The sequence below is a fragment of the Marmota monax genome, unplaced genomic scaffold (genome assembly GCF_021218885.2).
Source record: "Marmota monax isolate L192 unplaced genomic scaffold, Marmota_monax_Labrador192_F-V1.1 WCK01_AAM20220418_F8-fsc00012, whole genome shotgun sequence".
Taxonomy (NCBI): domain Eukaryota; kingdom Metazoa; phylum Chordata; class Mammalia; order Rodentia; family Sciuridae; genus Marmota; species Marmota monax.
This window is the reverse complement of record NW_026695227.1, coordinates 5634680-5706768: the sequence shown is the minus strand read 5'-3', so window position 1 is coordinate 5706768 and position 72089 is coordinate 5634680. Positions and strand designations below refer to the sequence as shown.

General features: G+C 34.3%; 1 long non-coding RNA gene across 1 annotated transcript; it reads left to right on the top strand.

Moving 5' to 3' along the window:
* Nucleotides 1-36022: 36022 nt before the first annotated feature.
* On the top strand, nucleotides 36023-55653 carry LOC124087427 (uncharacterized). Its single transcript, XR_006850047.2, has 3 exons — nucleotides 36023-36391; nucleotides 48254-48326; nucleotides 55376-55653. It is a non-coding gene; the product is annotated as an uncharacterized LOC124087427 (long non-coding RNA).
* The last annotated feature ends 16436 nt before the right edge of the window (nucleotides 55654-72089 follow it).

Below are 72089 nucleotides of genomic sequence, written 5' to 3'. Positions count from 1 at the left end.
ATTAAAAAATTCTTAGAGATTAATGAAAACACAGACACAACATATCGGAATCTATGGGACATATTGAAACCAGTTCTAAGAGGAAAATTCATTGCTTGGAGTTCATTCCTTAAAAAAAGAAAAAACCAACAAATAAATGATCTCATACTTCATCTCAAAATCCTAGAAAAAGAAGAGCACTTCTGTTCAACATAGTTCTCGAAACACTGGCCAGAGCAATTAGACAGACGAAAGAAATTAAAGGCATCAAAATAGGAAAAGAAGAACTTAAATTATCACTATTTGCAGATGACATGATTCTATACCTAGCAGACCCAAAAGGGTCTACAAATAATCTATTAGAGCTAATAAATGAATTCAGCAAAGTGGCAGGATATATAATCAACACGCATAAATCAAAGGCATTCCTGTATATCAGCGACAAATCCTCTGAAATGGAAATGAGGACAACCACTCCATTCACAATATCTTCAAAAAAAATAAAATACTTGGGAATCAACCTAACAAAAGAGGTGAAAGACTTATACAATGAAAACTACAGAACCCTAAAGAGAGAAATAGAAGAAGATCTTAGAAGATGGAAAAATATACCCTGTTCATGGATAGGCAGAACTAACATCATCAAAATGGCGATATTACCAAAAGTTCTCTATAGGTTTAATGCAATGCCAATCAAAATCCCAACGGCATTTCTTGTAGAAATAGAGAAAGCAATCATGAAATTCATATGGAAAAACAAAAGACCCAGAATAGCAAAAACAATGCTAAGCAGGAAGTGTGAATCAGGCGGTATAGCGATACCAGACTTCAAACTATACTACAGAGCAATAGTAACAAAAACAGCATGGTACTGGTACCAAAACAGGCGGGTGGACCAATGGTACAGAATAGAGGACACAGAAACCAATCCACAAAAATACAACTACCTTATATTTGATAAAGGGGCTAAAAGCATGCAATGGAGGAAGGATAGCATCTTCAACAAATGGTGCTGGGAAAACTGGAAATCCATATGCAACAAAATGAAACTGAATCCCTTTCTCTCGCCATGCACAAAAGTTAATTCAAAATGGATCAAGGAGCTTGATATCAAATCAGAGACACACCGTCTGATAGAAGAAAAAGTTGGCTACGATCTACATACTGTGGGGTCGGGCTCCAAATTCCTCAATAGGACACCCATAGCACAAAAGTTAATAACTAGAATCAACAAATGGGACTTACTCAAACTAAAAAGTTTTTCTCAGCAAAAGATACAATAAGAGAGGTAAATAGAGAGCCTACATCCTGGGAACAAATCTTTACTCCTCACACTTCAGATAGAGCCCTAATATCCAGAGTATACAAAGAACTCAAAAAATTAGACAATAAGAGAACAAACAACCCAATCAACAAATGGGCCAAGGACCTGAACAGACACTTCTCAGAGGAGGACATACAATCAATCAGCAAGTACATGAAAAAATGCTCACCATCTCTAGCAGTCAGAGAAATGCAAATCAAAACCACCCTAAGATACCATCTCACTCCAGTTAGATTGGCAGCCATTATGAAGTCAAACAACAACAAGTGCTGGCAAGGATTTGGGGAAAAGGGTACACTTGTACATTGCTGGTGGGACTGCAAATTGGTGGAGCCAATTTGGAAAGCAGTATGGAGATTTCTTGGAAAGCTGGGAATGGAGCCACCATTTGACCCAGCTATTCCCCTTCTCGGTCTATTCCCTAAAGACCTAAAAAGAGCATGCTACAGGGACACTGCTACATCGATGTTCATAGCAGCACAATTCACAATAGCTAGACTGTGGAACCAACCTAGATGCCCTTCAATGGATGAATGGATAAAAAAAATGTGGCATTTATACACAATGGAGTATTACTCTGCATTAAAAAATGACAAAATCATAGAATTTACAGGGAAATGGATGGCATTAGAGCAGATTATGCTAAGTGAAGCTAGCCAGTCCCTAAAAAACAAATGCCAAATGTCTTCTTTGATATAAGGATAGTAACTAAGAACAGAGTAGGGTCGAAGTGCATGAGAAGAAGATTAACATTAAACAGGGATGAGAGGTGGGAGGGAAAGGGAGAGAGAAGGGAAAGTGCATGGAAATGGAAGGAGACCCTCAGGGTTATACAAAATTACATACAAGAGGAAGTGAGGGGAAAGGGAAAAATAATATAAGGGGGACAAACGAATGTCAGTAGAAGGGGCAGAGAGAGAAGAGGGGAGGAGAGGGGAGGGGAGGGGAGGGGAGGGGGGATAGTAGAGGATAGGAAAGGCAGCAGAATACAACAGACACTAGTATGGCAATACGTAAATCAATGGATGTGTAACTGATGTGATTCTGCAATCTGTATATGGGGTAAAAATGGGAGCTCATAACCCACTTGAATCAAAGTGTGAAATATGATATATCAAGAACTATGTAATGTTTTGAACAGCCAACAATAAAAAATTAAAAAAAAAAGAAAAGTATAGACCAAATAAGTATCAATCTTTAAAGAAATTAATTACCCCACATAACTAGAATTCCAGTGTATGTGACAGTCTTACAATGAAAACAATGCAGAAATCTGTGTAGACAAGGAACAGAAAGACCTTGGGTCCTCAAGGACTTCATTGTGTGCTTGATTAAGCTCACTCAGAGAATGTTCTACCGAGGGACTTCTAGCTATATAAGAAAATTCATTTCTTCATTGATCAAGGCAATGTGAGAGCAGAAGTGTTTGTGTTCGGCAGCAGAATATTACCATGTAAAAACTCAGAAATCAAAACCCATGTCTATTTAACACCCCTCTTTAGAGTTTATGTTATGCAGTATCCATAACCTATGATTAGAAAAAGATATATATTTTCAAGAGATATATTAAACAAAATCCAGCCCCCAAATTTAGTTGATATTTCTTGGGTCTAAGGCAGCCTTCTTTAGACATATACCCATACTTAGATCAGAATGAATTATCAAGGAAATTCCACGAAGGGCTACATTAGACTTGGTTCTATCAGTTCCAACTCCTGGAACTTCATAATGAAGCGAAGTTGTACTGAAATTCATTACTGTGGAGGAGAGATTGATTTTTTTAACATAATCTAATTCTTTGGGAAACATAAGAAGAGTAGACAAAGGGTATTGAGGAGATGACCAATATTGTCCACTATTATGTGTGACATTGGAAAAATTATTCAAATTAATTATATTATTATTACTATTCAGCTGGAACAATACTACCTATTCCTTAGGGTTCCTGAGTTGATAAATTGAAATAATACATGTAAAAATCTTGATGAAGTTTACCTTATGAATCTTCAATCAGCATTAGTAATTATTACTTCTTTTGTTCACTTACTTCAACATTCTGAAGAAATTTCCATAGAGTGTGGCTGTGGTGGATTTCTCTGGATTCATAGTCTACCCTTTGCCAACTTCTCTGCATCTCTGAATTTTGGCCTATATAACCTAAAGTATTTAATTCCCTTGCCCTGTAGCTCCTGTTTGGTGTAGCTAACAAATTGCAATAGTCACCTTTTCTTTTTCCTCCTTTGCCATAGATAGTTACAGTTCCCTATGTTGGTGGCACTGTATTATGACTGTATTATAACTGTATTATCTTCTTTATACCTGGTTACATGTTTGCTTTACTAAACTCTCTTCAAATTACCCATTTGAGTATACTTGACATTTACTGCTACAAATAAAAGTGACTGATACTATCACTTTTATTCCTTTTCTTAATTTTTTAAAAGTCAAATTTACTTTTATTACCACTAGTGGTAAGTTTAATTTTGATATTATATGTCAAATGTTTTTTTGCAAATTTTTTTTTCTACACAAACTATCATGTCTGTAATTTATCTTTATATAATTCCTTGTATATCTTTTAAAGAAGCCACATTTTCTTGTATACTATTGAAATCTTTCATTTAAAAATTTTAAATTTCCTTCTAGTTCCTATATTTAAATGATTAATTTTTAGCAGTTTATCCTTTCTCTGAATCCTCAGGAAATAACATTATTTTATTCTGTTTATGTATATTTTAATAGATCTAGTAGATGTGCATGTGTTATGATTGTGTTCACTCTTTCATTTTGACCACCTTTCTGTGGTTTAAAACATTTCCCGCCATGAGATTTAACTTTTAAGAAATTAGCCAAAAAAGGATATCTCCAACCTGCCTGGAATACGTGGCACAGGTGTGCCATATAAATATAAACTTTACTGGCTAAATGAGGTGATAGGCTCCACACAGAATGGATATTCTGGTGGGAGTAACAGTAGGGGTGTCTGACTTTTGGGCAGCAGCCATGCAGCTTGAAGCCCAGCATCAGCCGTTCAAATTCTAATCTTTATGGACAGCTGCAGTCTCAGTGTGGTCTTCATTGGAACTGGTAGGAATTGGCTTGTGGATAGTAATCCGTCAAGCCTAACTCACTCTTTTGGAAATTCTGAGAACTACACATGGAAAAACACATTTTTTCTCTTGATCAAATGGTTCTCTTGTCTATAATGAATATTAATTATTATCCTATTATTCATACCAGAACAAACATTAGTCTCTCCAGATCTTGTATTTACCAATAAATACATGATGTGACTTTTCTTTGCCTCCACCCATTACACACTCAGGTATTATCAGAATTTCACTTGTGAGATTTTTGATCAGATGTCAGATTGAAATACCTAGCTGGTAGCCCAATTTCACCATTATTTCTGTTCATCAAAATTGAAGTGTTATCATACCCATCTTCTTGCTCCTCTAAAGACCAAATGGATGGGGTACCTTAACAATGACACTTTCTCAGATGCCCTGATTCAAGGAATTCTTCCTATTTCTTTCCCATCCTTAAGCATTCTACTGAGACCAAAATCACCCAACATCTTACATCACAAGCTTCTTGACTCTGCATTTGCTCACACCATATGACTCTTGCAGCTAACTCAGCTCTCCTATTCCTGGACATCTTTAAATTCTACTTAGAATTAAAATTTTGAACAAATAGAAAAAAGAATAGCACTAATGACAGGGAGAAACAAAAGCAAAAGCAAATAGCCTACCTTCTTAAAAAAAAAAAAAAAAAAAAAAAAAAAAAAAAAAACTACAGAAAACTACTAAAAACTTTTTCTTGAGCAAGAACTTGTGACCCTAGGATAAGACAAATAGATTAGAGGAATAAGAAAATAAATTGTTGTCCTACCTTCAGGTTGGTGACCTCACTGGAGAGCAATGATGAGTTTTGTGTTTCTGAAATAGTTTCTCCATTCAGTTTCATCTGCCTTGGATTTGTTGAAAACAGCTGATAAATATTAGAGATATATTAAATTAAAATATCAGACTGTATTATACAAATATATTTATGGATGTCATATGTTTTAGTTTCCTAGACTGACATAACACAATGACAAACTTGGATAATTATAACAGAAATTCATTCTCTCGCAGTTCTGGAAACTGGAAGTCTGAAATCAAGATTTCAACAAAGCCATGCTCTCTTGGAAGGCACAAGGGACTCATTGTCCTTTACCTATTACCTCTTCTGATGGTTGCCTGAAATTTCCTTGACTTGTAGCTTTGTAAGTCCAGTCTCTGCCTCTGTCATCACATGACCTTATCCTCTGTGTCTGTGTCTCTGTTTTAAAATTTCACTCTTATTATAAAGACAAGAGTCACATTCATACCCACCCCAATCTTGCACAGTAGGATCTTACCCTACCTCAATTATATCTGCAAAGACTCTGTTTCTAATTAAGGTCACATTCACAGGTTCAGGATGGATATGAGTATTGAAAAAATACTACAGCATTCAGTACAGCATGTCTTGGGGTTCAATCCTTACTCCCCACTTTATCTTCTCTTCCTACCTTTCTTCTGTTTGCCAGAATTCATTCTCAAGTTTTTCATATTATGTAATTTTGTATCATGTATCTTTGTAAGACTCAGTAATTCATTTGTTTTAATTTTTTCAAAGTGTTAAGGTAGGGATAAAAATGTTTAAAAGATCAGCTAATTTTTCAATCTTTTTTCAGATTGTTCCAGAATATTGGTAATAAATCTCACTTTTGGTAGACGTATGACTTTTTCTTTTCTTTGAGTGGTTTGATCTCTCCATAGATAATTATGATAGAGTAGGGTCAGGATGTGCTAAGGACAGTTAGCTAGATAGCCTATTATGTTTAATTAAAAGTTTGGATATTTTTTTGAAGAAATGAAAAATTTAAGGGCTAATTACAATGACCCTTGGGATGTAAGAGTAATACACAAAAATGATAAAAGTATGATAAAGAATGTTAGCGATTAAAAAGCCAAGGTTGAAATTACTTCTAGATGCTCATCTTCATCATTCCTATCTCTGAATTCAGTGTTACAGAGAACTGAGAAAGTGAGGCAGAGTTTGAAATTCAGACTCCACTAGTACCTGCAAGGTCACTTTGAGCTGGTATCTTAATTTGAGTCTTAGTATTTCCAATTTTAAACTGAAAATATTATTTACCTAAAGTGTGTTTGGTTTATTTGACATAATTAATGTTACAATATATTGTCCAGATACTGGCAGCTGACATTGCATAAATGCTGCTAAAATGGAACCAATCATATTCGTCCATACAGAACAACAGGAGCTCCTACCGCCATCACTCGTGTATATAGAACCATCTGTTATTCTTCCCAGTACAGTCAAGTGTGAAGAGGCCAAATCTGTTTCTAAAAATTGCATTAATAATTTCTTGATTTTTCTCAACTTCTGTGTTATCTCTTTGTTGTCAGCATTGCCTTGTAATACTCAAATGCTTATTCTTTTCTGGTGTATTACCCTATTACTATTTGCCAAATTGGAACTTTTTAAAAACTACTATATGTATACTATACACTATAATAGTTTACCTGATTCAGAATATATATTTATCTTCTTAAAAATTTTACTTTATTTCACATAAAACAGAAGAAATATTTTATATAACCAATTATAATACTTTAGGGAGATTACAAAATATATATGAATTTTATGTTATACTTATGTTTGTACAGCTTAAATATAAAATACCAATAATACTTTCAAGCCTGCTCTAATCATTTCTCAGATTTCATTTCCAACCCACAAAGTAATAAGTATTCTGAATTTTATGTTACCATTCTCTACATTCTTATAGATATTTCTATATATGTGTGAATTATTTTCATTGTTTTTCAAGTTGTACATTTTTTTTCAAAATTTTATGTGAATGATATAATACTAAATGTATTATTCAGTGCTATGCTTTTTGTCATATTTGATCTGTTTTTTGAGAAATATATATTGATGCATACAGTTGCACTTGATTCATTTCCACTATTAAATGACATTTTGTTGTATTTTAATAGCATTACATTTTTATAATTTTGTCTACTGAGAGTTTTCAAAATTTTCTTTTCTTCCAACATTTTGCTATTCCAAAACAAAGCTTCTTTGTCTATCCTTCAGGATGTCTCTTCATGCACATATACAAGCATTCTTCAAGGGAGAATTTCCATGAATAGAATTTTTGAGTCTTGGGTGTGCACCTGGGTGTGTAAATGTAGAAGTCACAATTGTTCCAGATTTTCACCAGAATTGAAATTTCCAAAGGTTTCATTTTATTCTATTTGATGGATATTTAACAAGATGAATATTAAATGGGATGAAGAATCGATTGAACAATTGTTATTTAGCCACTCACACTACCTCTTCTATGAAATGATTACTCATACAGTTTTTAGGGAGTGGGTTTGTTGATTTTTATTGTATTTTAGGCAGTTTGTCTTCCTCATTTAGTTGAAAAAGTTCTATAGGCACTCTGCATTAATAATAAAGTCATTAAGAATGCACTTATTAAAAAGTATTATTACTGAAGTACATATCATCTTACATTTTGCTAATTTCCCCCACTTTTTCTTTTGTATTTTTCTTTATATTCACCATTCTGGTTATTATTTTCCCCTTTCCTCATTCCATTTTTTCCTTTATTTAGAAATTATGTACTCTTGTTATTCTTATGTATGTGTAGTAGCAATTTTGACATATATATTTGTCTTTAAAAATGAATATCTAAAGCTAACTTGTATATGCACTATACAACAAAATTTCCATATTTTATAATTTTATGGAAAGTACTTTATCATTTATTTTTAATTCCACTAATTTATTTTTACATGCTTAAAATTATATTTTTTTCTGATGTTATTTTGTTTCAAACATACTACAACTAGGTTACTATTCCAAGTAAGATTAATTTTCATTCTTCAGAAAGTATTAGAAAAATTATGAATAAAATTTCATTATAATATCAAATTAAAAGAAAAATTTAATTTCAACAGTAATGCGTTTAACAAAATTCAAAAAAAAATATTCACTGTTTAAGAAAAGTATTATGTGGTTAAGTATATTTTTTTATTGAATCATTTAAAAGCTGCTGAAGCATTTTGCAAGATGTTGGGACAGAGATAGCCAGCACTAATTTGCTCCTCAAGAAGATGGAAAACAAAGCAAAAAGTGCATAAATTCTCATGAAGATGAGGAACTCTGGGTGAACAATGGTAACTGACAGCACAGAAAACAAGACATGGTAAATTCCAGAGACTGGGAGAATAACAAAGCAGAGAAAAAAAGTCATAGCATGATGCAGAAAGTTGTAATTTGCAGACAAAGATATAAATAAATAGGTGGCCTAGAGTATGCACAACAAGCATCTCTCAGCAATCCCTCAGAGTGCTATGGCTGGGACCAATTTGAAAAGAAAAGTATGTTAGGAATTAAACTATTCTAGGGTTCAGAAAACCAAACAGGGTCCCTGTGGCTCACTACACACCTATATATGGTAGATTACAACTTTAGAAGACTCAGAGAAAAATGTTTCCAAGCATCTTGGACAAAAAGAATCCTTCATTCATTTTATTATCTTTCTTTTTATTTCTTATTATTTTTTCTTCTATTTTATTATTTTTATTTAATTGGACTTTTCCCCTTTATCTTCTTATTTTTGTCTTTTATTTATCTATTTATTTTTTTTTCATTATTATTCCTTCTCTTTACCCTCCATCCCTCCCTCCTTCTATTTCTCTCGATTTCTGCTGCTAGAGATCAAGCCCAAGCCTCATGCACCTTGAATAGGTCCTCTGTCTCTTAAGTACACTCCTAACACACATGAAAGGAGTGAAGCCCAACTCAGGTTACATTCCAGCCCAGCTCAAGTCCTGTCAAATACTTATTTTACAATGGGAGAGTTCCCAGCTATTTTGAACCTTCACCCAATGGAAACAGCCAATATCAGAACCATTTTCAAGTAACTAAAGAAGGAAGCACCAAGGGTGCACCCACATAATCTGCCCTTTACCACCCGGAATCCCACTTCTGTGAATCCTACAGAGAAAGTATATATCTCAGGCTCTGATATAGTACACACTGTGTAAAAACCCCACTAATCACAGGTAAAGAAATCATAGGAAGTTTACAGGATGATATCCACTAGGAATTCAAATCAACACTGCACAAAAAAACCATTACTCCTAACAGCCACAAGAGCAGTGCAAATTTCAGCTTACATACACAAGAAATATGAAAAAAAACCAATATGAAATACCCTATAATTTATGAATTTGAAAAATAATTAATATAAAATATCTTAAAAATTTTAATAGCAGATTGCAAACATACTGAAGTGGATCAAATGCCAGATAAACAGAACAAAAGAATGATTAAAAAAAATCATTGTATTCCATGAGAATACAGAAAATTAATTAAATGTGGTAAGGAAGACAATGCAGGATATAATGAAAAATTCAATAAGGAGAAATTGGGGAAAATATCCAAACAAATCTTAGGAATAAATCTCAGATAATTCAGATACATATTTCAAGATTTCTGGGACACCATTAAGAACCTAAACATATGCATAATTGGATTAGAAAAGGAAAAATAACTTTTGTCTGAAGGCATGGAAAACCTGGTAAATGAAATTAATTGCAGAAAATTACAAAATCTTGAAAATAAATCTGGTATAGGATACATTTAGAGCTCCAAATATACATGATCAGAATAGAACCTCTTCACAATATAGCAAACTGCAACAGGGAAGAAAAAATAAAGAATATTAAAAGCTACAAGAGAGAAGAAACAAGTCATATTTAAAGACAAACCCATAAGAATAACAGCATATTTTTCAGAAGAATATGTAATCACATGGTGGATGCAAAATGATATATTTCAAACCTCTGGGGAGAAAAATAATGAACTGCCAACCTAGATTATAATACTTAGGGAAAAAAAAATCCTTACAATTGAAAAGAAATTGAGACCTTCCATGAAAAAGATAAACTAAGGAAATCCATGACAAATGAACCAGAATTATAGAAAATAGTTGAGGAACTTTTACACCCAAAAGACTTAGAGTCATAAGCACAATCATAAGAGTGCTAGAAAGAATAAATCTCACTAGAAGATTAGAGAAGCAAATGAGAATTAAAGAGGATTCAAACATAATTAATGCAGAAAACCACCAAACCTATGAGTAAGAGTTTTAAAAATAGAATATTCAAAACAAGTAGGAGGAAAACAAAACAACAATAACAAAAAGACAGGAACAAGTCCATTCCTTTCAATAATAACCTTGAACATAAAATATTTTAATTCTTCAATTAAAAGAAATACATGGGTTGGTTGGATTAAAATACAAAACCTATCAATCTGTTGCCTACATGAAATTCATCTCACAGGCAAGGACATAAACAAAGTGAAAAAATAGAAAATGATATGCCAAGTAAATGGAATCCAAAAGCAATCAGGAATAGCTATACTCATATCTGACAAAACAGATTTTAAACCAAAATCAGTTAGAAGACACAATTCAATATCATTAAATATTGATAAAGGGAACAATTCTTCAAGACATATAATGATTATAAAATATGTATGCACAAAAATCAGAGCTATCAATTTTTAAAATAAATACCAATGCACATAAAATTTTAAAGTATTATTAGGGTTGGGGTTGGGGTTCAGTGGCAGAGTACTCAACTAGTATGTGTGAGGCCTTGGGTTCAGACCTCATCACCACAAAAAAAAATAAATAAATAAAATAAAGGTACTAAAAAATGTATCATTAAAACATGTTAAACACAAAAGACATGCTCGTAAGGATGGAATTATCTACAAACTAATACATAGATTTAATTCAAGCCAAATTTAAAAAAAAAAAAAACAAAGAAAACAAATATTTAATAATTTGACATGATAACCACAAATGGCTATCTACATTAAGACAAATATAAAAAATAGCCAAGTAACTCTGAAAGAATAATGAAGTAAGGAGACTTGTTTTGTAAGATATCAAAATTGTTTTTAATAAGACTTTTTAAACTAAGTAGTACAGTGTGGTCTTGGTACTAGTATAGAAATTTGACCATTAGATCAAAATCTGATCAGTTACATGTACAGCATATGTGATATTCTAATTTATTCATGAAAAGAGCAGCTGCTTCATTAATGATGCTGGAGAAAATATCTGAATATCTGCGTAAAGGGGAAAAAATGAAATTGGTTCACTGTCTCATGTCAAACAAACACATATATTTCAGGAATATCAAGGAAGAAAAGATGAGGAGAAATATAACTATTAAAAGGACTTTAGGTTAGAAAAAATATTTTACATAAAAACTCAAAATCAAATACCATAAAGAAAATATTAATAAACTTACTACATTAAAATTAACTTTTATTATTCATGAGAAGACTCTACAGTGACAATTAAATGACTAGTTATAACCTATGAGAAAATACCTGCAATTAGCATAACCATAAAATAATTACTATGCAGAGTATGAAATACTTCTCCAAATAGTTAAATATTCAATCGCATTCAAAATGGAAAAATATATTAGGACAAACTAGCAGCAGACATTTCATGGAGCTGGAAGTCATAATTAGTAATCATATGAAAACCACATCAGTATTGGAAAATTGTCAATTAAACCAAATGTTTGTATGTGTAAGAATAACAAAAATTTAGTTGATTTTTAAATTGTTGAAGACATGGAACAATAACAGCTTTTATACACTGCTGGTATTAATAAGGAAGAGTTCAGATCGCCAGGTATGAGATTATTTCTCTAACTCAGATGATAAGCTGAACTAGACAAATAAAACACAGATTAAAGAAATATTTTACTCAAAAGTATCAATTTAGTTCTTCCTAGGTGAAGAAATCAATCATTTTTAACCATTCAACATTAAATCATTGGTGCATCAAAATCATATATAATAGTGGGATTTATTGTTACATATTTGTACATGAACACAATATAGCAATGTAATTTGGTCAATTTCATTTCTGAGTACCTTCTTTATACTCCCCTTCTTCTTACCCTTTGCCTAACTTCCTTTGCCATTTCATTTTTAATCCTTAGGTAATTGAGTTGTTTATAAAAAGAATATTTTAAAATTTAAAATGCATGGGCCTTGCAAACAAAGCTCAAAACTTGGAATTGAATTTTGCACCAGTTCTTTAGACTACATATGGAATAGAGACTTTGGATGGTCTCATTGCATACCTTGTAATTAAAATACAGGCCTATGTGGTATTTAAAGCAGGTGTGAGCTCAAACTGTTAATTGCACTATAAATTCATGCTCTTGCACCTGAAGAGGATTCGTTTGTATGCACATTTTCAAACATATTATAAAAGAATTACCAACATATGTTGTATATTCTGTACTATTAAGTCACAGAACAGGCAACAGCAATTCACTACTATAAGTGTGGTGCAGGTGTTAAGCAGCATCACAGATGTGATATGACTGAGAAAATACTGTAATTCAGTGCTGCAGGTAGAGTTATTTCCTAGAAACTTTCTTCCAAAATGTTCTCTAGTACAAAATCATATAATTGAAGATATTATAAAGACTGAATTAAAGGAATACAAATTAAAAGATAGTTAAAAGAGCAGGAAATTCACCTCCATAAGGTTGGAAGGCAAAATTTTCTTTTGAGGTCTTGAACTATACCTTGAACTTTGGTAAAAGTTTGATAAACCTGTTTATCGCCAGGAAAGCAATCATTTCTCCAGGAGACGTTGATATTAGATGTTTAGATGTTTACACCTATCTGTTACATTAAAGTACTACTCTAGTAAAAGGTAATGAACTCAGGAATCATTACATGGAAAAATGTTAAATTCATACGGGTTATTTTTAATACAGTATTTATAGTAGGTTGAAATACTGTCAAACTAGACTAATGAAAAAGTTAAAATTCCAATAATTTTGAATCCTTTAAAATGTGTAGACTTTAAATTCTAGGATAAGATATTCCTTAGACATGAAGATTTTGCCCTTTTAAAATTTCACCAGGTCTTAGCCAATGACCTATTAAGACCAGAAACCCTTTGTGAAAATTTTAGGGCAGACTCCTGCAGATGGTGTCAATCTCTGTGATGTTACTTCAGAGATTGCTTTGGGCAACAGAAACAAATGTTGACGGCTAAATCCAGAGTTGACTTGAAAAAAGTTATAATAACCTCCACAAGTATCTACAGGAAGACAGCCTGTAAACCAGAATCCTTAATTATCAAATAATAAAAATGTAAATAAATACAAATAGATATGAAGGATATAAAAGCAGAAGGCAAAGTTAATTTGAAATAAATTATATAAAATAAGTTTCATGTTAAGAGCTTCATGATCCTATTTTACTTTATATTCAGTTGTTAATACTATGTGTCAATTTGGATCAGCTATATATGTAAATATTTGGTCAAAAATTTTTCTGGGAAATTTCTGTACAAGTATTTTTAAACTTTTTGATTAAAATTTAGATAAGAGAATCTTGAGTAAACCACAATGCCCTCCATAATGTTGGTGGGTTTCATCTAATCATTGAAGAACTCAGTAGACCAAGGAGTCTAAACAAAAGAGAATTCTGACATCAGATGTATCTCAGGCATTCTGCAATAGTGGCTCCTTCCTGAGTCTCCAGGATGCCAGCTTACATTGCAGATTTTGGACTTTCCAGCCTCCATAATTTCATGAACCATTTCCCTAAATGAATCTATCAAGGTAATATCATGCATGACTAAAGCAGCCTTTGTCATCAAGAGTCACTCTTGAGAACAAAAAACTCAATTATGAGTGCATTAGTCAGGGTTTTCTGGAAAGAACCAATGGGAGATAAACCAATGAGGTAGGTAGGTAGGAATGTAGGTAGTTGGTAGGTAGGTTGGTAGATAGATAGATAGATAGATAGGAAGGATAGGATCCACTCACATGATATGGAGGCTGATAAGGTTTATAGTAGTCCATCTGCAAGCAGAGGAGCAGAGACGTCAACAGTATGGCTGAGTCCAAGTCCAAAGGTCTCAGATCCAGGGAAGTTAATGGTGTACCACTCAAGTCTAAGGCCAAATGCCTAAGAATGCATGGGCTGCTAATACAAGTCGTGGAATCAAAAAGGCACAGATTCTGATATAAAATTCAACATCTCACATGCCATTCTATTCTGGAAACACCCTCACAATCATACCTAGAATTAGTGCTTTACCAATTTTCTAGGTACCTTTTTGTCAAGTCCAATTAATAATTAAAACTAATCTTCACAATGACTTTTCTAAATTGGTTCTGGAGTTTCTGGATTGGCTCTTAAATCTTGTCTGATTTAAAGACACTAGCAGCTCTAAATACAATATAAAAAGAACAGTGATAATCTATGGTATACTGTGGCAATAGAGACAGCACAAATATCAGCCTTAGATTCTCTTAGTCAAACACTTGTTAGAGAAAAGGATCTGGAAAGCCACACAAGCTACCCATGAAAAATTTTGTAAAACTAATAAATATTATGTGCCGCAGTCCAGCTGCAGCAAAATAACTGGGGGGTGACGAACAACTTGTGTATGTTGATACAGCAGGAGTAGGAGCCGTTTATTGTAGGACAGGAGCAGTATTTATACATTCCACACAGCTTATCTAATTAGCATAAACTAGATACATCAGTCAACCAATCAGGAATCTCCACACTTAATGGCTTGCTTTTGTTACTTCTCAAACCACTCCCTCTGGCATTTTGCCAGGCACCATCCAGACTTGTTTACGAACTCTAACATTCCCCTGGCAAAATGCCAGGTGTTATTTTGACTTGTTTACAGACTCTAACAATTATGAAATTAGATGGTTACTCCTAAGGTTGCTAGACAAAATAGGAAAAGAAAAGAATCAACACAGAAATTCAAATTCTAGGTTCTAGTACTGTATAAATCACCTGAAAACTATTCTGGTCCTGAAAGAGACTTTTATTTCCTATAGTCATAGGGTTGGGATTGTTGAAAACCAAACTCATGATTTTATCCTGTCAATAGATGAATTATAATGCAAATTGGATTTCTAACTCCATAAGTTATCTACTGTTAAAGTAAGGGAATTGATTGTGAGAGACCTGAATTCCAAAAATTAGAATGCGGACATGCCGAAAAATCATGATGAAGCTGAGGACATTGAGCTTTTGCCAGTAGAAGAAACTTTGCCAGTAGAAGCCACTCTACTTCCATGTGAGGGGATCGATGCTGCATCATCAAGGAAGCCTGGTATGGCTAGATCTATGATCTAGAACCGTCCACCAAAAAGCTCATTCTAGGGAAGTGTGGTCCCCAGTAGCAAGATTAAGAATGATGGAGCTGTAACCTCATAAGTAGATTAATCCATTTGATGGATTCATAATTGGAATGAATTACTGGGTGGTAACTATAGGTACATGGGGCTTGGCTGGAGGGAGTAGGTCACCAAGCATGTGCCCTTGTGGGTGTATCTTGTAGCTGGCTCCTCTCACACTCATTTTCTGTTTTCTGGGTGCTCTGAGCTGACAGCTTTCCTCTACCACACCCTTCTTTGTTGTACTGCCTCACCTTAGGGCCAGAGCAATGGTGTTGTGTTGGCTGACTCTGACCTCTGAAACCTTGAGCGTAAAATAAATGTTTCCTCTTTGAAGTTGTTCTTGTGGCATTTTGGTCACAGTGACAAAAAGTTGACTAACACAAAAACTTAATGTCAGTATCCTTCATGACATTACTGATTTTCCTCTAGAACTGCCCCCACCACTCTTCTTTACTTCTAGACCTATAACCAGACTCAAGTCAAGAAGGCCCGAATGTGCAGTGCAATGTATGACACATGAGAAGCAGTACTACATTTCAATGTAATTCATCTTTCTCCTTGATTTATATGAGCAGTGACTGGGAAATACGTACAGGAAAGGATATTAAGGGTATAAAATAGTGGTTGAAGGAACATACAGTTGTATCAGGTCTGATTATGGGCCTACAGAAAAATTTCTGCATTTGATTGTGATTGTGAGGTGTTTAAAAGGGCTCTAACACTTACTGTGGTTGCTTGGCCGAAATAAGGAGCAAAAAGTGGCTCCTGATGAATAAACTTAAAATGCCAGAACCACCTTGCTTTACTGTGGATTAAAGGATTCAAGGGCTTAGAAATACTGCAATAGACTTGCCATTTAGGACCTATTCACCCACTCTGGGAGAGCTTGGAGGACAGACCTTTAATAGGCTTTACCAAGTGGTAACTAGAAAAGGCAGCTGCTCTATCAGATGTAGTTTCATTGCTTTAGAAAATTGACATATCCTCTGATACCTAGTACAAAACTATTGATCTGGAAAATGCTTATTTTTTCATCCCCGTTGATAAAGAATACCAGAAGCAAATTGCTTTTAGCCAGCAAGTCCAGCAATAAGCCTTCACTGTCTTACATCAAGAGTAGATCAACTCTCTAGCCCTTTATCATTTAGTTCATATGGACAGTTACCATCTTTCATTCCACAAGATAAAACACTGGCCTATTACATTGTTAACATTATGCTGATTGTACCTAGTGGTCAAGAAGGATCAACTACTGCAGACTTCTTAGTGACATTTTTGTGTCAAGAGTGAAACATAAATCTGACTAAATTCAGGGGCCTCACACCTCAGTGAAATTTCTACAGTGGTGCAGAGCTTGTCATGATATCCTTCCTAGGATGAAGAAAAAATTGCTGCATCTGGCCCCTCCTAAAACTAAAAGAGAGACAAAATATCTAGGGGGAGTCTTTGGTTATACTCAATGATGCTTTACCACTGAGTACATCACTAGCCCTTTTTATTTTTTGAGACAGGATTTTTGAAACAGCATCTCATTAAGTTACTAATGCTGACCTCAAATTTGTGATTCTCCTATGAAAGCAACATATTTCTCACTAGTCTAACCCATGAACCAAGTGAGCTGAAAAGCTACAGTATTAAAGTCCCTTTCCCCTTTCTGAGATATCCTTGAAGGACAGTGGTGAATGAAAATCCTTCCAGCTGGCAGAACTTTGAGATATGTCATTTTGCTTGGAGAAAGAAATAATAGTCTTTTTATTGTATAATGATTGATAGTTTGAACCATTGTTTGGATGGCTGCTCAGGAATGATTGCAAAATTGATAACAAGGAATTCTGGGGAAAGAGTCATGTAAATAGATTACACCAGTTAGGCAATGCCCATGTGAATCTCCACCAAAGATTAACCTCATCTAAAGAAGATCTACTAATTAAGTATATAAAATGACCTTCCTAAGAAGGCCACTCAGCCTCTTTCCTCAGTCATCTTTGTTATCACCCAACTGCCTAGTGAACTATGAGGACATGGTTTCAGGGATAAAGGTGAAGCTCAGTAGCATGTGCTTCTACTCACAGTTACTATGGTAACAGTCAATTCTTTGTACCCAATAAATATGTCTCTCTTTCCTAAGTTGATCAGCCAGTTTGTATGATGAAAATTTGATTACACTGAACAACTTTCATCAGAGAACAGGCAATTCTTAGCAGAAAAGCCATTCTGTTTGGGAAGTTGCTTTCCCTACATGCACTGCTTCCACCAAAACCACCTCTCTTGGATTTATAGAATTTCTTATCCACCACTATGATATTCTACATGGTATTGCTTTTGATAAAAGACCTCAATTCTGAGTAAATAAAGTACAACAATCTTCCATGATTATGGAATTATTTGGTTTTACCATCTTGGAGCAGCTGGCTTGACAGAATGTTGGAATGACTTTTAAGATTCAGTTATTGTTCAAGCTGGATGACAATACCTCACAGGACTGGGGTGAGATTTTCCAAAAGACTCTGCCTTAGAATCTGTGTCCAATATATGGTGCAGTTTCTCCTGAGTTTAGTAATCAAGAATGGAAATAATATTGGCAACATTCACTATTATCCCTAGTGATCCACTGGAAACATTTTCATTTCCTGCTGGCCTGGAGGTCTTAGTTCCAACAATAGAAATTCCTTCACCAGGGAACACAACATTGATTATATTAAATGGGAATTTAAGACTCAGCCACTTTGACTCCTCAGGCCTCTTAACAGACAAATAAAGGAGTTACTATGTCAACTGGGGTGATAGTTACAAATTACTAAGAAGAAATTGAGCTGGTGCTTCACAGCTAAAGTAAATAAAGATACGTTTGCTATATAAGGACCTTCAAAGCATCTTTTTGTATTGCCATACCCTAAGAATAATGGAAACCTGTTATAATCTAACCAAGCCAGGACTTCTAATGGCTCCTTCAGTCCCTCAAGAATTATGATCTGAGTGACAAGGTGATGACAAACTCCAAACTCTTTCAATGTATGAATATGCAATATTTCTCCACATATCACAAAGAGCTAAGATGCTTGCTGAAGTCAAAGGATTATGGTAAAGGAAGAAGAAGGGTGTAAATACCAACTAAAGCCACTTACAGAAACAAGAGATGTAATTGCCTTGAGTATTTCATCAATATTTTGTCAAGAACATGTGTTTACGAAGAAAATATCTTTGTTTATTTCCTTCTATTATGCCCTTACAGTATTTAAGTTATAGACTATCAAGAATAGTAGCCATCACCCAAGGACTTTGCATCCTTTGGAGGAAAGAGTTAGTGCATTATAGTTTTACACAAGAAAACTGTATCATATTAGGCAGAAACATGGCCTTGTTGTCTTTATTTAGAGATTAGTTGTGGCTTAATGAAATGAAGATGGATATCACATTGGCAAGGGTTAGATTTATGATAGTTAATTCTGTCTTAACTTGCTTAGGGCCATGATGCCTGGATATTTGGTCAAACATTATTCTAGATTTTTTGTGAGAATATTTTTAATTAGATGCACATTTATATCAGTGATTTCTATAAAGCAAATTGGCCTTCATTACATGATAAAGACTTAGTCAATGATTGGGGCCTTAGTAGAATAAAGACTGAATTTCTCACAGTAAGAAGGAATTCTGACAACAGACTGCCTTCAGAGTTGCCATGTAATATTGGGTCTTTGGTGGGTCTATAGCCTGCCAGCTTACACCGCAGGTTTGGAATTGCTAGTCTTCATAATCTAATGAACCAATCCATCAAAATAATATCTGTCTTGACAGAAATACACAAACATATCCTTTTGACTCTATCTGAAGCAACTCAAAAATTTGATTTGAGTGATATGAACACATAGACGATAAATAGGAGATAAAATAAGTACAACTATATATCCACATCTAACTGCATAATGAATTGATGTGCCATAATATCTGATTGCAACATAGAATTAAATACACTGTGATGATGCAGATTCATATTTTTTTCCATCAAAGTCCAATATCCTTTCTCAATTGTGTTTCAAACAGGAAATTCCTAGGCCTATCCCAGATTAAAAATACATCTTCATTTCTAGACTTCAATGAAATGACTAAAAATTAATCACCTAGGAAGAAGATGTTTTCATAGCCTTACATGCAAAGTTTTGAAGCTATAAACAAGCACATTTCTTAATGGTGACAACAGCCAGAACATATTAATAGCAAGTAGTCACCTAATATGTAAAGTCAGAAAGAAAAACACCCTAGTGTATATTCTCTCTGAACTATTTAGCTCACAGTCCTCCTAAAGATGGCTCACAGTCCTCACAAAACCATGAGATAAAGGTACTTGCCAAGTTCATAAATACCAAAAAATAAAAATATGAAAATGATTTAAACAATTGTATGCACTGAGTATGCTTCCATCTGGAACAGCAGTAAATTTTGATATTTAATTTCTATATGAAACACAGATCCACTGGAATTTCAAATGGTAAAAGAACCTGCCCCAACACACACAGACACTTCTTGGCTCAATTCCTCTTCATGTTGATTTGTTTCTAAAATAGTCATTTTTCATGACTGAAGAATACTTTCAACTTGCCTATTTTTTCATTTCAAATCTCACAAGGGAAAAGTACTAATATATTTTCTGACAATCTAGATCCTTCTTACTTCTCATTGGTTTCTAAAGTATGACTGTGGTAACTATCACTTGACATTATTATATCAAGGTTCTCTCTGGCTCTCATCTGGAAATCATCCCCCCAGCTAGGAATGGAAGTCTTTCTGAATCACAAGGACTAACAAATTAAGAGATGTGCTTCACAAACAGAAAGCAGGGTAAGGTTATCTGAATAATAACAAAGAAAAACTGATTAATATACAGATTTTTCAATCGAAAGGTAATAAAATACAGTTACATAATATCACACTTAAGTACAATTTAATAAACCTTTTGTTGATTCAGGAAACACTTCCAGTTAAAATAATATATTAATATTGTTTCATGAGTAAACAAATAGGACAGTGTGCATGATAAGTGTATAAATACTCTAATAATAATTTTTAAAAGTTAACAAAATTTTAATTGCATAAAAGTAGCAACAACTCAAGTAAACTCCTCTAGGTGACAAAGGAAATGTCATATATAGGTTTAGAAGGACACATACACAGCTTTTTAGTTAAAACAAATATGGAGTAAGTCAGAGCTATTTCATTTCCATAAACATTGTGGAAATCTCTCTGCATTAGGCACAGTGTTACTTGCCAGGAGTATAATTGCCATCTTGAGAAGATGACATTCTAGCTGTGAAGATGAAATGTATACAAAAAATACAAAATGGGGCAATGTGTGTGTGTGTGTGTGTGTGTGTGTGTATGTGTAGTAGGGAGTGATCAATTCAATGGGGAGGGTCAGCTACAAAAAAGAAAATATCTGGATATTCATAGGTGAAGATTTGCAATAAAAATAAATTCAGATTCAAGGAAATCTAAACTTCACAAATTTTGTAAATGTTAATATTAAGACTTATTTCAATTGGTGAGTTTTGGGGTATGTTGTCACCCAGCAAAAGATAAGTAATCTGAGTATGAAATGAGGAAATAACAATGATATTTATAATGTAGGTATAATTAGGATCCTAGAATTTTGTTAAGAGTAACAGCAAACATTTACCCATGCCAATTCTGGGTCAAATTATATTACAGGTGCTTTGGTGACTACAAACCAATATAGTATTTGGTTCCCAATTTCAGTATGAGAAAAGAAGAAATTAATAATAGAAAGTATTAGAAAAAATGATTTTATTTTGGAAAGATAGATTTATGAATCAAATACTCCTCTGCAGAGGGAAAAAATCAGCATGACTAAGTCAGAAAAAGCTTCAAGAAATAAGTTGGAGTTAAACAATTATTTTTGACACATATGTAAGATTTGCATAGAAGAATAAAAAGAAAAAAAGGTATTCTTCTTTAGGGGAACATCATAATCAGAGATACAAGGTTGGAAACAATATGTAAATAATCATATAAATATGAATTTTTCTGCAGTAGATACTGACTTGGGAAATAGAAATAAATACAGATTGATAGAGTAGAGTCCTTCAGAAAAGACCTGAATGCCAGGCAGGATATTTTTATTTTAATAGCATTCAGGGGACCTACAAATGATCTTAAACAGTGCATACACCTTGACATTTCCACTAGTAGGGAATGAGGCTTACTACTGAGAGAACACATTAGATCATTGAGCAACCATAACTCTTCACAAATTCTTACTTTGCTGGAACAGAAATTTGTCTTAACTTTATTGCCACACTTGCTTTTACTAATGTAGCACAAAAGAATTATCAGGGAATCACAGAATCTTTGTGTTGAAAAGAACCTTGAATCTGATCTATTCTAATCACTCATTCACTTCTTACAAATTCACATAAAACGTGGACATATATCTCATGCTTGAATAACTCCTGTTGTATGGTTTTCAACCAATTAGCATCTGCATTATTTTTAGACAGTTACAACAACCAAATTTGCCAAACACTGTGTTTGTTTATAAACATAGGGTCCAGTTTTAGACCTTCACGTCACATATTTAATAAAAATAAATAAACCTACTTCCTTGTCCAAGCAGCCATCTTGTAAGTATTTGGAGATGGCATTAGGAACAAATAATGGAAAAATTCAGTTTCTTTGTTTTTCTCTACACATATGGTCTAGATTATCTTTCATATTATGACCATAATATGTTGTTATGATTAAATTTTTATTCTCAAAATTCTCCAAATCTCTTTTTAAGAATGCTGTGCCACTACCAAACCTACCATCTTTTTTTATATACTAAAATATCAAACAATTCACTATGATATTCAGGTTGCAATGATATATCCTAGCAACCTAAATTTGGGATTTTGACTCTATTTTCTGTGTAAAACTGGTAGAAAATTTAGACATTATTAATCCATTTTGTCATTATTCCAATAATGAAACTACGGTCTTTGAAAAAAATTACTTCACCGAGCAGTTAACTGTTCACAGAGCTAATAAAGTCATTCTAGCTTCATCGTATTTTTCTTGGATCACTTTTACTTTTTCTACTTAATATACATTATCAGTATGAAGAATATGTGGCTTTTCCTGATCAGACAGTATCCTTTGGTCACATTTTATCACCTATTTCCCATTTATTCTATCATTGCTATGGATTCACTTGTGAATTTAACAAATCTCTTCACAAGTAATAGCAGCATATATTAGGTGACAGGTTCAATGAGACTGCATATATTCAACTTCAAAGAAAGAAGTGTTTATTTTTTTCACACGTGAAGAAAACAAACATCCAAAATGGGACTAAGATGCAAAAATAAAACCTAGATTGCTTTATTTCAAGAGGCAAAATTTATGTACAATAAAATTAACCACTTTAAGTTATACTATTTAATGTCACTTTGACAACCATATACAGTTGGATAATGATCATCAGAAGTAAGACAGCAATTTCTTTCACATCGAAAACTTAGTAAAAATTGGTTTTCTGTCTCCATCATTTTATATGACTATTTTTTTCATACACTCATGAATGAAATCATATAGTGTATAGACTTTTGTGTCTGGCTTCTTCTTTTAGTATAGCATAATTAAGATACATCCATTAATTTATTAATTTATTTATTTATTTGCTGTATCAGTGGTTTGTCCTATTTTATTGTCAAGTAGTGTTATATTGTATGATGTGCTGTTTTTAGTTTATATGTTCATCAGCTGATGATGTCACTGTTACAGTTTGGAGCTATTATGAAAATGGTTGCTATCATTAATCCCAAATGGGGTCACTGAGTGAATATTTTCAATTATTTGGAGAATATCCTTGGAATCATTATTTAAATATAATAAGTATACCTTTAGCTTTATAATAAGAAAGCAAACTATGTTCCAATGTTTCTGTTAGCTTAATAGGGTTATTATAATCAAATACTGCATACTAGATGATTTAAAAAATAGAACATATATTGTCTGATGATTCTGGGAAATATTCAATTGAAATAAATATATTTGCTGGGTAGGTTCATCCCATGGGCTGTAAAAGGAAAGATCTAGAGACCTCTCCCTTGACTTGCAGTTAGTTGTCTTCTCCCTGTGTCTCTTCATATCTTCTTCCCTCTGTGCCCTCTATGCATTCTACTTTTTTAATCTTTTTATAAGGACAGCAATCATTTTGGATTTGGTACTAACCTAATGACCTGTTAACTAATTATATCTGCAATGATCATTTTCCAATTAAGCTCACACAATTCAACCCATATAGTAACTACTGTTAAGCATTCTTATCAGCAATGGGCGAGACTTCTAGGTGCTCTGTTACCACCAGCATTCAGAATTGTCACTCTGTTAAAGTGTATCTTCTCTGTTAGGTGTTTAATGATATCTCATTTTAATTAGTTTGTGTTTTACTAATAGTTATTGCTATTTAGAATGTTTTTATGCATATTTGTGTCACACACATAACTTTGGCCATGGGACTTGTCACATCATTTGCTCAATTTTTATCAAGAACTCTTTCCTATTAATACTGAATTCTAAGAATTTTCATATACTCTGAATTTAACCTTAATCAGATATTTATTTTGTAATTTTTAAAAATAAACATTGTAACTTTTTAAAAAAAACTTTTCTCCAGAACGTCTTTTAAAAAGCAAATGTTTTAATTTTTATGAATGCCAACATATCATTTTTTGTAACTCAACAATTTGTGATTTTTCTTAGGAATTCTGCAGAATTCAAATAACAAAGATTTCTCCAACATTTTCCCTTATAATTATTATAGTTTTGAATATATTAATTCTATGATCATTTCAAATTAATTCTCAAGTATGAAGTCAGGTAACATTTCACTTCATTTTTGTATCATATGGATGATCAATAATTGCAGGATTACTTGTTAAAATTATTTTCTATATGGATTTCTAACTGCACTGCCTTGGCATCTATGTGAAAAAATTTCCATATGTGTGGCTCTAATTCTGAAATCCCTATTCTTCTCCATTGTTCTAATGTGTATGTTTACACCACTATTTTATTATCTTTAAAACTATACTTTTAATGTGTGTCAGACTTTAGCAATATACATCCTCCAATTATATTATTTTCAAGATTGTTTTGGCTATTGTAAACTCTTGGTAATTTCAAAGATGCTTCGTGATCACATTGTCAATTTCTATAAAAATACCTTTTGGGATTTAGACAGGGTTTACTTGGAATCTATAGGTTAACATGAAAAAATTACTATTTGTCAATATTTAGTCTTTCAATATATGAATATGCAATATTTCTCCACATATCCAAAGTTTCATTAATATACCTCCTCAAGTGATTTTGTTTCCAGTTGAAAAATTCTGTAAATATTTTGCAAAATTTCTCTCTATGATTTTGTATAATTTAAATGGTATTTTTTAGGTTTAAATTCTAAGTGTTTTGTTGTGTGTATTATGTGTGTATTAAATAGACACAGGACACACATATAAATTGCATGTGTATATATGTATATAATATATATGTATATAATGTGTATATATGTATATAATTTTATATATCAACCTAATATTTCACATTTGTGCTAAACTCACTTCTAGTTTTTAGTTTATTTCTATATTTTATGAAAATGATCATAAAGTAACTTCCGAATTGTATTTTTTGCTTTTTCACTCCTTTCTTATTACAGGGTCTAGAACATCTGATACAATAATGATTAAAAGTATCAAGAGCAGATAACTTAATCCTTATTTCAGAGGAAAAGTAATTCAGCTTTCTTTGTTATGATGTTAGAATAAATTTCTGAGATTTGTTCTTCATCAGGCTGAAGAATATTCCTTCTACTCCAATCTTAGAAGAAAAGCTGTCATTTTTTAACTATTGAGTATGATATTGGTTGTGGCTTTTCCTACATGGCCTTCATTATCTTGAAGTATTTTTGTTCTATTCTCAACTTGCTGGGGGCGGGGGTTATATTATGAAATAAAGTTAAACTTTGTCAAATGATTTTTGTACTTCTATTAAGATAGTTATTTAATGTTTATTCTTCATTCTGTTGATGTGTTATATCACACTAATTGACTTTTATATGTTAATTCTTTCTCACATCCAAAGAATATATCTGATGGTGATAGTATATTTTCTTAATTTCTTTATTTATTCTAATTTGTTAAAAACAACAGCAGAATGCATTTCAATTCATATTACACATATAGAGAACAAATTTTCATGTCTCTGATTGTACACAAAGTAAGTCACACCATTTGTTTCCTCATTCATGTACTTAGGGTAATGATGTCCATCTCATTCCACATCTTTCCTACCCCCATGCCCCCTCCTTTGCCCTCCTTCCTCTTTTCCCTATCTAAAGTTCCTCCATTTCTCCCATGCTCCATCCCCATTATGGAACAGAATCCTCATATCAAAGAAAAAATTTGGCATTTGTTTTTTGGGGATTGGCTTACTTCACATAGCATAGTATTTTCCAACTCCATCCATTTACCTGCAAATGCCATGATTTTATTTTCTTGAGCAATTTTAAGTTTGCAGTAAAACTGCGAGGAATGTATAGGAATTTCCCATCTCCCTCAGTGCTACACATGCCAAGTTTCCCAATTTATCAGCACTCCAAGTTGTATATTTGTAAAGATTGATGAAACTACATTGACACCTTATAATCACCCCAAAGCTATAGTTTATATTACGGTTTACTTTTGGTGTCTTGTTTTCTAAATATTTGGACAAGTGTGTAATGACACCCATATCCATCATTGCAGCATCACGTGTAGTATTTTTTTCCCCTAAATAACATGTTTCACCTATTCATTCTCTGCCCTCCCCACCTGCCAATCCCTGACCAAATAACCAGCCCCTGCTGTCATTGATCTTTTTATTGTTTTCATAGCTTGGCCTTTTCCTGAATTTCAGATAGGTGGAATCAAACAGTAATTATGATCTATTTAATATGTTGTTAATTTCAATTTGTTTTTTTAATTTAGGATTATGCATCTTTTTATTGGTAATATTAACCTATAATTTTCTTATTTTTAATATCTTTGTTTGGCTTCAGTTTCTAAATAGTGTTGTCACTGTTTCCTAATGTTTTCCTTCCTTTTTTTTTATTTTTCTGGAAGAAGTTGGGGAGGATTGGCATTAATCTTTCCTTACATATTTGGTAGAATTCACCAGTAAAGCCATCAGATCCATCAGATCCTTGTTGTAAGGTTTTCAATTAATGTGCCAATCTCTTTACAGTTACAAATCTGTTTTCTATTTTTTTTTAATATAAAGTATGTGTAGATTATGTGTCTCTAGTTTATTTGTTCTAGGTTATTCATTTTTGATGGGTAATTGTCGCGACCCCCTCGCCAGCAAGGAAGACACGACACAGGATTCTTCTTTCAGCGGTTTATTCAGGCCTTAACTCTAGTCTTCTCTCAAGCGTGCTCCTCTCCACGCACCCACACACAGCCTAATAAAGCTTACTCAAGTCCAATCAAAAGCTGCCACGTGGGGTTTTCTCATAGGGTATTGAGGGACAGCGCGCCAACTCTTCCTAATAAGGAGTTGTTTACCAAGATCCACAACGGAGACCGGCGCCATCTTCTAATGGCGGCAACGGTCTACCAACACGGCTCACCACAGTTCCCCCTTATCTCTTAAAAAACAATGCAGGCGAAAGTAGAGGTCCTATCCCACTGTGCAAACATGGCTGCAATGTATGGCTCAGTCCCAAGGAGGCGCCTTCCCTAGATCTGACACCATATCAGCCGATGTCTTTTTTCATGGGACGGGGCGTGGACGCCAAACCCGTATGCAATAGGACATGCTTCCCTTGAGGTCCGGAGATCGGATCACTCAAGTGCAGTGCCTTGCCTCGCATCCTGCATCGTGCTGACGGTGAAAAAGAAAGGGGATTTTACAAGTAGCCGGTCAGTGACTATGAGGTTGGAAGTGGCAACACCATCCCTCAGCCCGAGAAAACGAAGGGTCCAAAGCATAAAGTGAAGCACCAGCATGGAAGCCCACCTGCGTGCAATGGCAACAAGGCCTGCGGAGTGCATGGGCCTTCCAAAACTGGGAAGGCAGGAAGAGGAGGGCATGCCAAACCCAGTGCAATGTCAAAGATGACTTGGGGTGCAATGGCCAAAACCCAGGAAATCATTGCTTAAGTTGCGCAAGCCAAACTTGTGGAGAGATACCATTCTCTAGGGCTGCAAAAGCCTGGACGATCATAGCCTTTTCTTGGCTATGGCGAGCTCTTAGGCGACAGAAAAGCCACAGACAAAGGACAACCCCAAAACAACATATCGCTCCAAAAATGCCTACTTCCACCCATTCCTTAAAGAAAGAAAAGGTAGAAGACAGCCAATTCGTAAATTGGCCCAATGTCACAGGGTCCACACGAGTGTTGTTCAACATGGCAATTTGTGTCAGTTTGGTCTGGATCAACTTCTCTGCTTCCATGGACCAGTTTCCGGCCAGGTACTGTCCAATGATTTGAGAGGTATTTCTGGAATCATTAAATCTGAGAGATGTTATACATAGATGTGCACGATGATCAACACAACCCAAATGTACTAGGTCTGACAATTCCTCAATCTGAGCTTGGAGGAGATCCACCCTTTGATTAACAGCCAAAATTCCTGATAAAATATGTTGATTGATTTTACTTTGAGACTCTAAAATGCTGGAAGTTTGTTGGATGACCTGATTAACCGTGGCCGCAGTCTGCACTTGACTAGCCATGGCCACTCCGGCAGTGACCGCTGCAGCAGCAGACACGGCAACCGCTGTCACAATAGCTGCCGTGATTCCAAAATCCCTACGGGTCCTGAGCACCTCAATAATAGGGAAGGAGTCCGGATCCGCAGTAACCGGAATTGGGACAAAAGTCAGGACCTTCATAACAACTGCCGTGCTCCAGGATCCATTCCAACACTCAGACAAGACACATGTACAATTAGAACAGTCAATCATATCCGATCCTGTAGTATTAGTATCATTGATCAAAAGGAACAGAAACGGAGAATGAAGACAGACTGCTGCAGGGGGCAGTGTAGCATTGGACACCTGAGAATTGTATGAAATGTTTTTAAGCCTCCTACCATTAACAGTGTCCTGTACAGAGCCAGACACATTAAACAGCCAACTCTGGACTCCTCTCAATTGAGCCAGAGCAGAGACATCGGCTGTGGCCCCCTTTTCATTGGAAATCAACCATTGAAACCAAGACCAGCCTGTTCCTGTAGTGGAATTATCCTTGGAAGAATTATACAAATACCTTTTAAGAGAAGGGGAAAGAGAGAAACCCACAGCAACTTGGCGCTTCTCCCAAGAATGATCTTGACAAGGCGTGAATGTAGGGGGGAAAGAATAGTATGGGGTACAATAAGGAGAGGCCTTAAAATAAGTGGCATTACTAGCCTTAGAAAGAGCCACCGGGAGTGACACCTGGGAAGTTATAGCCAAAGTGGTGATATTCATTTCAGTCGAATTTGTAGTCTCTCCTGAGCCCTCCTTCATCCCCGCACTCACTTGGCTAAGCGCCGCATACAAGATTCCCAGTGAGACCCTACTGTTCTGTAAGGGGTCCTCCCAATTGGTCAAATTGTTGCGCTGTAAGCGAATACAACGGGTTCTCAAGAAACTGAAGCAGAAAACTCTTGTGAGATTAACACGAGAAAGGTTGAAAACCCGTTCCCCGTCTCCTCTAGGGGAGACACTAGGGGTAAACATCTCACATGAAGTAGAAAAAAAAGTGGGGAGGACACTAGAATTTTTATGGACCGGCATCGGCATCGGCCATGTCCGAGCTACCGCCCACCACTGCATCGGTAACATCTGGACCATCATCATCTGTGACAGGGCCAGGATACTTAGCAGAATGAAGGGTCTCATCATTGGACTCTTGTAGGGTCCCCCGTTGTTGGTCAGTTGTCTTCGAGACTTTTCTCGTTAGCTGTTCAGGGATCCACACCGGTTCTGCTCGGTCCTGTGGGAAAACACAAACAGAACCTCGTGCCCATGCCAGCACGGGATCAGGCCCATACCATTGTCCGGAAAGGACATCTTTCCACTTAACATACCCAAAATTCGGGGCAGAGGGCGAACAATGCCTATCTGCAGCAGAGCGCCCTTGAATGTCCAGATTTAAAAAATTGATAGTAAATAGAGCCAGGGAGAGGCGTTCTTTCAGGGAGTGGCCTAAGCCAATTCCCTCTTTTTGTTTTAGTAACATCTCTTTTAGAGTCTTATGAGCGCGCTCTACAATGCCCTGGCCTTGTGGATTGTAAGGTAAACCATGGACAAGTTGGATACCCATCTGGCTGCAAAAGGAAGAAAATTGTCGCCCAGTATATGCTGGACCATTGTCCGTCTTAATGGACTGTGGTAAGCCCCAGGCTGCCCAAGCTTCCAAGCAGTGTGTGATAACATTTCCAGCTTTTTCCCCAGACAAAGCGGAAGCATAGATAATGCCAGAACAAGTATCTACAGATACATGGACATATTTAAGTTTACCAAAGTCAGGAACATGAGTAACATCCATTTGCCATATAGTTAAAGGCCGTAAACCACCACGAGGATTTACGCCTATAGAGGGAGGATGATGTAAAATCACACAATTAGGACAATCCAACACAATCTGTCGAGAATCAGCACGGGAGATGGTAAAACGTTTCTGAAGTGCTCGTGCATTAATATGAAACTTACTATGAAAGTCTCTAGCTTGATCTAAGGAGGAAATAGGGAACACCCAAGAAGGACGAGTAGCAAGATCTGCCTGGGCATTGCCCGCAGAAAGAGCACCCGGTAAACCTGTGTGGGCTCGAATATGCAAGGGGTAAAAACAGGCGGAACGATTCCAAATCAATGTTTGAAGATGGAGAAAAAGGGAAGACATTACTCCTGATGTGTGTATGGGACCCACTGCTTCCAACACCTTTAAAGCTTGAACTACATAGACAGAATCCGAGATCAAATTAAAAGGAAATGGACATTGTTCAAAAACTTTTATGACAATTTGCAGCTCCACCCATTGTGGATTACCAGGAGCAAACTGATGTTGGATAGGAGGTTGATCATTTATCACATAAGCTCCAATACCAGTCTTAGATCCATCTGTAAAGATATTTGCAGCTCCTGGAATAGGCGTGGAAGAAGTGATTTTAGGGAAAATGACAGGATGTTCCTTAATAAATGTAATAAGAGGATGTGATGGATAGTGATTATCTATCTCTCCTGGAAAAGAGCATCGTAATATAGCCCAATTATCCAAGTTAGCACATAAGACCAGAATTTGTTGACATGTATAAGGAACAATCACAGACGTTGGAGAGAAACCAAAAAATTGTACACTTTGTTGTATCCCCAACATAGCTAAGGAAGCAACTGCATCAGGATAATACTCAAGGGATTTTCCAGGGGACATACGTGGATGTATCCACAGTAAAGGACCATCTTGCCATAAAACTCCAGTAGGTTGTCGCACAGTGGCGAGCACACATAGTTGGAGAGGTTTATCCTCTTGAAACCTACAAAAGCTAGCATGTTGTATAGCCTCTTCCACTTTAACCAACACTGACCTGGCTTCCTCAGTAAGATGTCCAGGGGAAGTAAGATCTGAATCGCCTTTAAGAATTTCATACAAAGGTTTTAATTCAACATTGGGAATATGTAGGTAGCTTCTAATCCAATTTATATCACCCAATAATTTTTGAAAATCATTTAGCGTCTGTAATTTATCAGTCCTCAGAGTTATCTTTTGGGGTGTGATAGCTTTACAAGAGATAGTAGCACCAAGATAATTAATGGAGTCCCCTATCTGTACCTTATCAGGTGAAATAAGCAAGTCTTTTAACTGTAGCAAATGTACTAAGTCAGTATAAGCGGCTTCCAACATACCTTGGGTCTTTGCTGCTAACAAAATATCATCCATATAATGTACACACCTTAATGATGGATATTTTTGTCTGAGTGGAGCAATAGTCGCACCGACAAACATTTGACACATAGTAGGACTATTTGCCATGCCCTGCGGCAGAACCACCCACTCAAACCTCTGATCAGGCTCCTCGTGATTACACGAAGGCAAGGTGAAAGCAAAACGTTCTGAATCTAGAGGATGCAATGGGATGGAAAAGAAACAATCCTTAATATCTATACATATCACTGGCCAATTTTTAGGGATAGTAGAAAGCAAAGGCAACCCTCTCTGAATAGATCCCATGAGTTGCATTTGAGCATTAATAGCCCGTAGATCGTGCAGCAACCGCCATTTTCCAGTCTTTTTTTTAATGACAAATATGGGTGTATTCCAAGGAGAAGTGGATGGCCTTATATGTCCTAACTTTAACTGTTCTTGAATTAAAACATGTGCTGCAGTCAGTTTCTCAGAGGAGAGTGGCCACTGAGGCACCCATACTGGCTCCCCTGATTTCCAGGTAATGGGCACCTGATCCTCAGTGGCCCCTAAGAAAAACCCAACCCATGTCTGTTAAGTTTTGGTATTGATTGTATGGGACGTCTACGTCCCTGTAAATTTTTACCTAATCCAAGACCTGGTCTATATCCCATGTCTTGCATTATCTTTTGGGCAACTGTTGAGTATTCATTACTAAGTTGAAACCCCAGGTCCTTCATAAGATCACGTCCCCATAGGGAGATTGGAAGATCAAGTACATATGGTTGAAAAATGCCAGAATGTCCTTCAGAATCTTTCCATGATAGATGTCTACAGCTGACTTGTGGAGCTTGAGCATATCCTAAACCCCTCAGCGATTGATTCGAGAGTTGCACCGGCCACCCCTTTGACCAGTCCTTCATTGCTATTATGCTACGATCTGCTCCAGTATCCAGTAATCCTAAAATTGCTTTGCCTTCTATAGTTAATTTTAATGTGGGACGGTCATCCATTTCTAAGGACAAAAATACACAATTTCCCCCCGTAGTTCCAATCTTATCGTTTAATCTCAAATGGGAGCCAGCAGGAAAACGGGTATGTAGACTGGGTAAAATTAACAATTGAGCAATCTGGTCTCCTGGGGAGATGGACACAATACCTTTTGGAGCTTCTACCATAACCTTTACTGTTCCTATTGTATCCGGATTAATAATTCCAGGGAAGATGTAAAGGCCTTGTAAATCGGAAGAAGCACGCCCCACTAACAACCCTACAGTACCAGGTGGCAAAGGTCCTTTAAAGTCAGTTTCCACCAATTGGACTCCCATTTTAGGTGTTAATACGAGTCTGGAGGCGGAACAGAGGTCCAGTCCCGCGGCACCTGTAGTGGTTCTCCGCTGTCTTTGGGATGTCGTAGAGATGGCCATGTTTTGCTCTCCATGGTCCCATTCTCCATTGCCCCATATATTTGCGGGCCCTGAGGTCGAGGGCCCTTCAGGCCGTTTTTTGGCACCTGTCTATCTGATATTGGCTGTCCATGGATATCCTTGACTGATCTGCATTCATTAGCCCAATGTTTACCCTTTTTGCAACGAGGACATAGTCCCGGCTGTCGAACAATTGAGGATGACCCTTTTTTGTCCTGTAACTGACATGTTCGGGGACAATCACGCTTAAAATGTCCCTCCTGGCCACATCTAAAGCACTTTCCTGTATGAGGTGGTGGTTTTCGGGTTAGCTGGAGAACGGCAGCAGCCAACCCTGCATTAGTAAGTGGCCCACCTATTTCCCTACAGACTTTCATCCATGCCTCTATTCCTTTATTTTTATATGGGGTTATAGCTGCTTTGCATTCCTTAGTACATTGTTCAAAAACAAGTTGTTTGATCAAAGGCATAGCTCTATCAGGGTCCCCGAATATTTTCCCTGCTGCATCTACCATCTGAGCTACAAAGTCAGAAAAAGGCTCTGTAGGGCCTTGGATGATCTTAGTTAAATTACCAGATACTTCCCCTCTGTTAGGCAAGGACTTCCAGGCTCAGATGCAGATGTTGTTGATTTGCTCATATACTTCCGGTGGGTACCCTGTTTGTTGATTGGCAAATCTGCCCTGTCCCAAAAGCATGTCCTTATCCCAGGCAGGGCGTCCCGCCGCATGGTTTTGGGCCGCCTGCTCTACTGCCCCCTCTAACATAAATGCTCTCCAATCCAGATACTTTCCTGGAGAAACACAGGCGCGCACTAGGCTCGCCCAATCAGACGGAGTCATATAAAAGCGAGAAAGGCCTTCCACCTGGGTAAGTGTAAATGCAGCATCCACACCATAGGTTCGGACTGATTCAGCCAATGTCTTGACAATTTTAAAGTCAAGGGGTTCATGATATCGCCCCCGATTGGCATCTTGAAACACAGGGAATGCTAGACCCATGTCCGAATGAACCTTTCTCCATGTTTGTGCATGAAACGTCCTATTGAGTCCTGGGTTAGGATAGGGTGGAGGGTCAGAAGGAACCTCCAAAGCATCCACCCCCTCTTCCTCATATCCCACATCTGTCTCTGGGTACTTATGTTCTGTGTAGACAGCCTTACGGGGATCACTTCGCCCTTTAGTTTCACCTTTTCCCCTTTTCTCTCTAGCTTGCCGTGATAGCAATTCCAATACTTCCTCATTGTCTGAACTACTGTCTTCCTCAACAGCTTTCAATTCAGTCAAATCTGGATAAAGTCTAGTTTTGGCTGGCTTGAACGTTTATCATCTCTATCACTTCCCCCACTCTTAATACTTTCAGCTCCCTCAGACCTCTCCTCATGCAATTGTTCAAGAACCTCCTGTCCTTTGGTTAGGGCGTCCTGACATCTACTGTCAGATAAACAACCCCTTACTAACTTCCATAATGTAATCACCCCACCTTCGAGGGTCCCTTGTTCATATGCAAAATCTAAATCCCTGCCTAGTTTTTCCCAGCTGGGGGTCGTGAGACTGCCCGAGTAAGCAAACCACGGGGCCGCTAGATCTACTTGTTTTAAAAACATCTGCAAAGTACTCTGTTTAACTTTTAAACCTTTAGATCGTAGCAGTCCATCCAGGGCTAACAGAATAGGGCTAGAAGCAGAGGCGCCCATGGCGTTAATGCAGAAAGAGAAAGCAAAGAAATAAAGCGAAAGTCCAAAAAAAATCCCCGCTCTCTCTTTTTACAGAGGAGCGACCCGCTAATTTTTCCGCTGATTCCCACTTACCTGGGAACTTACCGGTGCACCACCCTGACCTCTGAAAGTTCTGGATCCTGAGATTGAGAGGTATTCGGTTCCCTGTCCGGGCCACCAATTGTCGTGACCCCCTCACCAGCAAGGAAGACACGACACAGGATTCTTCTTTCAGCGGTTTATTCAGGCCTTAACTCTAGTCTTCTCTCAAGCGCGCTCCTCTCCACGCACCCACACACAGCCTAATAAAGCTTACTGAAGTCCAATCAAAAGCTGCCACGTGGGGTTTTCTCATAGGGTATTGAGGGACAGAGCGCCAACTCTTCCTAATAAGGAGTTGTTTACCAAGATCCACAACTGAGACCGGCGCCATCTTCTAATGGCGGCAAAGGTCTACCAACACGGCTCACCACAGGTAATTAAATGTTCATAGAAATCTTATGATCACAGTATCTGTAATTGTGTCTCTTTTAGTTCTGATTTTATTTTCTGAGATTTCTTTCTCAGTGTAGCTAAATGCTGGTCAATAGTGTTTCTTATTATAAAACCAATTCTTAAGTTTTTTAAAATTACTTCTTATTCTCCATTTTTTCTCTAATCTTTATTAATTTCTTCTTTATGCTAAACTGGATTTAGCTTGATCTATTTTTCTATTTCCTTGGGGTGAAAAGCAAGGGAATTTTTCTGGAGTCCTTATAATTTTTAAATATTAATTTTATACTCAGATTGACATTATATTAGGTATATTTATCAAGTACTACATGACTTTGAAACATTGTAGAATAGCTAAATCAAGCTAATTAACATATGCATTAACTCACATACTTTAAATGATTTTTGTAATAAGTATTACTTTTTAATGTCTACATTATCAACATAAATTCTTTTATTATGACTTTTGCTGCATTCCATTGGTTTTGGTGTGTTTTTTTTCCCTCAAGTTACTTTCTAAATTTCCTTTTAATTCTTCTTTGATCAGTTTGCCATTCAAGAGTATATTGTTCAGTTTTCATATATTTAAGAATTTCTTCTTTTTCTTTTACTATTGATTTCTGATTTTTCTTTTTTTCTCATTCTGTTATCCTCCTCCTCTTTTATTTTGGTGGGAGGATGTTCCTCTGACTGGACAATTTGTAATAACCTGACTTCAAGTTTGCTTATTCTTTCCTCTGCTTGATCTAGTCAACCTTTGAACTTCTCTAGTCAATTATTTATTTCATTTCTTTTCCACAGTTCTGAGTTCTTTGTTTGGTACTTTTTATTTTTATTTTTTATTCCTCTGTTGGAATTTTCGCATTGTTCATGGATTGTTTTGTTGAGTACCTTTTAAAATCATTTTGCATTCTGTGTCAAGTAAATCATATCTCTGTCTCATTAGTGTTGGTTCCAAGATATTTATTTTTTTCCATTTTTATCTTTGATTTAAGTGGTGTGTATATGTGTAAGAAGAAAGAGCTACCTCTTCCAGTCTTTAGACACAGCCTCATAAAGGGAAAGACTCACCAATCAATCTGAGGGCCTCAAACCATTTTTCCAGCTGACCTGCTTTCTGTTTGTGGTACCTTCCAGGCAACCAAAGTAAGCCAGGTCTCCTCACAAGTCCAAGTCAACTCCTAGGTAAGTCCCTAGACATGTGATACCTTTGGATGCTCTGTATCATTCTCTGCAGAGAGAGGTAGGTAATTGGTATTTTCATCTGTGTATCTTGCTCTGGTCTTGTAAACAGTTGCATGCTACCTGAACTATTTTTGTTCTCACTAGCACACCCAGGCATCTAGACTATGCCAGGTCCCTTAACTCACACTGGCAAGGAAAAGCTATTCCTTTGGGCAGCCCATGGAAAGTTAGAGGTGTTGGATGTGTAACAGATCCCATTACCCAGGGATCAGCGTGGAGTTGGACTTCTTCCTTATTATATGGCATAATGTTGGGGATAGAGATTAAGGTGAAATGGTGCTTTGAATTTACTGCCAGGTGCAAAGTAGCTGATTTTGTGCTTTCCCAGAGTTCAGGGTCTTACTCTAAAAAAGGGAATTTGTAACATCTTATATTTGAATTTGTGGGAAAAGGAGGGTCTGGGTATTAACAGCTTTTTTGTTTTGTTTTGTTTTTGTTTTTTTAATTGGCTCTTCTTAGTTATACATGAGATTTCTTCTTCAATGTTTTCACTTTAAAATTCAAAGCAATTGCTTTAGAGTAAGAATATAGTTGTAGCTTAGTATTTTATTCAGTAAAACAATAAAATGTTTATATTGACTGAAATTATAAATAAGCTATCATCATCTTATTTGGAAAATGTATGTATTCCTTTATTTTTTTCCAGTTTTAAATTAGTTGAGTTAGCTGAATATTATCATTATAAACTATTTCAAGAAAACCCCACTTATATTAGTCTAATATTTGGCAGATTGAATTTTGAAACTTGTCGTAGTGCTATATAAGTACAATTCAGATAAACTGAAGATTTTCATCACTTTTATTCCACTTCAACTTTAAGGAGTCTTGTTGTTTTTATGCTTACTGGTACAAATGTGATACATCTAAATTTTGAGAATTACAGTGGGATTAATGAGTAAATATCTTGTGTTCAGGGGAAATTCCTGGTTTCTAGTTATACATTTCCAAGTCTCAAGTGACTTATTTATTTTTAATAGTGATCTTTATGGATGTTTTCTACAGGACACTTGATTATATACATGTCTGAGCAAGATTCCTCCAAGAAAGAGATGTTTAGGTATTCCAGAGAATTCTCTAAATGCTGTTAATACATGAGTACTCTGAATATTTGCTGCTAAGTTTTCAGAGCTGAAGAGTGGATTCAATTCTGGGGAGTTACAATAACAGATAGAATGATTAATAAGTTATTAAAGATTACAAAATAGTATTATACATGATGGTGGTCCTATGGTTATTAAGTAGGCCATAAATTGCAAGGTGTAGGAATGATGGTCATAAAAAAGGTGAAAAGATATCCCAATAAAGAGACAGAATACTCCAAATGTGAGAAGTATGCACTGTCTTGCATACCTGAAATTTAAAGTGGATGTGGGAAATCATGAGACCTGAGGCCTGTTTCACAAGTAGGGGCAAAGTAAGGTCTTCTAGAACATTCTAAGAAAATGGACTTTTACCTTTAAAAGAGTGGGTATTTTAAACAAGGGGATGGCATAACAAAGATATTTTGAAAAGCTTAGTATTTGTGTGGAGCACAGTTTGAAAGGGGGAAATAAAAAAGACAGTGGGGAGCAATTAGAAAGCTTTTGCTAAATTCCAGATCAAGGGTATTGATTAAACATTTAAAATGAGACAATGGCATTAGGATAGGAAGAGATAATTATTTTTAAACAATAGTACTGATTATTGACTAAGCATGGGTCATAAACAATTTGAAGTCCAAAATGACTATATGTAATTTTCCCTGTTAGAAAAATATCAAAAATTAACTACACAACACTTTTAAAAATATTTCAAGTATTAGCAGCATCTGTTGCCTCTGCAGCCAGACTACTTGGTTTATTTAGAATCTTTATACTTATTTGTGTTTACATTCTGTATGTCAGTTTTATTATCTGTAAAATGTAGTCAGGATTTAATTCTTTGGATTATTGTTAATATGAAATAAAATGTTGATGATATATGTGGCATAGTACAGGCCCTGTCACACAGGAAAATCTAAAAGAAATCTTAAATATTTCATAAATACTAAAATATGGTACATTCTATTATTATTATCCTTTGATATAAAAATGAATGTATAAATGTACTGTAATCTTGGTTTTACCAATGTAAACATATATTTTCAGATTCAGGAGGTGATGTTTGAGATCCATATCTGAGAGTTAGACTTTTCAGCTAGGTAATTTGAAACTAAAGATTTTAAATGATCATAATAACTTTTAATTTCTCCTAATGTAAAACAAATGCAATGTTCAGATTAAAAGACCTTTCATGTAGAAATGTTTTGTATGTAAACTTCATAATGCAGAAATCTAAAATTTAATTATGAACAAGATTTTCAGTTGTTTTGCAAAGGAAGTATATAGTTTTAAAATTTTTCTCAGATGTCTAGATGTACTTCAGAGTTTGTAAATAATAACTTTACATGTTTGATAGTTAAACTGCATGGTTTTGAATTGTAAGTATTGAATTTTATAATAAAGGATAATTGAAGCCACAGAAGCAAAAATTTGATTTTTTAATTATCAAATTATGAGAATAAAATAGACTTTTCTTGCTCTGCTTGCACATTAAATAGCATTAAATTAGGTATATTAAAAGATTGAGTGTCTTTCTATATGGGTAGCAATCTATACTAAGGATGACATGGCAGAGATGAATTTGGTAAAGATGACATTTAATATTCAGATTTGAATACATGTCAGTATTCTTTGGATAATTATGGTCAGTTGAACAATGTTGAAAAGTATTGAGAAGATCAATGTAACCAGGGAATATTTAATTATTGATTTTTAAAAAACAGACTCACATATTCAATAAACACAAGTCCAGAAAACTGGGTAAGTTTTCTGTTCCCAGTATTTTCAATGACATTTTAAAGAAAAGAAAAATTCAAGAGACAGAAGTTGATGGAGTTATTACTTGCTTATGTGTTTCATTTTATTACTTCTTTTCTTCAAAAGCTATACAAATATGTGATACAGGACATAATCTCCATATAGAAAGAATATATCCATCATGTTTGACAATTCAGTACGGAAACAATTATTTGTATTTGCAAATTTGTATCATATTTTTAACCCTAATTATATAGGTACTCCTATTTAGTTATTAAGTTGTTACACCATGATAATCTATTTGTATATTTCCTCTAGATGAAGATTTGCATTCATCACAGAAATTGAGTAGGTGGTATTTAGTCTACTAAATGAAGACCTGACTGATAATCTTTCAAAGTCTTGTTACAAAACTGTTATGGAAGAGTTAAACCTCTTTTATAGAATGTTTAAACAATATTTTTCTCAATATTGGGAGTACTAATTATTGACTTATAAGTTTTGTTACAAGGGAAAATTTGGTCTGCATACTGCCTCTTTACTACCTACAAGTCATACAGTAGCATAAATTGTTCCATCCTTATTTTTTCCATTATGATAATTTGTCAAGTAAATGGAATCACATATTTTTTGGTAACATTACAATAGTTCTATGTAATCATAAGAAAAGAAATATTTGGTCATCATTTGGTTAACTTCAGTTAAAACATGTCTAACAACACATTTTTAATGCCAAATATTTCAATTATTTTTAAAGTTTCTAGGAACAAATAATGTATGTATTTACATAAGCAAAAATTTTTCCAACAATTATTACTTCTGTGTACATGGTCCCTTTTCAGTTTATCTACTGTCATAAATTCCTTAATTAAAATTATGCCTTTGTTTATAAGTCCATTGTGAGTGAAATCAGTATTTATTCCTCTCAATCCTTGTAATATGTCATTATATATATTTGATAGAGTGTTTAAATTCCAGAAAGAAAATACCATTCATCAAGAATTTTGTCACTGTACATCAATCTCTTATATCATAAGTGAAAATTACATTCAGGGAACTACAGGTGTATTTTTCCCAGGGAAAACCTGTACCTTGGCTCTTGTTGCCACTGTTGTTTGTCTTACAGCAACAACTCTGCTGTGTTTCATATTCCTGATTCTTCAATTGTATGTTTCAAAGTTATTCTTGAGACACTTTACTAACTAGGGACTCATTTCATATTTGATCAAAACTCATTTATTAAGCAATTACTCTGAATATAAGTGTCATTTTACGTATTTAATACATATAGAAGTATTCCAGGTGGATTGTGTCTCAGAGAAATCATGATTTCTTAGAAGAAAAAGATATTCACTTATTAAATAGACAGTATAAATTTTGATGCCAAGTTAATGTTAGGTAATACAGTGAATATATTTATGATTCCTAATAAGGAGGAAGCTAGTCTGAAGAGGATTTTTCTGAGGAGAATCTCCTGGAATAAAAGACATTTAACGTGATCTGGAAAACTAGATAGGAAGGATGTAATAGGCAAAATTCAGTGAGTGGCACCTGTGGTGGGGGAAATGTTGTAATTTATGTGCTCATTGATTTGGTCATGTGCTGTGATAGGACCTGTAGATACAACAATTAGATGCTGTGGAGTCCATGAAAATGTGTTGCTCATGTCTCCTGCTACAGAGAACATTATTTATTCAAGACCTCAGCTTCTGGATCTTCCAGCACATTTGCTCCTAGGTCACACTTTCCACAGGTGGTTCCTGCCAGTTAGTGAGAACAATGAGCTTAAAATACAGATCCACTGCTGGGAGACACTAGGCTCCTTTAAATGGCCTTGTTGGCATAAGGACTCCCCATTAGCCTTTTTAACACTTTCTTGGAACTGCTATGCAATCTGTAATTCTCTTACCCAAGTCTCCTTCTCTCTATTCCCTCATAGGGGTCAGATGTGCATGGCAATCTACAAGCTCTCTATTCATGCTCTGGATCTCTCTTTATCATTTTTAGGCATTCCTCCGAATAAATTTTGTATACTTCTAATTTCATCTTGTCCTGTGCTTCTTATAAAACCCGGATTATATAGCAAGTCCTATCTTTAAGAATCCCCAATTTTTTTAAATGAAAATAATTACAATATAATAAAATTGTTCAACTCATGAAGGTATGATTTACTCACTTAGTAATCATTACACTAAGCAAGGACCTTCTATGCGTTTGCATATTTTTGGATAGTGAGGATACAACAACCAAATGAAATAGAGACTTATATTAGGGTGGAGACAGAAAAAAGTAAACCGATCACTAATGTGCCAGATATGGTAATTGAGGGAGCAAGATTTGCTGATGTATAAAGGAAGATATTTTCAAGCAAAAAAAAATTGCAAGCCTTTTAGAACTCTGTTTGCAAATAATTGGCAAACAGCAAGGGAAACAGTGAGGGTGAGTGGAAGGGAAAGGGGAGGAAAGGAAGTTATGAAAGATAGAGAATGACACTGGGAAATTATGAGAATATTGTAAGCTGATAGGATTTGGGATTTTCTTGTAGGTAAAATAAAATTTTTTTTGGTGACTTAGAAAAAAGTTAACAGGGTCTGGCTTACATTTTAAAATAATCATTCTGATAACTGTGTCAGGTTAGTGTAGAAGTTAGAAAACCAGAAAAGAATGATAGCAATACTCCAGTGAAGAGTGAGAGTGGACAGGAATACAGGTACACAAGTAAGAAATGGTTATATTTTCAGTCTCTAATAAAAAAATAGACCCTGTAGTATTATTTTTGTGGAATTAGGTGTGGTGTGTGAGAAAAACGGTCAAGGATGATTTCATGTGTTTTGGTTTGGTTGATTAGCAAAAAGGAATCACTGTAGCTTTTTATATTTTTGTTCATCAAGGATATTGTCCTGTAGTATTCTTTTTTGTTGTGTCCTTTGGTTTTGGAACTGGGGTGCCTTTAGCTTCATTGAATAAGTCTATATGAATTCCCCCCTCATTCTCACCTTTTTTGAACCACTTTGAGAAGAGTTGTTATCAGTTGTTATTTAATGTTTGGTAGAATTCAGCAGTGAGGCCATCTAGTCCTGAATTTTATTAATTTTAATTTTTAAATTTATTTTGATGGGAGATTTTTACTGATTCAATTACATTATTTGTTATTGATCTGCTTAGATTTTGTTTTGGTTTTGTGTTGTTTTCATAGTTCAATCTTGGTAAAATATGTGTGTCTTGGAATGTCTCCATTTACTCTACATTATCAATGTGTTGGCATGTACATGTTCAGAACAGTCTCTTATGCTTTTTTATATTTATGTTGTATCATTTATAATGTTTTCTTTCATTTGTGACTTTATTTATTTGAATCTTCTCTCTTTTTTCTTAGTGTAACCACAAGTTTGTTGATTTTGTTTCTTTTCAAAGATACAACTCGTTTCATTACTCTTTTGTACTACTTTTCTATTTTCTATTTTGTATATTTCTGTTCAAATCTTTGTTTCCTTCCATTCACTAATTTTAGGTTAAATTTTATCTTGTTTTCTTAGCTTCTTGAGTTGCAACAATAGTTTGTTTATATTATTTTTGATGTATGGATTTTGTTATGGTGTGAATGTCCTCATGAAAACTCATGTTGAAATTTATTCCCCGTTGTGAGGTATTAAGAAGGTAGAAACTTAACCCTATTGGAGGTGGGAACTTTGGAAGGCAATTAAGGGTAAATGGAGCCATAAGTGTGGAGCCCTAGTACAAGGAGACTGTGGATTTAAAAGAAGAGGAGGAGAGACCCCAGCAAGGACATCTGTCTCACCATCTGATGCTCTTTGCAGCCTTGGGATTCTGCACTTAGTCATCTCCCAGAAAGAAGGACCTAAGCAGATGTAGCCACATGATCTTAAACTTCCCATTCTTTAGTACCATGAGCTGAATAAGCCTTTATTATTTATAAGTCACTCAGTGTTTGGTATTCGGTCACAGCAATAGAAACTGAACTAAGAAACATTTGCTCTGAAATTCCTCTTTGAAAATGTTATACTTATCTCCCCAAAATATTTAAATAGATCTAATTTAATAAATACCACTCAAAACCCATCTCCACCGCTCAGTACTCTGGTACCACCAACCTCCTCTGAAGAACATCACATTATAAATGATACAACAGAAATATAAATAAGCACGAGAGACTGTTATGAACACGTACATGCCAACAAATTGAAAATCTAGAATAAAAGGAGAAATTCCTAGACACATACATTTTACCAAGGTTGAACTATGAAAACAACACAAAAACAAATACAAAATCTAAACAGACCATTAACAATGTTGAGTACTATTAATTTATCTTCTTGTCAGTAAAATTTGTAATGTTTTCTTCAAATTAGCTATTCTACTTAAATTCTATTCTTCATAGAATGTACCACATACATAAAAAAATTACATTTACAAAAATCTCTCCTTCATGGGGTAGTGAAACACAGAAGCAATAATATGATGTTTATGAAAATAATTTAGTGGTAGGATAAAAGAATAATTTATGGCCCATCCATAAATGTTTTTTATCCCCATAAAAATTATTTTCCAATTAGACATTGATTATATAAAAAAGTAAGCAAGATAGAAGTAGGAGAGAGGGAGACAGAAAAACAACCTCTGCTAACTTTTACTATAGTTACCCAAAGTGCCAGTGGCCAACAACATAATAAAATCTTACTACAAATGTAATGTCAGTAAAATAAAGTGTTCTTAACAGAACATTGTGGACAAGTAACACGTGGGATCCGTCCAGAAGAGTACTTATGCCAGACACTTCATTTAAAAGGGTCAGGAGGCACTGATTTAATGCATTTATTTCAGACTCCAACAATAACTATCTTAAGGTAGTATAATGATGATTTTTGTCAACATCTTATACATATTGTACAAAGATTGCATATCACTTCTATAATTTTAGAGCAAAAATATTGTTTGGCATTTTTATCCTTAATTATTTCTCTATCACAGTTATCAGTTTTTAATATACTTCTGTTTTATTCAAGGGCTTAAATAATTTTTAAGTACTATATAAAATGAGTTTTTATGTAATTTTTTCCATCACACTATATTTGAATTAGGATGAGACCTAATACTGTCATATCTTTAAACATAATCCTCTGCTCTTATGAAAATTTGAGGGTTTTTTTAATAATCATAAAACCTCATCATGCTTCAGTCTGCAGTATACATTCTATTATTTTATGGTAATATATGAGTTTTTGTCAAATAGAATATATTTTTTTATAATTTATTCTTTACAGTAAACAGGATTTTTATTGATTGTTCAATTTTACCATACGATTGATAAGAACATTTCTAACTCATTGGATATAGCATTTTAACACATAAAATCTGCAGTTTAATATAAGTATTAGGAATAGGTTCCATTATATATGTGCAGAGTTGTAAATGTCTGTAGCATTTGTTAAATTTTATAGCTGATCTTGTCCAAAGTGGTCCCTCTGGTTAAAGACTTTGTATCTAGATATTACCACTACTCATATCTAATTTCACACAGACATGCATATTAGTTTTGTGTGAAGATAGAACACATCTCATTTTCCCTCCTTTAAAAATGATATAAATAATTTTACATCTGTTTTAACTACTTTTTTGTTAGATGGAGGTGTTCATATAAATGTGAATTATAAATTTGATAATGCCTTAGGTAACTAAGAATTCATCACAAATAAAATGGAAGCCTGCAGATTATAGCCACAAATTAACTGTTCATATATATCTCAGTTGAGTAAAGTATTACACTAATATCACGTGGTTTTACAATACTACTAACATTTCTCCAGAAAGCTGGGAACCAAAAGAACAAGGCTTGTTTTATACCTGCATTCCACAAGGGGTCCGTGAATAATAGGTGACCACATTCACTTTATAAAATTTTCCCAAAGCACTTGACTAATTTTTTTATATTGATCATCCCATACAGGATTTTCATAGAAAAAGGAAGCTAAAGTTAATCTTGAATATATTAAGCTATTAATTTTTCTGTTCTTTAATAATCAAAAAATTGCAACTTGCTAACATGGCTCTCTATAAGGAATATCACATAGAACATAAAAAAATTATAAAGTGAAACTGGTAATTTATCAGCAATGCTAAAAATAATGGAAAGCTTCAAAATTTCATATCATTTTAGAACACTTTGCTTTCAATTAAACAGTGAAAAGGTAAGGATTATGAAATCTAACATTTACTGTCTGCATTGAATCTGCTCAATGTTTTCCAGTGGTCTTTTAAAAAGTTTTTGTAAGACTTCCACTTCTAAATATGATAGAGTAGCTAATGGCAAAATAACATGGCCACCAAGATCATATAGAATAGATGCTGAATAAATCCACACATGAAAATATCTGAAGAACTATTGAGTCAACAAGAATTTTAGTGCCCCACGTCATAGAATGGAGAAGAGAAGCCACATTTAATATATACTGACCAGTTTGAGCCACTCAACCTGAGAGTGTTTGCCATTAACATCTTTCAAACATAAGCATAAGAGCCCAGGCCTTGCATGGACAGAAGTCCAAGACTTGAAATTAGGAAGTCCAGGCTGATAGAACACAATGAAGATGGAGACATCTCACGGGGAGGTTGGAGAACAAAACATAAATTCTGGCTGTCCCCTTAAAACATTTACTAAATTCAGATGAGTTTTGGTAGCATTCAAAATGCAATTATTGGCAGTCTCTCCATGATAAAGACAAAAGAATCAAACTGAAGAAAATTCCCAGGAAAGATGCCATGGTGGACAAAACAGGCCCCCAGAAGGAAAAATGGAAGAATCAGTACTGGGTACCAAGGCAAAACCTTGCTCCTTCTGAATTCTATAACTGGAATAAATTGATAAGACCATCCCTTGGTACCTGCTTCTTTTCTGCCATGTGATGCAATCTGTCCTGTTATTATTTAACCATAAAGTCCCTATTAGAGGCCCACAAGATGGAACAATCCAATCTTGGATTTTTAGTTTCCAAAACTTAATAAACCTCTTAACTTTATAAAAGTACCCAGCATCAGGTATTTTTTTTTGAATTGCAAAATAAAAAAAATTAAAAAAAATTATATTTCAGTTTTTAAATTCTATTTTTATTATATGTCAAGTCTTTGATGAATACTTTCATCTTATCTATGTTGTTTATCATCTCTGTTTTTTTAACTATGGTCTTTTAAGGGATTTTGCCTACTTATTTTAAAATCTGGTTCAGCTATGTTTTCTTTTTCTTGTTGTTTGATTGTTTGCATTGATTTTATGGTCCAGCATCATGAATTGATAATACATTTTTTGTAATTAAAAAATTTTACATAAAATGATGAACATTCCTCCAATGAAAGTTTACCTCCCATTTGTCGTTGCCTCTTAAAAGTCCCACCATGTTTCAACACTATTAAATTGGGAAACAAGTTTTTGGTACATAAATTTTGGGGAGATTAACCACATTCAAACCATAGAAATAATTTGTAATCAATAAATGGACTTGAACATAAGCCAGTCAGAGAAGCCAGGATCAGTGAACTAAATACAAGGCAGTAGAAATCATTTGTAAAGAGATGCAAAATAAAAAGGAGAATACAGAAAAGAATGTAATAGCCATGTGGTGCAGAATTCAAATATATAACATCATGACTAACTGGAGCTCAAGAAGGAGAAAATAAGGTGATACCCCCCCCAAATACATACATATATATATATATATATATATATATATATATATATATATATATATATATATATATATTTTTTTTTTTTTTTTTTTTTTCCCAAAATTTAGGAAACACAGTAAATCACAGATTAGGTTCTAGGAATCCTAATTATTATATAAACAATGTCTCAGCATAATTTTGTCAAACTTCTGAAAACAAAGTTAAAGAGAAAAATATTCTAATTGGTCCATGGAAAATAATATACTGTACATTTTAATCAGCCATAAAGAGATAGACAGCCAATGTTCAAGAAAACATGATGAAATCTAGAGGACAGTGGAACAGTAAATCTAGTATATAATTTAATTGTGGTAACAAAAGGTATATGCCAAATTAAAATTCTGAACTCAATAGGAAAGAAATATTTTAAAGATAAAGGCAAAAATAAAAAAAGTTTTTACATCACAAACACAGACTTTATCCCTGGAAAACATGATAAAACAAACTGTTGATTTAAAGTATTACAAAATATGGTAAAAATAATGAAGGAAAATTCCATTGATAGGTTATGGACAGATAACTATAACTTATCAAATTTCTCAGCCTAAAAAAAATCACATTTTGGAGACATTCATCAAGAATTAAGAATATTACATAATATAAGCATCTGTATGTGTGTGTATGTGTATAAAGGATTTTGTCTGTACCTCTGTGATTTTTTTCTATGTCTGAAAGATAATATTTATACATTAAATAAGCTTTATAATCACAATTTTACTTTTGGTATTTCTGAAGTTTAGAATGTCTCCTTCCTCTAATTATGGAATTCACATTGGCAAGCTCAAATATTGTTTTCTATTACATTTTATACAAGTCAAGAATAATCTTCCTTTTCTTTGTTAAACTGAATCAATTATGGCTACAAACTCTATCTTGATAACTACCAAAACTCTTTTGAACTATAGACTCATTTCCAATTAGCTTTTGCAGACTTAACAGTCAATGTTTGGAACACTGGACTTTCTACCTAAATGAACAATAGATATCTTAAGCCTACACATTCCCAACAAAATATTATTTCTCACCAAACTTGCTACTATGATCTAAATGTCTCCCAAAATTTATGTAGTAGAAGTTTAATTTCCAGCGCGACAGTGATGGGAAGTAGGGTTTTTGGGGAGACGTTTAAATCATGAGGGCTCTATTCTCATAATTAGATTAATGGTATTGTAAAAGGGATTGACAGAGCCTTTTTTTCCCTTTGTTCTTCTGCCCTCCATCATATAAGGTCACAATAAGAAGGCCTTCACCAGACACAAGATGACAGAACTTTGATCTTAGACATCCCAGCCTCCAGAATGGTGAGAAATAAACTTCTGCTCTTCAAAAATTATTCATTCTCAGGCAATCTGTTATCAAGCACAAATGAACTAAGATACTTGTTTATAATTATCTGGGATCAGACTGAATTGATCCAATCACAAGAGTAAGAAACTTCAGTAATAGTGGGTCTATCACTTTTCTCATTCAGGTCCAGGATCTTGTCAACATTAGTATTAACACATCTCTTAAAATACTTCACATTTTTTCCCATTGCAACTGCTTAGGTTACTTGCCTCATTTAGACTTTGTTTATAATATTGGTAAGTTTTTATGGAATTTTCTTTTGGTATCACTAATTCGATTTTAGGTTCCTAAAGGACAACAGCCATATCCTTTTCATATACCTCCTGCAGTTCACAATGAATATTTAATTTATCTTAGAAGTCAAAATGAGTAAATAAGTATTAAATGTAGAATAGTGTCTATGTTTATGGATCAATTCTAAATTACAAAACTTTAATTTTGAAGTAAAGTTATTAAAATGCTCATACCTATGCCCAATAGATATTATTGTTCTGTCTTAAACTGTTGCTGCATCCTAAAACATCTTTTACCTCTAGAATTTAAAATTTATAAATATTACATGCAAATTTGCAATGGGAAATTGAGTTAATTTTACAAGCTATATTTTCCTCAAAAATGGCTCAAATGACATTATATCTTTAAATCTATTTTATAGACATAAATTCTTAGACTTTGTGGCTTATGCCATTTCTTTTTAACAAAATTTTATGAACAAATAACCTAACCAAGACACAAGGGCTACATTAAGTTGCTGACTCAGTTTTAAAAGAAATATTCCTGTTATTATTACTATGTTTAAATAAATAAGACCACTGACTTCAATACAGTTAAATATAAGTGAGATTCAAGATCAAATGAAAATATATATCTTTCCTGTTTTCCATTTTATAAATGAACCTGAATTCCCAAAAGAGAGGTAAGCATTCTAACTCCTTGCTTGCTCTTGTACCTCTAATTTTAAGAGAATATTGTCAGCGTAAGTGCATAACATGTATTAGGTAATTCAATTAGCTTTAATTGAAGAAAGTGACAGCACATAGTCCCCTCTATTGATGTGTATACACTGTAGGAAATCACAGAGGAGGCTTAATCTTCTGAAGTTTGTTTTTAAAACCTACTGTTTTTACAGCTTGGATAAGAGACTTGTCATTTTATTAATGATTAGTGACCACTTGTCACCACACATGAGAAAAAAACAAGTGTCATGTTAGTGGTAAACAGTCATGAGACAAAGCAAATGTAAATACTTTTGGTTTTAAGAGATAATTAAAGCTCTTGAGATGGCAATTTCAAAAAGCAAGCATGACAAGGTGAATGTTATGTTGACAGAAAATATTCATATTGATAAAAATATATATAAAATCTGCCTGTCACTTTTTGAAGGTCACATGTACTTATGAACTGTCTGCAAATGTATGCTAAAATCATCTCCTCATCTTATTGCAAGAAACATATGGTTAATTCTCTTAATATAATATAAGCAATTTTCAACGTGAGTGCATTTTCTGTTGAATATTTTAGATTAAAAAAAAACTTGTGGGTTTTTCTCTTTGGCTTCAACAAGACATCAAAAAAGTGTTAATACCTGGAATATGTAAAAGAGAGAGTTAGCTAAAATAATTTAAACACTTCTTCAAGCTTTTGCTGTCAAATTTACTCTTATTAAGTAATGAATTTCGAAATTTTAATAAGTGTTTGGAATGCTATACTTTAGGGAAACAAAAGAAAAGTAAGAACTGTTGTAATATCTAGCTGAATGAACTCTTATGGCAGGTTATAGTACCATTTAGGATGATTTAAAAGGCATGACCTTAGCTAACACTAAATAAAAACAACCTTTATTTGGATATCTGCTTTCATTTTGTTCTTCTTTCTAAGAATTTCCTTAGTGACAGATATTTCCTCTGTATCAACTTTCAGCACACATATGACTTCCTACCTATTGCTGCTCATATACTAATTTGAAATCAAGTTATCAACTTACATAGAATAATGCAAAATACTGGTATGATAAAATTGAGATTAACATTACTAGATAAAATGGTGACGATTTGGGTAATTTGCATGGTCATTGTTATAAACAGGAGATAAGCAACAGATATAATCAGAAAGGTCAATAGACTGGCATGTTAGGAAAAAAAATCAACTTTCTTACTACACTTTCTTATTACACTCAATGATTTATTGTTTCTGTGCTTGGTGCAAAAGACACATTCCACTGTATTAACTTGGTTTCCTAACTTTTCCCGTGCTGACAAGCAATGCCAGATTTATTTTCTTCTGGGATGAAAGCAGATGTTGCAATTTTAAAAACCACAATTACATCTGGAGTATGTGTGTGTGTATCTGTCTGTCTGTCCCACTATCTCTGTTTGTGTGTCTAAGAGACAGAGAGATAAGGAATAGTTAGAAGACCAAATATATATAAAAATTAGAGAAACTGTTGATTTCTACGTTTATTGATCTGCCCCCTCCCCACCTAACATACACACACTGTCTCATATGTACACAGAGAAAGGAACAAATATTGAAGGCCAGAGGTCCTATTCCATTGCAATTGAAAATGACCTGCAGTACTTCTTAAACATACATATCCTCAGGGCTCACTCTACCCCCAAAATTAATCAATATGTGTAAGATCATACCCAGTTATCTTTGATTATCTAGGGTTCTTTTATTTTAACTTCCTTTTTTTCCTCCTTTTTAGAAATGATGGTGTACATGGTCTGAGTATAAACTACCATGTGATTACTTTCTGGAAAGCAAAGAAGCCTTCACTTTATAAAAGGTTGACTATAAAGTTCCTTAAAAGGTCATATCATCAGGTGAATTTTAATTGATTCAATTGGGGAAAAAATCTTGATTTACAGAGAATTAAAAAAAAACACTATGGGGTAAAGAAAGACACAAATTACACTTTTTGTATATAGTTCAGATAGTTTCATATTTTGACTCTATTCTTTTTTTTTTTTTTTTTGTACGACAAATTGAACACAGAGGCACTTTGTCACTGAGATAAATCCCCAGCAATTATTTTTTTATTTTTTTTCATTTTGAGGGTCTTGCTAAGGTGCTTAAGTCCTCACCAAGTTGTTGAGGCTGGTATCAAACTTGCAGTCCTCCTGTCTCAGCCTCCTAAGTTGCTGAGATAACTAGTGTGTGCCATCATGCCTAGCTTGACTCTATTCTACTGAAATATAAATTTTAATTTGTCAGACCAATGTTGCTTCTGTGCTCAGAACTATACAATGGCTATACACTGAGCTAGGGTAAAAACTAGTCAAGTATATTGGCCCAATTATCTCTGACTTTGCTACCAAAGCCCAGCATCTACGCTCATTATACTCTACCACATTCACCCCTGGTCATAGAACTCACATTCCTGCTTTAGGGTCAGTGTCCTAATTTTTTCATTGCCTATTTTACCGCAAACATCTAATTAACTGGAACCTCTCTCTTTTAAATTCCTCAGTCTTCGTGATAACTTTTATAATGTCTTCAATAAGCAGTAGACAGATATCTTTTTAAATCACAAAGTCAGAAAACTTTGAAGGTTGATCATGAATTATCTTCAATATGAGAAGAGCATGAAAAAGAATACTTCCAGGAGCAATAAAATTTCCTCTTTGGAGAACTCTAAAATTTACCAATGTTGGATTAAGGAAATGATAAGTGTTGAGAGCCACAGCAAAGGGGCCCCAGCAAAATTCCAGCTGATTGGCTCACGGTGGCCCCAGCAAACTTCCAGCTGCCAGCTGATTGGCTCCTCTGCGGTGATGCTCATTGGGCTATTTCCCCGCCCTTTCAGACCATGGAGCTGCTCATTGGGGGACTCTTTTGGCTCTGCCCAGGGACCCAGCCAACTGGCCTCAAGAGCAGGAGGAGTGGGGCGGGGTTGAGAGGCTTGTGGGAAGCCTGTGGTGGCAGTTGGGCTCTGAAGGAATTCCTGAAGAGCTTGTGTGGTGCAGCGTGTGTTCTAAAAATAAAGTTCGTTTCTGCTTGATAAGTGGCTCATGAATTGTGCCCAGCCAGACTGGCAGACAAGAACGTGATTTTACCATGAACTGTCTTTCTATACTCATCAAAAACTGACTAAAATATAAATACAATGCAACTCAAAATTTGTTTATGAAATTAAGTGGAGGAATGCAATCATGAAGTAAAAAATAATATATAATTGTTACTTTATTGCCATATGTTTCACATTGGTTAAAGAGAAAAGCAGAAACAGCAGCATATGATGCCTCACTCCTATAGACACTCCATTTATCTTTATCCCTTCTTAGCACAAATCCCTGCCATCTACAGAAAGGGGAGGTAAGTATGGCTACAAGGAAATAACTCAGCAACTGACTATATTTGTGGTTTAAGTGAATACAATATGTAGAGTAACAATAAGGAGAATAATATACACATAGTCTGGCTATCATCCCACATGCAGAAGCATCAGAAGAGAGGAAGGTAAGATTTCATGTAAGCGGAGAGAGAATGATATAAAAATTTGGGAAACAGACTTAGACCTCTTGACATACTATCTCTTTAAAAACTGGCAACCACATCATTGCTTTCACGTACAGTTATTAGCAAAATGTAGTCTGCATTTTTCTAGGAATGAAAAACTTAGGGAATGGTATAATTCTACTTTTACCTCAAATGCCATTAATAAACCCCAAGAAATGCTTCACACAACACATACAAATAATGCAAATCAGTAAAAATATATATTGTAGAAAATGAAGCTCAGGAACATAGTATGAAAAGAGAAGATGATTTATCTGTAAAGTTTTCAGATATTCTCTAATCAAATGTTATATTAGCCTAAACAAGAATAATTACAGAAACACTGCAAAGAAAAAATACCATTAAAATTTAAAATTTGCATTACACTACATACAATACAAAAGAAATATACAAAATTCAGTGAATTCTTGTGTGTGAAGTCTATTTTAGCAAGAAATTAGCTCCTTTTTAAAATTTTCTAAGCCTACATAGGTGTTGCGAAGGCCAAAATTTAGCAAATTTTTGTGGGAAGGAAAGAAATTTTGAAAGCACAAGAAGCAAGGCCAATAGAGGATAAATATTATAAGCAGAGCAATGTGGAAATTATTGTATTGCTCTTCACAGAAGTAAAAACCATTTACCACCCACTGTGTAATTTTTGATGTAGAATCATACTTTTCCTTGTTCTTTTAGATTCAAAAATAATTATCCCCTGTGTTTGTTATAGTAATAAAGATAATAATAATTTGCTCTTATAGAGTATTTTTCCTCCTAAGAGTTTAAGCACTTCAGAGCAAACTATTCCACTTGTCTTCATAAGAGCCCTGAAAAATAGGTATATAGAGATAAATGGCCATAAAAGATGAATAAAGGAAAATGTTTTAACCTGGAGAGTTGAATTCTTATTCATCTTGGTTGTCTGAGCTAGAGAAATGGAGTTTGCATCATGAATATAGACTTGAAATTCTTCCAAGATTCCAAATATTTTTTTTCCTTGATATCTGAGGTAAATGGTAACCATTTTTATTGCCTGAAATTTCATCCTGACTTAAATTGAGATATATTACAGAATTTTCTGTCTAATGGTGTTTTACTGAATGAATAAAAATACCTTTTTTTTCCCAAAGGATTTGGCACAGCTAGTTGTGATACCCATTCTTAAAAAACACAGGTTCACTTAAGACATGCATTTTCCAATACAGTAAGTTTTATGTGTTAATTATAGTCAGGAATTAACAGGTGTTTTTAGGCTAATGATTTTTAGGAATACTATATTTGAAAAATTGCTAAAGAATCCATTATTATGTTAAAATATTTCATAGGCAATATCACGCCACCCTTAGAAAAAGTAGATGGAAAAAAAGGGGTCAGTCCTTGATTTTCTAAGAGAAAAATTTGAGGATTTATCCTCTTGACCCTCAAAAGTGTGAGTTTAAACACTCCTCTTTGATGCATAAATAATCTAACTAAATTTGGGGGGTTTCAAACAGTTTGGTTATAAGTTAAAAACATTGGGGAATATGTTCAAATATGAGAAAAATCCAAGATATATTTGAATCTCCTAAATCCTCTTGTTTTATCTTGTGAGATAGAATAAATCCTATTGTGTTCTTCCTATAAATAAAAAATAATTCAGTCATCTAGCTAATTTATACTTGAGAATGTTGAAAATGGTCATTAAGAATGTGTCCTTTATTACCAATAAATTCAGATTTTATCTACTTATTTCACTACTTGAGCTGGTGTATTATTTAGGCTGTAACATTTTATATCATCATCATCATAATCCATTATTTTATGAAAATCAGGATTAAGTATTTATTCTATATATATGTTTAGATATTCTGGCTTCATAAAACAAATGTAAAAGTTAAGTTTATATCCACATTGGCAAAATGCAATGTACATTTTGTAAAATGCAATACACTGTTTTGCATATTTGACACTGTTATAGCTCCCTTACAAAATGGCATTCATTATAACCACACTGCCAACACTATCAATTCTATTTGATGGTTAAAACTAACCCAGGGCATCTCATGATGATATGAAAATGGGTATGACCATATTCAAAACTGCCTAAAGGAAACAAAAGCAATTGGAAAGTATACCAACTAAAAGGGTTGTGTTCATGTGTTTGTGTGCGTATGTGTGTGTACAGTTGACTGACCCTTTATTGACTACCTTTACATTTTAATATCTTATTTGCCCTTTGTTTCATTCCTTATGTTCTATTATATTGTTTTGTATTTTGTACTGTATTTTAGTTACAGGCATTATATTTCTAATTACACTTGGTAACATCTGGAAAACAAGTAGATGCATAGGATGACTGATAGATAAATAAATAGATCAAAAGATGGATGAATTGATAGATATTCATAACAGAGTAGGGAATGGTGAGCAGGAGATAGAATAGATTTTTTGGAAGAGGAAAACAGCATAAAATTGAATCTCAGGAAAACATTGAAAAATGTAGTATTATCCTTATTTTATAAATTAGGAAACTGAAACTTACAAGGATCAAGCACCAACATCGCAGAACTAAGATACAGCAGAGTAAGGACTGCATGCAGATCTGGGAAGCAAATGAAGAATGATGAACAGATTCATGCTTGGATTGTGGCTCACACTGAATATGAAGAGAAATGACTAAGCATGCTAGCATTAGAGATCAACTGCATATTATCCACATACTTGTAAGACACATAAAAAAATAAAGCAACAGAAAAGGGGGAATTCTAAATAAATTTAACAAACGATATGTACCTTTCAAAACTTTTCAACAGCATATTTTTGTGATCCAGTTTTTTAGAGTTGTATTTTCTGTTTCATTTGGGTGTAAAATTGCTTATTTGCCATCCAATCAAATTAACTGGAAAGAAATCATGCTTCTTCAGCAGTTCTTGCTTTCAGCACTTGGAAATTCCATTTTAGACTTTTATAATCCCTTTCTTCACCACTGAGTCTAATTAACTGATATGTCCTTATTGTTAATTTAAACAAACTATGATCACATGGATCATGTGGTGCCTTGAGGCTGTGAGCCCCTCGATTGTCATATGAGCTCTTTCCTTTTCATTCTATGCAGTGGATACTAAGACTTTAAGTGGGGAGCTTCAGGTTAGTATAGGAGGCAAAATCCTAGAATTCTGAACAAGACCAGTCATTTAATAAGGTATGATAATTATTCCTTTTCTTCCCCATATAGTAAGAAATTTATCCAACTAAGAGCATCACCATATATAGATTTTACAAATACTGAAAACTGATGAAAATTGGCTTCAAGTTAGAAAAAGTACAAAGAAAATGATTTGACTGTTGGTACCATAGCTTTCACATACTTAAACATTTGTTTCTAAGTTGAACTATCCTAAAATTACAAATATAATGCTTCTATTTCCAAACCTTAAAAATTCTGTCAGTTGTTTAGTTTTAGATACTAAAATTATTAATTAGATTCAATTTTAAATAATGAGATAACTTGGATTTTGTATTCTATGGACATAAATAATCTCAATTATAATAGGAAAATACTAGATTTAGTTATCTAGTATGTATTCACTCTTTCCGAGTGAAAAACACATACCCAAATTACCATTATTCACAAAATTATTTATCCACACAGATCAAATTCAGCCACTGTCTGGAGTGGTGAATCCTATGATCTAACCATTATGATAAATAGGTATTAATTAATTATAAATGATTTCTGCACTATTAAACAAACAGCATGACAATAGAAAAACTTCTCTCTTAAACAAACAAACAAAAAGACTTCAGTTTCACACCAAAAAGAAAATTGCAGTCTTGACTTAAAAAAACTGATGCCAAAGATTCAATTCTATGATGGTTTGCTTTTAAATTATGTGAAAGAAACAGAAATATATAATTTCTGTTATATATATTATATATAACCACTGAATTCATTCCAACTAAGTCAAAGTTCTCATTTAACTCTAGGCTTCATGAAGTTTGGTCTGTGTTTATCACAAAGATTTCTGGTAAGTGAGATGCCCAGTAATTGGTAAATGTGGTCTTCTTTGTAGAAAGCCTTACTATCCTTGACCAACTATATAAAGAGTTTATGTGCTCATCACATTGTGCCACCGATGAAAATCAACATTTCAAAGAGCCAGAGTCATTGTCCTCTAAAGTTGCACTGTTCAGACCATCATTCAAGCAAGAGAAATGAAGCAGATTAAGGGGTTCAGCAATTTTCAACATCAGAGTCAATTCCAAAGATGGTGTCTGCTCTAACAAAGATCTGGATAGCGTTTTAGCCAGTGCATTGATTATACTCAAAAGAGCCACAATGCTGCCCTGGGCTGTGGCTACAAGATAAGGATTCCGGGTAATAAGAACAGTTCTAGGACAGCCACAAATGAGATTACAGGACTCAGGCCCAAGTTGTGCCAAATCTCAGGCTGACGTTTTTGTCTTCAGCTGTCACAGATGGGATGGCTTAAAACATGCACACCACATCATCTTTTAAAAAAAGAAAATTGTGAGGAAAAATAAAAAGGGTTTTCAAGGACAAAATGTTTTAAAATGACAGGGAATTTGGACTTAGAGAAAAAGACCAGAGCACTAAACCTATTACAAAACTGGCACATTACAGTTCAGAATTTTGGCAGGACATATTTATAACAGATTTTGTGCAGAGGATCGAATCCAAAAACTACTCCTCCCCTAATTATGAACTGAATTTGCCCCTCTTTGAAAAAAAAAAGGAAGAAATAAAAATAACTTCATTTTTGGATTATATGGAAATTTGAAAGGAATCAGCTCAGCAGGATAGATTACCAACTGGAAATTTTGGAAGGAATGTAAGGTCTGGGATTTCAGGCTCCAAGCTGATGACTCTGATTTGCTGCAGAGGTCGATTCTGTCTCCAAAGGGGAGCCAGCCATCCTGTACAGGAGTCTCCCTTGTTGCCAGAATATTTGTCCTGCCTGCTGTGGCAGCTGCTCATTTAAACTTCTAAACTTAAAATTTACTGGGAGGAAAGCAAGAAAGATTTGAGAGAGGGGTCAGGAAATGGGAAAGATGCAGGAAGGGTACTGTGAGGAGGAAATATAGGCATGGGGTTTTCTTTCATTTTTTTTTCTGTTAAGATTAAAAAAGTCAAAGGGGAGTAGGGAAAATGGAGGGGCAACACTGTGACTACCTTTCACCTGAAGACACTAAATCATTGCTATGGCTCTGTGTTTCACACTGTGACTTTTGTTACCATAATTCTACCTTTACATCATCACAGTGCAAGTCAAATGATCATCCTTTTCCAAACCACTTTACCCAGGTGAATTCCAGGTGATACAGAGGCCACAGAATATATTTTTGAATAAAAAAGATAAATTATTTTATTTCCCTAAATGATTAAAAAATGAATCTTGAAAATCTTCTGACCCTTCTCAACGGTCAATGAATAATTGAAATAAGCTGAAAATTAACAGAATTCTGAGATAAGTACAGCTACCTATTTAAAATGGGACTGCGACCACAAGGTAAATCTTTATTGGACCTTACATCATATACTACCACTTTTGGTCAGTCTGAAGCTGAGTTCAAAGCGAAACGAAGACCTGGAAGGAAAAAAAAAAAGCAAAAAACAAAAACAAAAATACTCCAAAATACTCCATGGTGTGTGCTTACTGAAGTCCTCCGAATCTAACTCTACTGTTTTAGTTTTTAGCAGTAACATGCAATTGTAATGAAAATAATTCTATCATGAGAAATTTAAGCAGTGCTGTGCTGAGGCGGAGTATTAGCAAATGGGAGTAGAGTCTGACTCAGATTTGTTGTAATCTTTACAGCAAGGATACACCAGGGTTCTAAAAGGTTAATGAACCACTTGTGGTAGACCTTTCCTTCACATTTTAACTCTGTTTTATTCCTGATAGAACCATTAACTTCTACACTAACCTTTCTACTTGTTACTATTACACACATTCTACCCACTAAAGCTTTCTATTGATTTTTGCCAGTGAGGTTTTATAAAATGTAGCTTTAAATACATGGTTTCTGCAATTGTGTTAGCATCAGCCAGGATATGTGAAGAAAAAGATTAATCCTCCAGTTTTAATTATTCTTTATATTGTCATTCAAGTATTCTATTGTCATTATTATTTTTCATGAGAAACCTTCTCCTGCTTTTAAAATTGTATGGCAAATTCATTTTTTCAAAAATTTCTTAGTTTTATATAATGCCTGACCTAAATATGCTAGGAGGTATATAACTTTATTTTTCTATTGTTCAGTATAAGCTTCCTAACAAATTTAATTATTGATTTTGTTTATTTATGTATTTTGGAATGAGAGATTAATAATAGATAAAGACAATAAATATAAATAGACATATAAAAAATTCTGCCACAAGAATTCTCATTTGGAATTCTATATAATTTACTAAAATAAATGCATAAAATTTTTAAATAAAAATACAGAAGGCTAAATTGGGTTCTGTAAAAATTATGTCAAACATACAAATTTAGTGTATTTTAAGGTTACACAGAAGAGTACTTCTGCCTTTTTAGTATGAGTTGCCTATATTGTTTGGGGGATTTTTCATTGATTTCATTATTTTTCCAATTTTAAATATCATCTTTGAAAAATAATATGCTTTCCTAAAAATACTTCCAATTTCTTATTTGTTTAATTAGAAAATAATAATTTCTAATTTAAAGAACTAATAACATGAAAGTTCCAGGTGAGAAGAAAAGGTAAATATTAATCCATATATTTTCTTACTTCTGTATCAAACAACAAAATTTTTTAAAGCTATTTATTAATTCAAAGTAAGAAAAAGAAAATATTTTATATAATCAATTATCCCATGGCCACAATGCAGGACAGAGAACTACTTGGTAAATAGGTAGTAGCATAGCAGCTACAAAATATAAAATTAAATTAAAGTTTTATTTAACAGTTGGGAATAATTCTCATTATTTTAGGAAGTTAAAAAGAACTGGGTAAGAAAATCAAACTCTCAAATAAATAGAATTGTATTGGAATGAAAGATTTAGGTTATTGGGAATAATCTGCTTTTTAAAAGTTTTTTAGTTTTAATTTCTGCTACTGAAAGTCATTTCAAAATATTAAAAGAATACTTTAATGACTGAAAAATAGCATCAGTAGCACCATTTGGCATACTCCTTTTAAGAGGATTAAGGATACTTTAGTTTCTCTAATAATTCCATGTGACTGTTTAGAAAATTTTAAATGAATATTTAGGAGATAAAACAAAATACAGCATATATATTTCTTTTACTAAATATATTAGCATACTTATTTGTCTTTTCTCCTTCTCCTTAATTTCTATTAACTGTGATAAAATTGTGTTATATTGAACATATATGTTCAATATAATACATAAGTATGCATAAAAATTTAAAAATACAAAAGTAGGCAATAATATTATAAATAAGTACAAGTAAATTATGTATCAAGCTTCTTGGTTATAGTATAAAGCTCATTACTGACAGTCTCCATATTAACCCATTTTCTGCAATATTTTCTTAAACTCTCCTTGTACCCTGATATGTATACTTTTTTATTATAGCAAAGACTTTCATGTGAACGTTCTCAAAGGACCTCAGATATAATACATTTCTCAAATATATCCCCAACTTGTGTTTTTCATGCTTGATAAGAACACGATTAAACATTCTGTCTGTAAGGCCTTAAATTCCAGATATTTTAAAGTCCTTTTTCTACTTAATTATTGACCAAGTGCTATGACCCTAATTCCAATGCATTTCCCTTTCCTTCCCCATACTGTATTTCCTTCAAGTCCTTAGTAATCTCAGCTCTCCTGATCTGCTGCTGACAGCACTCACCTTTCCACACTGGGCTCTGAGCATGTCACACCTTGCAAAACTCTGTAAAAAGCCCAAACATGCCCCCTGCCATTTCTCTTTAAACACTGCAAACCTAGCCAAACTAAACTGCTACTGAACATTATTTACAAATACCTTTCTGCTTAAATGTTGTCATGGCTTCAATAACCCTGAGGCTTCCTTTACTTTTACAACACAGAAGGGCCAGAACACTCTCCAACTGCACTGCCATCACAAAGGCCTGGAGCCTCTCAGAGTGCTCAGTGGGTTTTCAGGGATGAGTCCTCTAGCCACTGGGCCTTAGGACATGCTCCTTCCTCTCAATCAAATCCCCACTCCCTACCACAGCCATGTTAGTTATTGTCAACTCCTTTTCATTATCAGTTTCTCGTTTGTTGGCTCCCCCAAAGGGTTTATCCAAGCATCTGTTATTCTTACTGTATCATATACTATTTCTTCATAATATTTACTCTAAATGTAATTCTTTATTTTCTTGGTAACATAGTTAATGACTTTTTTCCCATTATATAATATAAGCTCAAAAGATAGCCAGGGTCCTGGGGAGGTGGCACAAGCTTGTAATCCCAGCAACTCTGGAGGCTGAGGCAGGAGGATTTTGAGGTCAAAGCCAGCCTCAGCAGATTAGTGATGCACTTAACAATTCAGTGGGACTCTGTCTTTAAGTAAAATATAAAAACTGGATGGGAATGTGACTAAATTTTTAAGCACCCCAGGGTTTAAACCACTGTACCAAAAAAAAAGAAAAAAAAAAGACAGAGCTATGCATGGGTGTTTATTATTAAATCTAATATAAATAAAATATTAATTATATCAAGTTTTTAGATTAATGTAAGGTCAGTGCCATCTAATACAATGGTTGGTAATCACTGTTGTATAATTTATAATGATAATGTGCCAAATAAGTCACACTATTTTGTTAACATTGAATTTAAGTCAAATCTTCAGTGCTTAATGCTTTTGTTCCCCCCCTGTACCTCTATTTTAGACTCTATGTTCATATTTGTGGCTCAATAAAATATTTATCCTCAGGTAGTTATTCCAATATCTGGGGCTTTAGATTAAAACCTGTACTCCTAAAAACCTAAGAAGGATAAGGAGGAGGTTAAGTAGAAGTAATAGGAAAAACATGAGGAATGTAAGACTATGCTACCAAGTAAATTAAAAAAATAAGGAGAAAAATGTATATCAGAATTTTATGTCTATAAATAGACAGCTAGTATGAAAGGGGAAAGGGGGAGAAAAGGGAAGGGGGAGACATATGGGAAACAGGGACAGGGAGGGAGGGAGATCAGAAGGAGAGAGGGAGAGACTATATATAGCCTAGTAAGATAATAATTTAGAAATCTGTGCACATCACAATAAATAACCCATTTGAAATGAGTAAAAACACCCAATAAGAAAATAAGCATTATAGGACTGAGTTTATGTTTATTTACACATATAATTAGAATCTTGTTAGATCATTGAATATTTCCTACCTAAATTATGAATCTAAAGGTGAGAAATATCCTAAATACTTCTAAAATTTCATAATCCTTACTCAAAACTTCAGTAATTTATTCTTAGATCCCCAATATTAGGACAGTTGCTTGATGATAGAAACTATGTTAAATCAATCATAAAAAATAATGGAAATGACTAAAAAGGCATTGTTCATTTTGGGCAGCAAATGTATTTTCACACTACTATTAATTTGTGTTAAATAATAATGTGGGCACATGCACATGGGCTATTGTTTGAATATGGTGTTTATGTTCCCCAAGGTTTACATGTTGAAGTTTAATGCCCACTGCGAGGATTTAGAAAAGTGAAAATTTAATCTAACTATGTGTTTAAACCTGGGCCTTGGGGTAGTAATTAGGATTGGATAGTCATTAAAGTGGAAACCCTAATATTCAACAACAGTGGCTTATAAGAGAGTGAGAAAGATCAGACAGGTACACATGCATGTGTGCACTCCTGTCTCTTGCCATGTGACATTCTGCAACCCCTAGACTCTGTCAGCAAGATGACCATCGCCATAAAGAAAAACCGATATATATATGAAGTATTATTCAGACATAAAGAAAATTGAAATCCTATCATTTGCAGCAAAATCTAGATCTTATATTTCGATAAATGTGCATCAAAACAAACCTGTTTTCCTTATAAAGTAGCCTCTTTCAGGTTTTTTGCTATAGTAATGAAAACTTGACTAACAGAGTATTTAATTTCTTACTTTGGAAGAAATGATTATTAAAAGCCCAGAAATGCTCATCTATCTTTCCATTAGCCATGCTATGTAGAAAACCTAAATTTTTGAATCAGGAAATGAAATATCTAGTTATGTTGAATTAACAGAGGATGAAATCTATATTTGGTTTTTGGAAGTTTTTTTTTTTTTTTTTTACTATTTTTTTTTTTACTAATCCTTTTAGTTTTAAGACACTAACACCACACACGTATTAACATTAAGCTCTTTAAAGAAAGATCATATCATAATGGGACATTGAATTTTAAATTATCAGTAATTATTTCCCTTCTAGGTTATTGAATAATATAATATATATATATATATATATATATATATATATATATATATATATAGAGAGAGAGAGAGAGAGAGAGAGAGAGAGAGAGAGAGACATTGCTAATTATTAGAGATTGTTTCTTTGAGAGTGTGAACCAGCAGGAAAATGTTAAATCTTTGAAATTTAGAAGGATAACTTTGATAACCACACTTATGTCAGTTCACCAATCAGAAACTCTGAATCACCTGAGATGATGAAAAATGTTTAAGAAACAAAGAAAGAAAGAATCCAATTAATTGATAAGCTATACTTAGTAGACTCCAGAAAGTAGGTGGGTGACAGCAAGCAGAAGATCTAGCAAGAGAAGCATTAATATGACAGGGACTAAATGTTTGTGCCCTCTAAAACTCATACATTGAAGTCCTAATTCCTAACGTGATGGTGTTATTAGTTGGGCCATTGGAAGGTAATTACCTTTAGATAAGTCCATAAGGGTGGAGTCCTCATGATGGGACTAGCACCCTTATAAGACAAAGAAACTCAGAGTATCCTCTGCTTGTCATGTAAGGATATGGAGAGGTGACCATCTGCATGCCAGCAAAGAGACCTTACCACAAACTGAATCTGCCCAAACCTGGCTCATGGACTTTCCAGCTTCCAAGACTATGAGAAATAAATGAGTATTATTTAAGCCACTCAGCCCATAGCATTTTATTATAGCAGCCCAAGCAAACTGAGAAAATATCAAAGCAGATTTCTGTGTGTCTTTGTTTAATTTTTTAAAAGTACATAAATTATCTGGAATATCCTTTGCATTTGATTCATCCTCCTGGTATGTGAGAAAATGTGTAACAGCCCTAGAAAAAGATCATAAGAAAATTAGTGTCTTTTGGAGAAAGCCAAGATTTAGGCAAGACAAGGAGGTAGAGGAAAATTTCAAAGGAAATTTTGAATCCTATGACATCTTTTAATGCATAATGCTAATATGGACCTGTGTTGGCAGAAGAAGAGAGAAGGAAAAAAAGTAAAGGCAAAGACAGATGTACAAGCTGTGAGTGGCTTTTTGTGTAGTCAGTTTCATTTGTAGGTTTGAGTTTACCGAACATATCTCAAGTGCTATCTGAAAAGTGGCTCAACTGCAAAGATGTTTGGATACCATTGCCCAACTCCCTTTATTCATTTGTATATTTGTTGCACTGGGTATCAAAGCCAGGAGATCCCATATACTAGGTGAGTGCTGTCCCACTGACTACTTCCCCATTCCTAGGATCACTAGGAATGTGGATTAAAAAAAATCCACCAACATCATTGGGTGCCAAGGGTGTGGCTGTGAGAGTCAGAATAGAGCTATCAGACATGGGTTTCTGGATCTTAATTTCCTGAGGGAAGAGATGGGCATTTCTCTTAAAAACAGTGTTTAATCTTTGTGCAATGGATCTATGCTTGTTTAGGGGCCCATGTTGTTATTGCTCTCTTCCTCACACTGTCAGACACCTGACGTCATATAGTAGTCCCACATGCTTTCTAATTCTATTTGGGCAGGCAATTGTGCTGTCACTTCCATAGCTGCTAAGCTTTCATATCCTCTTTTCAGTAATATATGTATCAGTCCCTTTACCTTGAGGGTCTATTTTCTTCATTTCTTTCTTTTTAATTTTAATTTGCTATATATGACAGCAGAATGCATTACAATTCATACTACACACATAGAACACAATTTTTCATATCTCTGTACACAAAGTAGAGTCACACTATTCGTGTCTTCATACATGTACTTAGGGTTATGATGTCCATCTCATTCCACCATCTTTCCTACCCCCATACTCCCTCCTACCACTCCCTCCCCATTGTCCTATCTAGAATTCATCTAATACTCCATGCCCCTCACCCCCAACGTCTTTATGAATCAGCATCCTTAAATCAGAGAAAAATTTGGCATTTGAATTTTTGGGATTGGCTAAATTCACTTAGCATTATATTCTTCAATTCCATCTATTTACCTGCAAATGCCATGGTTTTATTCTCTTTTAATGCTGCTATAGTGAAAAAACTAAAATCAAGAATCAACAAATGGGATGGATTCAAACTAAAAAGCTTCTTCTCAACAAAAGAAACAATCAGTGAAGTGAATAGAGAGCCTACATTTTGGGAGCAAATTTTACCACATGCACATCAGATAGAACACTAATCTATAGAATATATAAAGAACTCAAAAATCTTAACATCAAAACAAACAAACAAACAAACAACAACAACAAAAAAAAAATGACCCAATCAATAAATGGGCCAAGGAACTGAACAGACACTTCTCAAAAGATGATATACAATCAATCAACAAATATATGAAAAAATGTTCATCATTTCTAGCAATTAGAGAAATGCAAATCAAAACTACTCTAAGATTTCATCTCACTCCAGTCAGAATGACAGCTATCAAGAATACAAACAATAATAAGTGTTGGGGAGGAGGTGGGGGAAAAGGCACACTCATACATCAAGAGTCTATTTTTCATATAGGGATCAGATCACTTAACTCAGTCCTGCAGTTGGTCATAGGGTCTCTATATGGGACTCATTCATTAATACCATGAAATAGTGATGATAACTAAATATTTCATACCATTTTACTAAAAAGTTAATCTGTACTTACTAGAAAAATGTGAATCTGTTCTTGGATGCAGAAAAAAAAAATATGTGTATGCTCTTATTTAATCTTTTATCTCAGACTCCATGTCAAGTATTTAGTTTAAAAAAATGAGCAACAGAGTGTGTCCCTTCAAAAGACTTTAATGTCTAGTTGTGTTTTAATATGGTATGACATTTGTGTGACAGTAGTTAGGACAAGACACACTTAGAGCACATAGGAAAGAGACCTATTCTGGTCTTGAAGGAGTCATGAATGCTTATTAAAATACTGTATTATTATGGTTTGAATCATAAATTTTCCCCCAAAACCAACATGTTAAAGCTTTGCCTTCTAGACTGTGGTGCTACTGGGAGGTGGCAGGAAGTGGAACCTAGCTCATTGGAATTGTGCCCTAGGAGATACTCAGATCATGGCCCATACCTTCCTCTTTTTATTTCCTGGCCTTCTGCACCATTTGCTCCCACCATGATGTACTCTACTGCCATAGGCTCCAAGCAACTGGGACAAGTTGATGAAAAGCTTATTAACACATGTGTCTACTCTAAAACATGAGAAGTAAATAGACATGAGTCTGACAAAATAGGATAATCACTCAATTTTAGGAAATTATACTGGCACCACTTTTTCACATCTCACTGTAGAGATGATAGAAAGCCTGACACTTTAGCAGGGACAATGTACACAAAACACTAAGTGAATGATATTCAGCAATGTTAAATAATTTTTCATTAGTGTTCATTCCAGTACTACTATTACTGTTACTACTACCAATGATCATTCTCTATGTAAATCTCTGGCTTATTCATGGAAAAATATAGGTAGTTTGGTGTATGCTAATGAAAACTGATAACATTTACACCACTTAGTATTATGTGCTCAGATGAGAATATGGCATTCCTAGAATAGCAAAAGTAGAAAGTACTTACATGAGAAGATCATGAGCAGCTTCCAAATGTGATCTATTAGTGATAGCTGGAATAAATTTTTAAAGATATATGTATTACAATTTTTTTCAGGCAGAAATACATGAGAAAGGACTAAAGAGCCTCCTACCACTCCCCAACCTATTCTGCTTTTGCCTAAATGTAGATGTAATCCTAGGGAAGTTGTAAGAAGCCCTCTCCCTAGTAGAAAATTAAATTTACACTGTCATGTATAATAGTATTTTACTATAATTAAGTTAATGTTTTAAGCAAATAAAAGTGTCATTTTTTTCTCAAAGGTATCATATGTTCCCAATTGTATAGAGAAAGTAGTTGACAGAATATAACATTTGCAACCATTATGCCCAGAGACTCAAAATTAGAAATATGGGAGGACTCCGTATTAGTATTAATCTATATCATATAGACATTTAAAAATCAGGTTGAGGTATTCACAATATCTTTCCCAAACACATTTATTACTATAATAGGCCATAAACTATGTATCTGTCTTCCATTGTTTTAACTATGTGTTTCCTAAACTCACCTTTCCCTGAATATGATTTGTCAAGGTATTTACCTTAGTGTTTACCTTAATTAAGTTTAGAACTTAATAAATCCATGAAAACAGAACTGGCCCACATGGCTAGGCTCAACAGAATATAAGTAAAGTTCCGATGAAAATCAGGTAGAAAGAAATATCACTCCCTTTCCTAAGTATTCATTACAACCTATGTCGTTTTTTTTGGTTTTTTTTTCAGTAATGGGGATTGAACTCAGGGCTGCCTACTTGATAAGTACATGCACTACCACTGATCTAATCCAAAGCCGCCCCCCTGCCTTTATCTTTTACTATGAAATCAGGTCTTGCTTAATTGCCCAGGCTGGCTTCGAACTTGTGATTATCCTTCTTCAGCTTCCCATGTAGCTGGGATTAACAGGCATGCACCAGCAAGCCCAGCACAAGAAGTTATGTTTATAACCTGAATCTGAGAATACTGACAAACAAAGCTCCTATTTGTCATTTATTTAGTAATACAAAAGATACTAATGATGGTAGGAATGATTAAGATGGTTAACTTCCTATTCTGGTAGTTGTGCACAATTATATTTTTTACTAGAAATTTGTATAGATCAAAAAAAATTGAAAATACCCAAATTGCTTGAGAAAATTGCCTAGAGCGTATGTTGTAATGCCCTCATACAGTGATTCTGTTTTCTGCTGAGAAATAACAGTATCTAAATCCTTAAACATGATCCAGGGAAACAATAATCTATAATCTAATGACAATACCAAAATATTCAAATATTATTTAAACAGAATTTGAAGAGAGAAGAACAGGAAATATGAATCAATAAAAAATCTAGTTAAGAGCATTTCATGGAGAAAGACTATCCAAACTGTAATCCAAAAAATTTATTAAGCACCAGCTACATCTCAGGTACTATGTGAGGTGTCAGTTTATATATATATATATATATATATATATATATATATATATATATATATATATATATATATATATAAAATTTCTGCCTTGAAAATATTCAGACTTGAAAAAATACTGTCCTTCTCAAAAAAAAATACTAAAACACAGCCATTATAAGTGAAATTATAAAAATTAGAATATAAAATGTCATTAAATCCCCATTTTTATCAAATTGATTATAACAGGAGGTAGAAAAATTAATTTTGTAACAATATAGAATAGAGCAGATTTGGTGTTTAGAGAGTAAGAGGAAGGTCTTACAGCACATATATGAGGCTATTGGACTAATTCAACAATTATATCATTATCCCTGTCAATAAAAAAGAATAGAAAAAGAAAAGCAGCAAAATATACCCTAAATAGAATTTTCTGAATTCACTCTTCAAAGTTTTCCCATGAGGTGCTCTCAGTTTTAAAAGTACTTTAGGTATACTTAAGGCATATTACCTTTTCATGAGGAATCATCTGTATGCTAGTAATTGTCACTGAGATTTCTACTGTGCAAGCCTTGTCATCTTGAATATATTGTAAGTAAAATATCTTGAAGAAATACTTTATTGTCATTTTATGAACTATTCTGCCTAGGTCCATATGGGAAAAAATGATCAAATTTAGTAAATGTTTAGCATAGTAGTGACCCCCAAATCCCATAACTAAGAACTATACTCTTTTCTACATAGAATTGTGCTTATTGGTGGTTCTCATTTATATCATCAAATTTTCTCCTCATTTTACCCAGCTGGAAAGTCAAAAATATTTCAGTAATGTTTACCTTGATAAGAGTGTCTTTCTGTAAGATGCCACAATGAAAAGATTGGATTTTTTTTGGAGGGGGGCAGTATTGGCACTAGATAAATATATACTTTGGGAAAATTAATGCAATCTACTTTTGTTGTATAATTTTCCTTCAGTCTTTGACCACCTGGGAGCAGGGCTCTGCAGAACTGGTTTTGACACCATGTAACAAATTTCACTTTGGCTAGAATAGAAGAGTGACAAGGCATAGGAACCTAATATTTACCTACTGAATGACAAGGAAAATCACTGAAATTTCCTTGATAAGTAATCCAAAGTACTAATCAATGTCTTTTTCATTTGTCTTAGGCATGAATAAAAACAACATTCATTGGTAAGAGAAAAAATGTAAATGTAAAATGGAAATGACCTCTGGTTAAAGAATGTAACAGAAGGAAGATATGAAAAGGATATCTTATAGGTGACTGAATTCCAAATTCAAACTACCTGCTTTTTTAAAGATCAGTGATAAATACAAAATTTTTACTTATGATGAATATAATAGTGGAAAAATACATGATATAGGAATATCTGGACTAACAGTGAATTATACAAAATAGAACTAGTGTTTTAGAATCCACACATTCATTCTAAAACCCAGTGTCATATACTGCTTGAAATTTTAAGTAAGAGGTTGAAATGATAACTCAAGAAGGAAGTAAGATTACAATTAGTAACTTCCTGCCCAGAGAAGTTATGCACTATAGACAATAAGTGGCCTTTGACTAAACTTGCTCTACCATATGCAGTTGGATGGAATGAGCCCCAATAATATAACCATTAGCTCCACTTGATATTATCCACTAGCAGTGGTCCTCTACTCTATATGAGTATATTTCTGGGTCAGATGGAAATCTGGATCCAATATACCATGGCCTAATCCTCAAATCCAACATTTATGCTATTTATAATGACCTTAATCTGAGAGCTAGGATATATCTCATTTGGGTTAGAGTTAGAAGCCAAGGACCATTAGGTTTCTCCAATGGGTAAACCATTCATCCAATGAATATAAGTTGTGAGGCATCAACATAAATCCCCAAAGGTATGAGCATCTCATCATCCCCTAAGGAGCTAGGTCACCATCTCAGAAATGCTAGGAATTCCAGGGACTCACAGGACTTTATCAGGTAAGATACATTTGAAGACTTCATAAAACAAAAATATAGATTTTAATCATTCTGCTATTATCCCTACATGGGCCAAAATCTCTGCCCTCTCTTACATTCTGAGTATAGTATTGATGTTCCTCCCATACTGAGAAGAGCCACAGAAAATTTAGATAAAGGAGAAGCATTGTGTACTCAAGAAGTTGGCTCAAATGGGCTCCTATCATATATATATATATATATATATATATATATATATATATATATATATATATAGAGAGAGAGAGAGAGAGAGAGAGAGAGAGAGAGAATTTATTATATATAATTGTACCCACCCCTGATGAATCTGTCTACAAGACAACTGATCCCACTTGTTGGAGCATTCTGTGCACATTAAAATCTGCACTGATTTAGTACTCCTGCGACCAAGCAATGGTGGTCTGATATATAAATCCTGCAAAACCCTGAAACTGAAGCTTTTTAACTGGAAAGTTTTTATGGGAAGTAAGAGTGTGAGTCTAGGAAGACTCTCAGTAAGAATCAGGAGAGGTACACTCACCCACTAAGCATGAAGGCCTGTGTAATGTGCCAGAATAAGCCATCATTTGCCAAAGTTCTGAAAGCTTAGCATACCTAGGAATCTACTGTGTTCAGGCCTAGAAACAAGGACGCCATGGAGCTCTGTGATGTGGAACTCATGAAATAATGGTACAAAGATCTCTCTGAGAAAACCACAATGTTTCAGCTCTGATATGGTTTAGATTCCTTTACCCAGGTTGCTGTGCCACTGGGGTGGGGCTATATCCTGAGACTGTGACATGTCTGGAAGACTATGAGGAAAAACCCCCAAATAGTACTTAAGGCCAAGATGGGAAGGAAAAGGGCCAACTAATCTTATAGTCTAATGAAGCCAAAAAATAATGTATGAACCTAAATAACTTTAAGGAATTGGAGGAAGAGAGGGAAAAGAAAGGACAAGAGAGAAGCAGAAGGTGAGGGAAGGCGAGACAGAGAGAGAGAGAGAATAAAGGGGAAAGCAAAAAGAATAAAGATATTTCTGGAAGTGTTATAGGTAACATAGTGAAAAAAGCATTGACTCTAATAAGGCATGTAGGATCCAGGAATTATTAACTATCAGAATATAAGATATAATGTAGAGAATGTAGATCTCTAAATTCACTAGGAACAAAACTCAACTCCAAGTGGATCAAGGACCTAGGCATTTTACAAGAGACCCCATACCTACTAGAAAGAAAAGTAGGCCCAAATCTCCACCATGTTGGTTCAAGAACTGAATTCCTCAATAAGACTCCTAAAGCATAAGAAGTAAAATCAAGAATCAATAAATGGGATGGAATCAAACTAAAAAGTTTCTTCTCAGGGAAATAAACAATCAAGACCATGAACAGAGAACCTACAGAATGGGAGACAATCTTTGCCACTCACAACTCAGACAGAGCGTTAATCTCCAGGATATATTAATGACCTCAAAAAACAATACCAAAGAAACAAATAAGCCAATCAATTAATAGGCAAAGGAACTGAGCAGACACTTCACAGAAGAAGAAATATGAACGGTCAACATATATATGAAAAAATGTTCACATCACTAGCAATTAGAGAAATGCAAATTAAAATCACATTGAGATTTCATCTAACACTAGTCAGAATGGCAATTATCAAGAATACAAGTAATAATAAATGTTGGCAAGGATGTAGGGGAAAAGGTACAGCCATACATTGCTGGTGAGTCTGCAAATTGTTGCAACCACTCTGGAAAGCAGTATGGAGATTCCTCAGAAAACTTGGAATAGAACCACCATTTGAGCTAGTTATCCCATTCCTTGGCACATAGTCAAAGGACTTAAAATCACCATTTTGTAG